Raw genomic sequence first — 72,089 nt, forward strand, 5'->3', positions numbered from 1 at the left:
AGGTGAGGAGTTCCAGTGGAACCATGGTGTCCCTTATGCAAGCTTCAAGTACAAAGATGATTTTGTTGATGCTGTAAACTTAAGCCCAGTAGGCACAATATTTCACAAAGCATAACTTCTTTCACTTGCGAGTTCAATAACATGGCTAAACAAAATAAATTGCATCATTTTCGTACACTACAAATCCAGAACAGTAGCTTTACAAATCTTCACAAAAATCTGATATGCTTTGTTCTTCAATAGTTTCCTACAATGAAGCCCTTTTTAAAAAAAAAAAAAAAAAAAAGTGACAGTAGGCTACACAATGAAGTAGCCTTCCCCTTTGAAAATCCCTTACTTTCCATGGTTTGAGCCCTACCTTTCCACCAGCGGCTTCAATTCTCTTTAACTCATTTGGTCTGTCAGGCTATTAACACAAACAATGTACCAAGCATGATGCAAAAAAGAAACGTAGAGAGAGAGAGAGAGAGAGAGAGAGAGAGAGAGAGAGAGAGAGAGAGAGAGAGAGAGAGAGAGAGAGAGAGAGAGATAAACCAAAACAGAGAACTCACAAACCAGGAAAAAAAAAAAGAAAAATAGAAACAGAGCACTCACAAACCTCTATTGTTAGTGTACAGCTTCTTTTTTTCTTTTTTCTTTTTTTTTCCTACGGGCAACTTGTGGAGGTGGAGCAATGGTGGAGGAGATAGAGAGAGAGAAACGTAGAGAGAGAGAGTCAGATGTTTTTGGGTTTAGAGATATGTTTAGAATGTAATAAATGAGAGTAGTTAATGAGATCTCAATAAGAATATTTGTGATAATGTGGGTCTTTTTTTAATCGTTGGATTTACTTAAATCCAATGGTTAAAAAAATGCGTAACTCTTTAAAGTTACACCAGGTGTAACTTGAACTCATCTCTTATAAGAATTGCATCAGAAGCAATATCCACCTAATCTCAATCTACCTTAGAAATTGAGCTCATGACTCATGGCTCAAGTGAATGATATTGATGGGTCTATTTACTTTCTTGATCCTTCCTTCTTCTGAATGAGTTTATTGCACTTTCTCTTCTTTTGAGGTATGGTAGTAGTAAAAGCTTGGTTGAGTTATTATTGCATAGCGTTGGTTGAGTAATGACTTTAAAGTTTAAACGGTGTTTGTAGATTTAACTTTATTGAACACATACTTTAAACTTAAAAAGAAATTTAAAGAACTGTACTTAAGGTATTGTACTTAAATTTTGTTCATAATGTAATTATCATGAGACTATCACATGAACTGAGATAAAGAAATTAATAAGAGAAATTTTATTTTATCTTTTTATACAACAAAATAGGAGGGGGGATTTTAAGTTTTTAACACTTTATTAATCTCTTCAATCAATATCAAATGGTGAAACTAAATTTTCTCAGAATAATGATACAAAATCCTCAACTTTTCTTTCGTAGTACTAGTTAATATTTTATTGAATAAAAAGAAAATGAAAAAATGAAAAAATAAATAAATAAATAAATAAACTCACACTAATCAACATCAACCTAAAACGACTAACCCAACGGCTTTAATTCCCAAGGCCTTCTAATTCTAAACGAAAATTTTAAAACAAAAAGGCTAATAATCAAAGCACTATAGCCATTAAATCAAAAAACAAGAGGAAAAAACACACATCAATAATGGAAGACATAAACATTATACTCCACAACAGCATCACCTGTGAGTATGAGCATGAGCATACCCACGTGCGAATCGGAAAAGCCCACTTCCACCAACGATAGGCATTTCCCTAACATCGGAGAGCACGGTATTGCGACCCAATACACTGAGAGTACTGCCATTATACTTGCCTTCAGTGAAAGCAAAGTTGAGCGCCATTAAAAGCCCCACGTCAGTTTGCGAAGCAGAAGCATAGATTCCTTGAGCACTGCCAACGGGTTTTGAGCTCAGCTGGGGCTTTACAGTCAAAGGGTCGTCGATCATCACAACGGCTCCGAAACCTGTGAGTGATGTCTTTGTCATCCGAGCCTCGGCGACTCTCACCGCCGTGGCGTTTTTCCCACAGACTATGTCGTGGAAGTAGAAGTGGAGGTGGCTTAGTTTCTCACGCTTTAGCCCGAGTTTAGCTGGAGATAAGCTTCTTGAGAAGCCATGGTTTTTTTGGCGGTGGTGAGGGTTGAGATAGAGAAAACGGTGAACAGAATGAGAAGGAAGGTGAGGGTCTTGGTCTTGGTCTTGGCCATGGTGTGCTACTTGAATTGAAAGGTTTAGAAATGAGCTTAGTTTGTGCTAGCAGCTACCTCTATATTTTGATCTAAATTAGACAGATACCTTAAGTTTAAGAGGCCATTTGGATGAAAGAGTGGAAAAGTGAAATGATAGAAAATTATGGAAATATAAAAAAGATTTTATTTTCTCTTTTTTTGTTTGGTTGGAAGTGAAAAAGTGGAGTAAAAAAGATGAATTTGAATAAATTTACTCATATATCATTGTTAAATAATAATGTCAAATTAAAAAAAGTAACAAATAACCACACACAAAAAAAAAAAAAAAAAAAAAAGCAATCACCCAAAAAAATTTATAAAAATAAAAAAAATATATTCCAAAAAAAAATGATATCCAGTAAAAATAAAAATAAACTATCACACCCAAGCCCTAAAAAATAATAATAAAAAAAAAAAGGCATTGTTAATGCCCAAGGAAAAAAAAAAGTGACAACTGGCAATGTGGTTGCCCCAAAAAAAGGGGGGGGTGAACGTTGCTGCCCAAGGAAGAGAGAAAAAAGAAAAAAAATACAACTTAAATTGAGAGTATTTGTATAAAGTGCATCTTTTAGCACTAATGGAATTACAATTCACCCAAATGTAAGAAATGATATATGGGTTGCTTTTGGCATTGGCTTTAAAAGCTAACTTTTTTTACTATTTAGTTTATTTTTGCTACTATTCAACTTATTTTTGGTACTATTTATTGGTTCTACTGCACTATTTCAGCTACTTTTTAGCTTTATCTACAGTACTTTTAATAAAAAGTTTTCAAGTTTAGCTAAATAAGTTGTTCTCAAACAGACTCATAGTCCCTTCTCTTGAAAGAAATGAACACATTAATCCATTTAATAATAATAATAATAATAATAAGGGTAAATTCTATCCACACTCCTAAGGGTTGGATTAATGCCAACTAGATCCAAGATTTTTCAAAACTAACCAATTTGGTTTTTAAAGCTAATTTAGTCACTAAAACAATTAAGAAAAAATAACTAACTGTTTAGGAACTAAGTTGACTTTAGGAACCAAATTGGCTACTTTTGAAAAGTCCTAGTCTTGGTTGGCATTAGCTGAAACATCAAGATATGTTAGTGGAATTTACCCTAATAATAATAAAAACATAATTTTCTAGATTTTGAGAGATTATCTTGACCAAACCCTAACCATGTTTGGCAATAAAGAATAATATTTACGCTAATGTTTATTGTACATAGCTAGTCCATGTTTGTTTTACATAGCATTATCAAAGAGAAATTCATTTAAGTGCATGATAAAGGAACAAACTTAACTAGCCTCTGCACTCTGCTAAACATACTCTCTCTCCCTTCAGTTGCACCTATTTTTCTCCTTCAATCTTAAAGTCATTATGGAAGGATTTATCATGGCATATTGCCTCTCCAATCTCCACCAATGGAGTCATTCTATTGGAATGTTATCAGCTCACCGATACTATACAATTAGAGTTACAAACCATACAAAGATAAGTGATTATGTTTCTATATCTCTAAATTTATATTATTGAATACATGATTACTTCACCTTTAAATACAAATTATTTTAATATGACATTACTATTTAATACACTCGATTTCACTTGTGTTTCACTAATAAACACATATACTAATAAATTGATTAGTCATTGCTAGACCTATATTATTTAAACATAAACCTCTGCTGAACATATATTATTTGAACATAAACCTCTACTAGACTTATAATATTTGAATATAAACCCTTGCTGGACATATCTTATTATGTTAAACATGAATTATTTTGGACTCATCCCATTGCTAGACATATGACAATTAATTATTCCATAATATTGGACATCACTCAAGTATAAATTATTAAGAACTTTAACTCATAACTTAAGCAATGCAATTATGCTAAATAAATATTACTTTATTTCAACTATTATTATAACCATTAATCAAAGTTATTATACAAAATATATTATTTACTTTATTTTAACTATTATCATAATTCTTAGACTTTGAGTTTTACCCATTTTCTAAGTCTAAAAATACACTGAAAGTCATTAGACTACGCGGCCCAATGTAGAGTTCCTGACTCAACTCCCTAGACAAATTTAGATTTAGCAAGGTCACCCTTCCAAAAGACAACATGTGGCTATGAACGAAAAACAGCCCCAACATCCTTAACTAAAGGAAGAGTGCAGAAATGCAGCAATGGGGTGCAAGATTTTTTCCAGCTGTTTGGCCAGATGGTGGAGAAACTATCAAATAAGGAGCTGGAACAGTGGGCCACTACGTCTTGGGCAATTTGGAATGCAAGAAACAAAGCTTATTTTGAGAAAATTCAGACATAACCAAAGATCATTTGGATGGAGCTTTAGCGCTATTAGAGACATCTCAGAGGCTTTCGGCCACTCAAGAAAACACATGAATATGAGGCAGCAGGTTCTACGATCTAGGCTCTTTTTTTTTTCTTTTTCTTTTTCTTTTTTTTTTCTTTTTTTTCTGGTTTAGTCGAGAGGTAGCCTAGTCTTTTTCTTTCATTGTAAGGCAACTAGCTAGCCTGGGATGTGTGCCTAGGTTTCTTACTTTGTATACGGATTACTTACTTCTGAATAAATAAATAAAAAATTATTTATTATCTTAAAAAAAAAAAAATTAAAAGTATAATTTTAACTTATATGTGTGTGTAATTATGATTGTTTTTAATTATATTTGTGCATATGCTTACATACCTGTCTATATATAAAGCCAAAATTCAAAGAAAATTCAATTAGAATTCAAATTGGATTTCAATTGGCCAAATGTCAAATTAAACTTTCTTAAATTTAGTGAACCATAATTATGAAAATACTTAAAGCTCAATACAATACTTATTACTCAACTATTCTTGAGATGAGAACCCTACAAAAATGCGTCTCATTCATTGTTCATATATACTCTCTCCTTCCCCTTTTTTTTGTCCTGTTTGAAAAGTCAAACTTTTTAAGCGAACATCATTTATTATCTTATCTACCTTTTAAAAATGTATAAGTTTCCAAAACTACCCTTTAAAAAATTTATCAAAAAATTGAATTTGTAAATTAATAGGGGTATAATAGGAACATTAGTAAATTAATGACTTTTATTTTTAGAAACGGGACAATATTTTGGGACATCTTAAAATGGAATAGAGGACAGAAAAAGTGAGGCGGATGGAGTATAATATATCTATTTGTGTCTCATTCATTGCTCATATATGTGTCACATAGACAAATGAACCGGTGTAATAATTCTTTAAAGAATAGCACAAAGGGAAATGATATGTTCACAATATTTTCATAATAAATTTTAAGTGGTAAGTTGTTATTGGTTGTTATGGGTAGGCAAAATAATAATTTAAGTTATAAGATTCAAATGTCATTATGTACTTCTAATTTATGCCAATCTATTTCCAACCTTATATCTTTGTCTGATAGTTGTGCTTTAAATCCAAATTAAGTTAGATTTACCTTTCATTACTTCTCCGCAAAAGTCTAAGGTATTTATTTTTTCATCTCTCATTTTCATTCTTTAAAATATTATGTTGTTTAGGTGAATATATATAGTACTGCTACAATTGAACATGTTTGTATGTAAGTTTAGCTTCACTGCTGAAGCATGATTTTAATGTTTAAGAAGTTAAAATATAGCAATGCATCAATATATGATTTTAATGTTTAAGAAGTTAAAATATAACAATGTATCAATATATAGTAACACTGCTGTGAGTGCTCTAAGCACGGTTATTTACCAACTCTTAGGTGCGCATTGACTTTAATGCCGTAAGTATGGGAAAGAAGCAAAAGGAGGATCTGACTATAAGATTGTGCAGGAAAAGTCTTTGACAGTCATTGTCAACGGGGAACGTGGTTATGGCCGCCTCGTAGGTGACATTTTATCATATTAGGTAATTTAATGAGTTCTATCTTCATAATACCAACAACAAAAAAAATGTAATTTAATGGGATTTTCTTTGTATGAATTTTAATATTTTGTAAATAAAAGTTTTACACCACCTCTTTTATTGAATTTGTTTGTTCTCATATCCAAGACTCCGAGAGCTTAACGAATGGATTGATTGACACCCAAAAACAGTCATTTCCTAACACAGTTTGGCTCCAATAAACATTACAACGTTTAACATGGGCCGAAAGAACAAATGGAAGTCATGACTTGTGGGATGTTATGCTATTATTCATAATTTGTGAGGTGTAAAAATTTTTGTTTTCGGATATAAGGTGATAGTGGGTGAAGGGAATATAATTATCACGGAAAACTATCACATAAAACAGGATAAAGAAATTAATAGGAAAATTTTTATTTTTTAATACAATAAAATGGGAGAGGGGATTTCAAGTTTTATACCCTTTATTAATCTCTTCAATAAACATCAAATGGTGAAACTAAACCATACATAAACATAATAATCATTCTCAGACCAACGATACAAAATCCTCAACTTTCCTTTTGTTAATACTAGTTAATTCCCAAAGCCTTCTAATTCTTTAAATAAAAATAAAAGAGAGAGCTAATAATTAAAGTATTAGCCGTACAAAAATTAAAATAAAATAAAATGAAAAGGAGTAAAAAACACGCATCAATAATGAAAGACATAAACATTATACTCCACAACAGCATCACCAGTTTTAAAGTCAATCGTGTGAGTATGAGCATGAGCATACCCACGTGCGAATCGGAAAAGCCCACTCCCACCAACGATAGGCATTTCCCTGACATCGGAGAACACAGTGTTGCGCCCCAACACACTGAGAGTACTGCCATTATACTTGCCTTCAGTGAAAGCAAAGTTGAGCACCATTAACAACCCCAGGTCAGTTTGCGAAGCAGAAGCATAGATTCCTTGAGCTCTGCCAACGGGTTTTGAGCTCAGCTGGGGCTTTACAGTCAAAGGGTCGTCGATCATCACAACGGCTCCGAATCCTGTGAATGATGTCTTTGTCATCGGAGCCTCGGCGACTCTCACCGCCGTGGCGTTTTTCCCGCTGACTATGTCGTGGAAGTAGAAGTGGAGGTGGCTTAGTTTCTCACGCTTTAGACCGAGTTTAGCCGGAGATAAGATTCTTGAGAAGCCATGGTTTTTTTTGGCGGTGGTGAGCGTTGAGATAGAAAAAATGGTGAAGAGAATGAGGAGGACGGTGAGGAGGGTCTTGGCCATGGTGAGGAATTTGGGGTTTGCTTCTTTAATCGAAAGGTTTAGAAATGAGCATAGTTTGTGCCTAGCATCCTTTATAGTGTGGTACGGACACCTTGAGTTTTGCGGAATTACAGTCCACCCCAAGTCTTAGAAAATGTCATTTCGAACGCATCTCTTTCGCCACTCATGAGACCCGTGTCTCAATGTTACTGTAATATGCACAGGTCTCATGCGTTCTATGTGTGGGGTCCATGTCAGTGAAATACAGATCTGGAAAATCTGAACTGCTCTTAAAGCAACGCTTCCTGCCAGGAGGGCTTTATGGTTTGGTCCCGTGATGGGATTCACCTCTCGGAGCATACAAGAATAACCCTTTATATAATTGGTATTTTAATCCTTCTAAGAGCATTAGTAATAAAGGTTGTAAACCCCCCCAAAATGGTATTTTATACCATAAACCTACAAAAATTTACCATTACCAAGAGTAGTAGTTGTAAAATATTTTACAACTCTCCTAAAGTACCATCTTATAAATAAGATGGTTATGTAGCAAGATAATATTTTTAAAAAATTAATATTTTATTTAGTTTTGGGTTTTATTTTAGTATTGAATTATATTATTTTATTGTGTAGATATATTATTTTAATGTGTTGTATGGTAAAATTAAAGTGAAAATGTTGAATATATTATAAAATGGTATAGTACAATGGATAAAATAGCTTTAGAAATGGTAAAATAGAATTGTTTTAGAAACTAAATGCTAATGCTCTAATAATAATAAAATATTCTAGATTTTGAGAGATTGTCTTGACCAAACTCTGACCACAATTGATGATTATAATAATAATATCGACATTAATGTTTGTTGCGCATAACTAGTTACAATTACAATCTTGGAAATTATGCTGTGTTTTGAAAACATGATTTCAACTAATGTGGCACACATACTGTATACACATTGGTGTAATATTCAGCACTAGAATATTTAATCTAAAAATTTTTTTACTAACCATGATTATAATTTGGTCTACGGAAAATAATTGAATAAGTAACTTGTTGACTTTCTCAAACCTTCAGGGAAGAGGTGTTGTTTCCCTTGGATACAAAAGCTTAAGTGCAGTAAATTAGGTTTTCAAATTGAATTCAAGCATTTGGTTGCATTAACCAATAAAACGCAAATGGTATTATCTTTTTTAAAAACAATCAAATTCAATCAAACCAACTATTTAAATTCAATTGGAGAATCTAACATATTGCACCAAAAATATTGTAAGTTGGAAACTAAGTTTTATAATTAAGAGCATTCGAATTAGCTTATGCAACAATTTATTTTTATTTTAGTATAAGAACCTATATTTTCTATTTCACAAAGCCACTTTTCAAAAACACTTACATCAAATTATCTATTATATATTCTATCTTATTTAAATACTCATTTCTCATTATTTTTTTTAATTATTATCTTCATATATATATATATATAGAGAGAGAGAGAGAGAGAGAGAGAGAATATGATGAAACATGTATCTTTACACAACTTTTCATGGTCTTATGTGTATGAATTTCGGATTCCTTATTTTACTATACAAGCATTGACTAATTAGTCTTTTTGTCTATGATAAAAAGTACAATCATATGAAGTAAATGACATAAATTTAAACTCTATAAAAAATAATAAATAAAAAAATAAGCACGGATGCAAGTGCTTTTACCTATATATATATATATATTCTATTATTGTTGTTACTTGTGCCGCACAATGGGTTTATTTTAGGAACGGTGTATTTTAGGCAGAAAAAGAAACTTAGAGGAAAAAGTTATAGTTAAAAACAAATCATTATCATGGGTTGGGCATTAAGCACGGGCAAAAATACCTGTGTGAAAGAAAGAATAAAAAGTAGAGAAAGAATGTTTTTCGCATTGTTTAAGTTTGGAATCATTTAAAATCACCATAAAAGGCATACTTGTGGTCCTCTCAGAAAATTCTTCTGAACGGTCTATTTAATACACCCATACGTGGTCAATTAAAAAGAGAATTAGTCAATGACACAACATTTTACAATCAGTTAATTACCAAAAGTTTATGATTTAAACTTTAAAGAGTGTTTTCGTTTTTTTCTTTTCTTTTTCTTGGGATCTTCTGACATATTAAAGTCCCCATTTATTAAGTGACACCATGCCAACGCACACATGACATATAGATATGCATGATATTAAAATTTACAATGTACTTTGTAGTCAAAGTTGCAGTGAAGATCATTGCTCACCATTGATATAATAGTCACTCACAAATATAATTTTTTATAGGATAGGGTGAGGCAAAAGTCGAGGTTCAAGTTTTTAAGAAGGAGTTTCACATATATATCTTAGATCATATTAGAGTAGGATTTTTGTCTTAGATAAAAAAATAAACAAAATTTAGTAAAAAAATAGTTATTCAGCACAATAAAATCTTACCATGCTTTTATAAAGTAAACGTTATAAGTTAAAATTCTATTGTAATTACGTAAGAAATAATAATAATAATAAGAAGAAGAAGAAGAAGAAGAACAAGAAGAAGAAGGCACTAGTTAAGATGTATCATAAGACAATAAATAAAATAAAATAAAATATTACATGTGGCCCATCACAACTCATAACAAGATTATTATGAGATTTTGTTGTTTCCATAAATTTTCTTTAAAAAAAATGGTAACTACATCAAACACATCCGAGATTAAAAGTTCAAACTTCATTTTTTCAACACGAATTGAGCTCGAGCTCATCATCAAGTTGTATTACACATTCAAATTTGTTTCATTCTTTTATTGAATAAGCTAAAACCTGTTCACAAATTGTTTGATCAACTTATACTTTTTCCACATATTTAGACAGGAAGACTAAATTTTTTTAACCCCTTAACATATCTATGCTAATAATATACAATTATATTATATAAACTAATTAAATAGAAAATTTTTAATTACAGACTTTATTACAAAATAAGCTTTTATATTTATTTGTAACTTATAACTAAACTTTATACTCAAGAGCTTGTTCAAAAACATAATATTATGTTTGGGCTTTGTCGTTGAGCCTAAACACAGGCTTAAGTTTGACACATTTATTAAACTTTTTTTTTTTTTTTTTGATAAGTTGAGAGTTCAATTCATTTACCTTTATATATATTTATAGGCTTAATGATTTTTTTAAGATTATCTTTTATAATGTGCTGCACTAAATAGTAATTATGATTAATGAGTTGAAGAAGATACTTTGCCCGGAATGTGAAGGAAGAGATGTTCAAGCAGTACGAGACACGCAAAGACAACAATGTGCTTTCTCAAAAGTAAATTTGGGCCCTAAAAATTATGTGGAGCCATCATAATGTTTTTTTTGCTAGATATAGTCCATTTTCCTTTTTCTGTTTTTTGTAGATCGATATGTGGATTGTGGAGTCATCATAATTGCTTTTAAATAGTTTCACTAATACATGCGATAGGCTCCAAGTTGGGTAAAATCAGCCAAAGTATTTTGTTGCAGAACAAAATTCTAAAGAGTAATTCTGCAAATAAAAGTGCAGGGAAATTTAAAAGACAGACCCCTATTATATAACTACTAGTACATCCAAATAATTTCTAGTGAAAAAGAAAGAGAAAATAAAAATAAAAATAGGCCCCACTTGCCCTTTGCCTTGGGGATAGGGGGAGGAGGACCTTAGCAAGTTAAATGTTTGGGGTCAATAGCTAATATTAAATTTGGATTCATATATGAATTTATGGTCAATTGAAATGATGGATGATCAAGTGGATTCTGAGTCGTTCAATTCTTAGTCAATAAGAGGGTATTAAATACAGATTGGGGTCCATACAATTGACGGCAAGTCAAAAATAATTGGATGCTAAAATTTCTTGTGAGAGGTGACCTGCCCACTTATAAAAGAAATTTTGTTGGCATTAGAAACGACGGTCCAATTGAATATGAAGTGTAGAAAGTGAAAAGTATAGGGAATTGGGCCAATTCGCACTGGCCAGTATTGGAAATTTGGAGTTACGTGCCTGATGTAAAGAATGAATGCAGACGCATATGAAGGTCCACCACGTTTACGGACTGTCTATGTTCTGAAATGCCTTCGTCAAGATTTGTTTTCTAGCTTTATGCTTTCACTATTAATTATGTTATTATTAATTGATGATGCAAAGTGTTTCCGAAAAGGAAAAATATAATAATAATAATAATTGGCGATGGAAAGAATTTTGGTGGTTCACCCTTTCAAACGTATTTTGAAAGATTTGTCAAAAATCTTATTATTAATTGATGATGCAAAAAATCTTAATTGCTAATACAAAGAATTTTGGTGGGTCACTCTTTCAAATGTGTTTTAAAAGAGCTGTCAAAAATTACAAGTTAACTTAGAATGATATAGGTGTGATATCAAGCAAAACTCTTCAGATATTCAAATTAATACTAATAATAATAGAATTTTAAAAGGGGTAAACCTTATATTTGTTCCCTAAGCTTTACACCATATTTTAATTTTGTCCATAACATTTCAATTGTATCAATTTAGTCCTTGATATTATATCTTAGATGAAAATTACTGACATGACAAACGGCCAAAATAAAATTTAAGTTTATAGTCTCATCAATGTAAGCTAATTTTTTGTTTCAACCATTAGATACGTTATAAATTTTCATCCAAAAGATAACGGTATGGCTTAAATTGACACGATACTAAAAGGTTATGGTCTAAATTAACACAATTAAAATGTTAGGAATCAAATTGAAATATAGTGTATAGAATAAAGACTAAATACATAGTTTACCCAATTTAAAAGTGTATCAATGTGAGAAATCATAGATACAATTTTCTTATTCTTAGCTGTGGTGCTTATATAGAGCTTTTGCTAACCATTACTCCCCATGATTTCAACCATTGCTTGTAATTAGGGTGTGAACTGTGAAAGGTATGGCTACAATTGTGGGCAAAGGCCAAACAATTTTTTTTTTTTTTTAATTTATAGATACAACAAAAGTTAATCTATAGCATCTATTCCATTATGATTGTTCTTATCATCGAAGTAAGATTTGGTTTAAACAAAGTCTGAATCTCAAATCTCTTATTCGATATAAAAAACTTTACTAATCGAGCTAACTGAAATCCACGTATCTTGGATTCATGTCTACATTCAAGGAAAATGGGTTGAATACAATAACAGATTATGCCTTTCCAACTTGATGATGACCATCTTTCCTTGCTTTGTTTATACAAAAGTGGACAAGATCTTTTGTACGATTGAAAGTAGATGATCTATACTCATCAGTTACCCCTCATTCCAAGGACGTTCATCCATCCAACTAAACTAGCCTTTGGGTGCCAAGCGTCATGAATTGGGGGTATTATGTTAATTTCATGTTGCCTCATTTTTTCAACCATCTCATTAACCGTGACGACAGTTTGGCAACTTCTTGCCACGTGTCACATTTTTGTCAGACACAAAACGACTCGTCCTCTAGATTGCTTGAGTGAAATTTTGAATTTTGTCTCAAAATGACAATCACATTGTGCTTTACTTCTCATTTTCACACTTCCACAAGAATATTGGTGATATTACTTCCTCAGAGTTCCATCTTTTCCCTTAGGCGACCTCCCAACTCCAACATTCTTTCTCTGGTGATTATCTATCATTCCTTCGTAGCTTTGTTGCTTTATTAGTTCTGGCTACGTGGGACCCCACTGGCTACCCCCTAAGCTTTATGTTCATTAGGTTGTGTTTCATCGTAAAGAGATACTGTACGTGTTCATCAACTCAAAAATAATTTCATTACTAACTACTATATACATAAAGCACCCAATTCAAAAGAAATTATTCCTCCATGTTTAAAAAAATTACAAAAAATATATATAATTTTGTGTCAATCTAAACATGCTGCAATAATATAGTATATAAATCGATATCTTTTAAAGAGATTAAGTTTATAGGATTACTGGTTTGTACGAAAAATCTAACCAACATGATTGATACGATATAGCATTTATAACTTTGATTTATATGACATGATTGAAGAGGTCAAATGTCAAAATTTCCTAGCAAGTTCAAGTTAAGAATTATCATGCTTGGATGAAGTCTATGCTGCTGTTATTGTTGATTTTTTTTTTTTCTTTCTTTTGATAGATACAATGAGATTTGAACCTATGGTTTCTTTTCTATGATAATTGTTGATTGTTCTTTATTATCAGGTCAAGAAACTTATTGATTTTTTGTGTAAACAGAATTCAAACATAGGTTTCTTATTCAATTATAAGAATCTTTACCATGTGAGCTAACTACAACCCACAAAACTATTTTGTTTTAGTAGCTATATACTTAAATAAACAACTATTACATTATCTAATTGCCAATGGGTTAAGTATGTTTTAATCCCCACATTCATTGTGACTATCGAATTATAAAAATAAAAATAAAAAACCTTAATAGGATCTGATTCTACTTGCCGTTTGCAAATAATAATATTTAAGGATTTAGGTTGGCAATATTTATTGCTACAGCTGATTAATTAATTCCCCCCACCCCCCAATTATAAAAAGAAAAAATAATTAATCAATTAACCATAATTCATTCAGGACAAAATTTATGTACGAAATTAGTTATAGTCTAAGGTTACAACCTTATTCAATAAAATGAATATTACTATATATTTCGAAAATCTAGCTGTTGAATTATATGTTCTTTACATTCTTAATACACGTGTCAAATTTTATATCAATCAGATATTATTTACTATATTATCTATAAGCTTATATTTTATGTATAATTTTAAACTACAAAAATTTGTTATTTAAACAATTTATCAATAACATAACTATTAATTTTTAATTTTTTAGAAATTTTACAAACATGAAAGATATAAAAAGAATGTGTAAGCCAATGGTAAATTTGTCAAAATTTACCTCTAATAAAGAAATATTGAGTAAGATTGTAACCTTATGCTACAATCAATTTTATAACTAAATTTTGTCTATTCAAGAAACTATTTAATTCTCTTGTAAAAATTCTAAATCGAGCCAAAAAAAACCTTCCATCTAAGATCTTGAGCACGGTGTTCTCAAAGTGCAAGGCCCCCTCTCTCTCTCAAAATAGGTCATCAACATCATGATCCTCCTTGGTCAGAACAAAAAGCCAGAGATCGAAGTAATCATCTACGCTGCTGAAAGCCGGCCCTCGTGGGCCTGCAAAAAAGATTCTCAAGACCAAGGAAAGCATGTGAATTTTAAACTTCGTTGTCTTAGGCAGTCCATAGAGGACTAGATTCTTTGTCTTTAGTGGTCTTGGAAAGCAGAACTGGCATGACAGCCAATCAACAAGGAGTACTGACTCTTCCTATCTCTACTCACGTCCTTAGGGGACTCTCATAACATTGATATGAGATGGCGTATTGCGAATGTATAAGAAGGATCCTTTTTATTCCCAATTCCCCAGCGCACACATATTTGTGATGTGGTCCTTCGACGAACCAAATTATTTCTCCCCTTAATCCAGTCAACCAATCTATTCTATTGTGCTTATTCTCACAAAAATAAATAAATAAATAAAAATAAAAAATCTATTCTATTGTGCCTTATTTTTTTTAGAACCTATAATACACTGCACCTAGGGAACAATTTAATCCAACCATAAGGCGTGCATCTATTGCCTTGTAGTTACAAAGCAAGATTAGAATAGCAACCAGGAATTGTGGCACAAGTTTAGGCTCTTGGACAAAAATTTGGAAAAGAATCAAGAAACATTTGAGACCCCAAACTTGAAAAAAAGAGAGATCAGAGAGAGAGAGAGAGAAAGAGATGTGCAATGTGCAAAAACAATTCAATGCCAAGTTGAACAAAAAGGAGAATAGTGACAATCATCATGCTGGAAATCTCCCACAAGTCGAAAGCATTAAGGGCCTAAGATTGTTCATGTAAATGGCATTACTCTCAAAACTTGGGGCCATTTTCTAATTGGGGGCCCTAGGCAATGGCCTAAGTGGCCTAAGCCTATGAGCCAGCCCTAACTCTCAAACCTTGAAAACATGCCTTACTCCAGCAAGCTGACCTCACTAGACTGTTATATCTTTTGCTGTCAAATAATTAAATTTACACAAAAAAAAAGAGTTAGTCTGCTCATCTGCTACTATAAAACTAACATCTCTTTAGCTAACCACACAGGTTGCACTTCTCACTTTCCCCTTACATCTCATAATGCTGATCGCAAAGCTCCATTGTCAATCAACCTTAGTAGCCATATCCTGGGAAAAAAATTGAAAAATAAATAATAATAATAAATAAATAAATAAATGAAAATAAAATGACATTTAGTCAGTACCAACTTTTGAAAGGGAGAAGCAGAGGAACATTGGCAGAGTTAATAGATTCAAATTAGCAACTACAGACCTGAGTTGTCCATGGGGTTGCCAGCAGGCACTTGTTCAGGCTCCTTGATTTCAACAACTACACAATCTGACATCAAGAACGTTTTTGCCACTGAGGAAGCATGCTCAATGCAACATCTAACCACCTGAAGTAAGCAAATGCAAAAGTTTCAGATTTAAAAAGTAAATGGCACCAGACTTTCAAAAAAATGACAAGTAATAATTGACTTGATCAACATGCGTCTTTGAACCTATAAACCCACATGCTAACTAAACTGCTCACATATTTAAACAGATACCACAAAAGGAAGGGTCATATCAATACTTGAACCATCAATGTAGTAAACACTAATTCACTTGATCAACATGCATCTTGGAACCCGGTAAACCCACATGCTAACTATACCAAAAGAACTGAAGCTAAACCACTCACATATTTAAACAGATACCACAAAAGAAGGGTCATATCAATACTCTAACCAGAAGGAATAACTGAATCCTTATTTTCTATTTCTATTTCTATTGTTAACAATAAACATAAAAGCAATGGATACAAAATAGACCCTATTCTCCTCAATGAAATTGGGCATTAGAGCAGGAACATGATTTTAGGAGAGAAAACCAAGACCTCCAAGACACTGTCACGAGGTACTCTACCAGCACTTCATATGATTGTGCATTCATAACATATTAGCAAGATACTGGCATGTATTTCATCATGAATTGCTTAAAATTCAACTACCAAAACCTTCCAAAATAGGAACATGAAATGCAGTTCAAAACCATCTCATGCTTCTCTTGTAAAGTTCTATATGGGTACTCACCTTAGTTGGATCAATAATTCCAGCAGCCATTAAATCTTCATATTTTCCTGTGGCCGCATTATATCCATATTTAAAATTGTCACTGGAAAGCACCTAAAGAAAACAATATACCGTCAGTACAACACATCCTAAAAAAAATAATAAATAAATAATAAATAAATAATTAAAAAAACTCGAGAGAACAAAATGACAAGAATGGTAAGAATACCTTCTCGCTAACCACGCTTCCATTAACACCAGCATTCTTGGCAATCAGTTTCAAAGGGTAACTCAAAGCTCTTTTGACAATATCTGCTCCAACCTGCAATTAATCCAAACAGCTTCAGCCTAAAAAGCTATCTAAAGAGGTCAAAAGAACATGCTGCGTCATTTTAAATTTAACAATATCAACAAATTGGTGAGATTTCAACCAAGTTTATGACTACTATAGCTTAGACATGACTTCCACAATTTTACCAAAGCCAAGACTTGAACCTTCAGTAAATAGCTTACCTTTTCTTCATCATTGTCAAGGCTGTCCCTGATAGCATCCACCTTTGATGCAAGTCTGAGCAGGGTGCATCCACCGCCGACTACAATACCCTCCTCAACAGCAGCCTGGAAATCATTGAAATTGTAAACTGAAAAGGGACTTACCTTTAACCTAAAACCTATTTGTACTGGTGTACTTTCCAATTGTAACATATATTACCTTTGTTGCATTAAGAGCATCTTCGACTCTCAGTTTCTTTTCTTTGAGCTCTGTCTCAGTTTGTGCACCAACCTTGTGTTCAGTAGGAAGTTGAAAAATTCAGATTTTCACTCAACCCAAAAAAAAAAAAAAAAAAAAATCACGGATGATAATTACAACTTGCTATTGGAAACTTACCTGGATCACAGCAACTCCACCTGACAATTTTGCAATCCTTTCATTCAGTTTTTCCTTCTCGTAATCTTGCTCTGCAGCCTGCATGAGAATGTCATCTTAATTGGCCTAGAAGCAGTCAAAATGAACCCCGCACACACTGCTTATTTATGTGAGAGAGAACGGAAGATAGATTACCTCAATAAGATTTCTAATCTGCGCAACTCTCTTGTTTACTGCTTCCTGTGTGCTTCCATCACCGACAATTGTTGTAGTATCCTTGGTAAGCACCACCTTAGAAGCATGGCCAAGTACCTCCTTCTCAGCTTTGTCTAAGGAAAGCCCCACCTCTTCCCTGATTACAGTTCCTGCAAGCCAGATGAAGAAATCTCTCAATATGTGACAAAAATCACTGAAGAATACACTGAAACAGTGAAACACTTGACAATTTAATATAGAGCAACCAGTAAGGAATAGAACCAGAGAAAGGTTAACCCAAAAGAGAAGATGATGTGAACATACCTCCAGTGAGAATAGCAATGTCATCGAGGTACTGGCTCTTGCGCTCTCCAAAACCAGGAGCTTTCAGTGCAGCAATCTTCAGAGCACCCCTCAGCTTGTTCACAACCAAAGTTGCTAGAGCTTCTTGTTCAATGTCTTCCGCAATTAACACAATTGGGTATCCACCTTTGATAGCATCCTCAAGCACGTTAATAAGATCCCTTGCATTTGTTATTTTCTTATCAACAAGAAGCAACTGCATTAAAACATGCACACATACACACATCAATTAGCAAAGCCAACATATATTACTGCTGATGTCAATATTTGCTGGAGGGATAAACTCATAAAAGCCAAAAATACAAAACAGGTCAGCTTTGATAGAATTCACACCTTGCAATTATCATATTCAACTGCCATTTTCTCACTATCTGTGACAAAGTAAGGTGAAATGTAACCACGATCAAATTGCATTCCTTCAACAACATAAAGGCTGTTCTCAGCACTTTTTCCCTCTTCTAGGGTCACTACGCCCTTACGACCCACCTTACTCATGGCTTCAGCTATCATATTTCCTACTTCATAGTTGTTTCCAGCACTAACTGCTGCTACATCAGCCAGCTCGCTGTCTTCAACCTGCAGCCCGATGTCATTGTTATTAAGAGACATTATTAGAAACTGACTAAACCAAGCACAAAAAATATGGTGGGACACAATCTTGATGCTTGAAACCGGAAAACTCAATTAGACATACATTACCTCCTTTGACATCAACTTAAGCTCAGACACAAGAGCTTTTGTGGTCTTCTCAATGCCTCGAGTAATTAAAACAGGGTTTGCACCAGCAGCTACCACCTGGAATTTTAAATCATTTTGATGAGATTGGGAAATCATCAGTGATTAAAAAAAATAAAAAATAAAAAACCATTTTCTTTATCTTTCTACTATGTTCCTATTTCCTAAATGAAGAGAGAGAAATGAAAAATAGGGAACAAAGATAATATGGCTTTCTCTTCATTGTTGTCTCTTTTATGAAGTGAACTAAACAGGATTTTTTGACATTTTCAAACAAGACAGTGCCCCATAAATCAAAATACAAACCTTGACACCCTCGGCAATAAGACCTTGTGCAAGCACAACAGACGTTGTTGTTCCATCACCAGCCAAATCATTAGTCTTTGCAGCCGCTTGCCTCACTAACTTAGCACCAATGTTCTCAACTGGGTCCTCCAACTCAACCTTCAGAGGGGAGAGACCAAATACATCAATATCTTGCACAAGATGGTATTGGTTTCATAATAGATTGAGCAAAAAAAATACATACAAGGGAGAAATTGTAAAAAGATGAATAGCATTGCATAAAAATTTATTCATCAGAATTTTGCTAGGCATATTAAATTCATTTGATCCTTAGTTTCAACAATAATGGAAATCTAAGTATCTAACACCAACAAATTCCAACTAAAAAAGGAAATATCTTTTTTGAAGTTCAATAAACAACCTTAGCACCATAAAAAAAGAATAGAAACTAACCTCTTTAGCCACAGTAACACCATCATTAACAATTTTTGGGGAGCCATACTTGCTTTCCAGAACAACATTCCGTCCTTTTGGACCAAGAGTAACCCCAACTAAATCCGCAAGCTTGTTCACACCAGTCTGAAACAAAACAAGTGATAGATTGTAGAAACTAGAAAAAACAAATTACAAAAGTCAAAAGCCCATCACAATAAATCAACACCCGACATAGTCTTAATGAGAAACTCACTTGAAGCTTCTTAATAGCTGAGCCGTCCTTGTTGAAATGCAATTCCTTTGCCATGGCACAAATCTTGGGAGAGCGATTTCTTTGTGACATCACATTTTGTCTCCTAGCAAATGAGAACGAAGAAATGGAAGCAGAAGATGATAACTTGTCTGAAGAAGAAGCAAATTTCTTGTCCATAACACGGCAACCTGGAGCAGCCAAGGAGCCAACTGAAGACATGGCTGTAAAAGTTGACGCCATCTGCTCCTCAAAAGCTGAAATAAAAAATTACCATTATTGTCTTGGTAATCTCAAACACATAAAATAAATATACTCCATCAAGAGACCAAAGGAGGTACTACAAAAAATCATGAGAGAGAAAGAAGGGAGAAACTCCAAAAGAAATCAATTAATCAACCAATAACAATGACCAAAGGCAGCTCATGTAGAAGCAAATGAGACTTCCTCCCAGTCAAATAATTCAAGCATGATATCAAACCCATCACACACTTTTAACTTGAAATCTTCATAATGAAACAGAATTTTGGAAGATTAGTCAACAACATATAGCTTGACAGGACCCATACTTGTCATTTGGATTATAATATGCTCTCAAAAGAGTTCTATATTTATTACAAATTTATAACCATAAAAACTTTCCCAGCTCGAGTAGGTAATTTCAGACCAGAAAAGCTAAGATCTTTGAATTGGTTCAATGCTGAACCAATAAAAATCTCTTCTTTTTTTTTATAAACAAGGATATCTAGACCTCTTCGAGTATCGGACTATTCCTTTGAGCATGTGCAACCCCCCCGTCCCCCACACACCGGGTTATTACAGGGAGAAATCCCTTGGGGGTGACCCCAAGATGCTGGCAAGGGGCTTTGAACTCAAGATCTCATGGATATCATGAAACCTTAAGAACCACTTAGCCAACCCCTTGAGGTTAAGATAACATAAAAATATAAGTTTCCCAGAACATAAAAAGCATAATTGTGAGCCCTAACAACTTTTAGAGCAGACTCCAACTGTCCTAGAATATCTAACAACAAACACAGCAAGATCTCCAGTACAAGAATTCAAAGATAGCATGGTTTGATACTCATATTAATGGAATTCATCAACTTGCCCTGCATTGTTTAATAGGTGCATTTGGAGAGAGAGGAACAATCAAAGTTTCGAGGACACAGAGAGAGCAATGCCTAATCTCAAATTATGTTTCTTCATCAACTCTGCATTGTCAGCCTTTATGTTCTGTTTTTTATTTGATAGATTCACGTAATTTGCGTGTTTGATTATTTAGTCCCCAAACATATACTTGGGAGACTCTTTTAATGATATCAATAAATTGCATTACTTATCAAAAAAAGAAGAAGATGGAATTCATCAACTTCATTAAGAAAAAGAATAATACTTCAATAAACCATAGAGATAATAATACTTCAATAAACCTCTTCAGTTACATGATTCCATGTTGGATCACACTTTCCCCTCACAAAAATTTTACAAAAGACCAAAGCACACAGGAAGTGTACTAAGCTGGCAAGAGAACAAAAACAAAACTAAGAAATATAAAGACTACATCTATCAAGCAAATCAGACAAAGAATAAAAAAGAAAATTCCCCAAAGGATTTGCCCACCCAAACAAGGTTTGGAGGAAACACATCTTTAAGTCTCGAATCAACCTCTCGGTTCCTTCAAATGTTCATGCATTCCTCTCCCTCCATATACCCCACATCAGAAATGAGGAACCATATTCCAAATACCCTCACAAATGTATTATTATTAGACCCAATTGTAGAAGCATGATGTGGAGGCAAAATCCATTTCACTCAACAATTGCAGACCAACAACAACCATTTCACCAACAAATAATTCCAAAAAAATCACAAAAAAATTAACAATTTGTCACATTTAAAAGAATGGCAAATTACAACTTACCCACTTGTGATTTGGCCAAAATTTAAGTTGCCTACCTATAGTTTGAAATTTGACACTTTACCTAATTGAAGTTAGCTCAGTTAGAATTCTGTAACCCACATCTGTTAAAAACAGGACTAAATATGTAATTTGCTCCACTTTTATGTCTCTCCCTTCCAAAAAAAACAAAAAACATAAAAATACAAGATCAAATAAGATAAAAAATAATCCAGGAGAACACTTGTATCATAGGATTTCAAGTCACAGGTAAGCAACTTAAATTTCGGTCAAACCCCAAGTGAGTAAAGTATCAAATTTCAAACCACAAGTTGGTAACTTAAATTTCGGTCAATCCACAAATGGTTAAATTGAAATTTGCCCTTAAAAGAATAAGGTTGTGCACCAAGTAAATAAATCTATTAAGCACTAATCACAAAGCGTGCATCCCTTATTAAGTATTAATCACTGAGTATACAAAGTACTAATGTCTTAAGTACAAATTACAAAGTGTGCATCCCAAACAAAAATGAACAATATCACTCTCCAGTTCTAGCAATCTGGGTTCCAATTATTAATTTCCCAGTATATCTTAAGCACATACAGAGATAATATGCAGTGTTAATTATTTTCACATGAAATGGTTGAAGCACCAAAATATTACTATCAGATTAAATAATCTTGCACTTCAAGAAAAAACCCAATATTTTTCATATTCCCAGTTTCCCGTAGAGAAAATGAAATGCCAACCACTACAAATACATTTAGAAATGCCCATTATCAGTGAAGATTCCACCACCTCCTCAACAACACAAAGTTTCTCATATTAAGACCCCAATGCAATGCAAGTCAAAAGCATACAAATCATATTCAGCAAATGATAAATACTGAGATATTTGAATTGAAGTTGAAGTGTGTATGAGAAGCCAAAGCAAAGAAAAGAGAGGAAATTCCTTACAGCGGAAACCCTAATTCTTTTGAAGCTGCTAAGATGAAACTTGAAAGTTGAAGAGAGAGTTGAGAGTAGGGTTTGGAAATGGATTGGGGTTGAAGAGTGAGACGGCGTAGGAAACGACACGGTTTTTATTCTGGAACAAAACCACGTCGTTTTTTGTCTGAGGAAACGACGTAGTCAGTGATTTGGCGTCAGAACCGGCTAAACCGGTGTTATTTATATCAGACGGTTCTGATTCATCAAAAGCTTTAAGATTTTTTTTGAGAAACAGCTTTAAGATAAAACGGAGATAAAAAGTGGTGTGGGAAAATAGTATATAATTTAAGCAAAAAGGTAGCTTATAATAAATTGTCAAACACACTTATTATTTCACATTTTGATATACATTTTACTTTATACTTCTATAGTTGTGAGTTCGATAGACTATTGTATTCCTAAGATATTATTGTGGATAGGAATTCTCCATCAATTTATGATATGTACCCTAATGAAGAGTATGAATTGGGGAAACAGAAAGTTGAGGAATACGATGATGAGACTTTCTTTGTTCAAATACAAAAAGTTGATTTTACAAAAGATAATTATCCAACGGTAAGATTCATTGTTGTAGCCATCAAGACATTGTCTCTTAAGGAGCAAAATCCACATGTAAATTTTCTTAGGGTTAACAAATATATATTTCATGATGATAAATTTGATAGGTCCTTCAATTCAGAGCAAGAGACACATGTAAATTTTCTTAGGGTTGACAAATATATATTTCATGATGATTGTTGATATCCATTTTATACAAACCCGATTCAACCAAGCTCCACTTCCTTGTGGGTTCAATTCATGTATTATATTTTATTCTTTTAAATATGGCCCAAGCCCATGCAATTTATGGGAGAAATTGAAAAAGTGTGGTTTGGAGGATATGAGTCGGTTTATTTGGACCTTTTGCATGAGCCTAGCCCATGTGTGCTACCAAGTGGGCAAAGGACACTAATAGCATCTCAGGCTCATGGAGAAGGTCTTGTACCCGAAATTTTCACCCCAAAAGAGCTTTCATTCTCTGGCTGACTGTGGCCCAAAGTTTCTACCCTAACCTAATTTTGCTACCATATTTTCTTTTCCACCCAAAAAACACAGCTGACCCTAAACTAATTAGCTAGCCTATTATAGCCACCAAATGCAGCTATCAAAAATCTACAATGACAAGAAAACAATAGGTAATGGAGTCAGCCACTTTATTTCCAAAATCATGCTAAAAACATGCTAAACTCTTCCCTAAACAAAAGTAACCCAAGCCAAAACACTAAATTAGTATCATATGGGATAAAAGCCTCTTTCACTACTAAAAAACTAGTCATTAGCAACACCTCAAAATCTATATAAAACTCTCTCTTCAGCTCCAAAAGGGAACCAACTACGTTTTACCTAGAGAGTAGAAACTTGAGAGCAAAAACCCACTGAGTTAGAAAACATTCTCACAATTCTGAACCTTAGGGGTGGAAATATGGGTACAGGGGGACCTTCCATCTCTTCCTCACAACCTCTCTCAATTTCCTCTTCTCGCTGACTGTGGGTCGAAGTTTCAGACCTGTTATGTTTTTATGTTTTTTCTGCACTTTTATTAAGCCGACTCAGCCATCTAACATTCTCGCAACTTTGAAACATAGGGGTGGAAATATGGGTATAAGGGAACCTTCCCTCTCTTCCGCACAACCTCTCATAATTTCCTCTTCTCGCTAACTGTGGGTCGAAGTTTCAAACTTGTTATGTTTTTATGCTGTTCTGCACTTTTGTTATTAGCATTTTGATTCTCTCTTGTCAAAGCACTATTAGCCTTTTGTTCATTATACATTTGGAATTTTGGGCTTGATTCTCCACAGTTAACACTTCTAAAAAACCCAATGGGAGATTTGAGCCTTTCTTGCATTTTCAGCCCTTGTCGCAAAAATGTCCCCGACATTTTGGCGATTCCACTAGAGAGTCAAGTAGTTGAAACAAGAGAAATCATGTATCCCAAGACGCAAAACCAGCAAAAAGATGGTGTTTCTCACACCAACTTGTTGTTCCAAGAGAAACCATATGATGTTTTGCCATGTAAGAGGAGCATTGTGAAGTTGAGCTTAAAAAAGTTCTATCCTTAGCTCATTGAGCTACTGGAGATGATCCAAATCATATGACGAAATCACTCTAACCTCCGGAAGCCATCCAAGAAGTAAAGGATGGAGGGATAACCAACTTTCTTATTTAAGGGAAAAAATTTCTTCCACTCATTTATATTATTTTTTAGCTATCATTCTTATGGAGGAATTATCCCATGCCTCTTGCTTTATATAATATTCGTAAACATTTTTGTTGTAGCTTGAAAATGCAAAATAGTGAGACGCAAGTCTAACTGCAAAAGGAAGAAAGGCCACAACTAATAATCAATGAAGCGAAGTTCTAAACATCAATTTCAACCCAAGAACCCCCCAACGACAACGCTAAAAGCTCATTGTCAATATCTCCTTAGCATATTTTATTGTTGAGTTTGTATTGTTGCCGGGGTTAGTGCTAAAGCATATAGGGGCTGTCGCGAGTGATTAACTCGTTTTGGGACAACTATAGTAGACGCTGTGTGTAAACCTTTTAGAACTGAATAGTTGACGTCATCACTAAATGAAGTCTTCACCAAATAGCTGAAGGCCATAGCCAAATGGCCTACCGCAAGTCGAGAGATATTCCACACACCAAGTCTTCGAGTAGCGGCATTTCATAAACCAAGTCTTGAAGTCATACAAGCAACATACTAGCACCAATGCACGTTTAAGCTAAGACTTTTAAGCACTCTCTTTGCTAATTAAATTTATCTATGTCATTTAAATCACTTTAACACTCTAAACTTGTCATTAAAATATTTTCTATAATTCGTGTGTGCTATTACACTTAGCCGTGGCTATTACTTACTAATGTGAATCACATTTGCACTAGGGAGCAAAACAGAAACCTTCTTGGAACATCCAACAATGAAGGAAATCTGAATGTAATCCTTTATCACCCAAGCCGTGACACGCTCATGCACTCCAAGCCATGACAAGCTCACACATCCAAAGTCGTGGTCGATCCGTGCATGCCAAGCCATGGCATGTTCATATGTTTCAAGTCATGACAAGCGCATGCATTCCAAGCCATGCTAATGCCTTGATCATTCTTGAATTCAAGATTATGCTTGAAGAGGGAAGCGCTAATGTTGTCATCCTCAAGAAAATTTTTCTTGTCACTCAATTCTTGCAAGGAGAATTCCTAAGTAAGCCTAATGGTAGAGGGCTCGGCATGAACCTTTAAAGAATGTTTTGCTAGACCTTGCTCTAGATATTTGATGTCAAATAGCTCAAAAGCTTGAAAATGCAAAAATGGTGAGCCATAAGTCTAACCGTGAAGGGAAGGAAGGCTCCATTCAAAAATCAACAAAGCAAAGTTCTAAACCTCCATTTCAACCTAAGAACCCCTCATGCGCTAAGCATATGGGAGCCGTCATTAGTGATTGACTCATTTCGGGACGAGTATAAATGTTGTTGTGTGCGTCCCTTAGCAATTGAATTTTTTTTTGGCGTCACCACTAAATGAAGCCTTCACCAAATAGCTAAAGGCCATAGCTAAATGGTCCATTGCAAATCGCTAGATATTCCATATACCAAGCCTTGAGGTAGTGACATAACATACACCAAGTCTTGAAAAAGCGATGTTCCATACTCCAAGTCTTGAAGTCATACAAGCGATATACTATCATCAAAGCATGCTTAAGCTAAAACTCTTAAGCATTCTCTTCTTTTATTCATCTTTTTTATATATCGCTTAAACCATTTCAATCCTTCAAATTTTTAATAAAAATATTTTCTATAAGTCGTTTGTGCTAAAGCTTAGCCATGACTATCGTTTACTAATACGAATCATAATTACTCTAGGGGACAAAATGGAAACCTTCTCAGACTATCCAACAAAGAGGGAAAGCCGGACTCGATTCCCTCTCAACAAAGTTGTGACATACTCATTCACTCCAATCCGTGACATGCTTAGGCACTCTAATCAATGACAAGCTCACTCATCCAAAGTCGTAATTGATCTGGGCATGCCAAGCCATGGCATCTTCATATATTTCAAGTCGTTACAAGCACGTGCATTCCAAGCAATGCCAACCGCCCTGATCATACTTGAATTCGATATTGTACTTGAAGAGGGAAGCGCCAACATTGCCATCATCAAGAAAATTGTTCTCGTCATTCAACTCTTGCAATTGAAATCCCCAACTAAGCCCATTAATTGGAAGAGTTTGTGCGTGCCTTTGAAGAATGCTTTGCTAGACCTTGCTTTGGAAATTGATGACAAACAACTCAAAATATCATACACTAGTTGCTAGAAACCCATTCCGAAGACTTTGGAGTGGAATCTTAGTATAATATGGAAACTTGGAATAAGTGGCATAAAGGCTAACAAGAGAAATTGTTGTGCTAGAGATGCAACAACTCTACACCGATTTCTCTAATGCTTAGCCCATCATTATCTCAAAGTTAGAAGCCAAGCAAGCAAAGTATGGAGTTGTTGTTTGTGGTACCATGTATCTTTGACAAAGAGGCCAACCAAAGCATGAAAAAAAAAATTTGTTGTGCTGAGAATGAAACAAGTCTATACCAACATCTCTGATGTTTAGCCTATCATTGTCCCAAAATTATAAATCGAGTTAGCAAAGTATAGAGTTGCTGTTTGCGACACAACATTTTTTTTTGTCAAAGGAGAATCATATTATGCCTTCCATACAATAGATTGGGGGACCCCATTTTTGGAATTTATCTTGGAGGAATATGGAGAGTACTAAGGGAGAAATAAATCTCACCAACAACTCTTGGCAATGGGATACCATTAGTTTGACGCAACCAAATTTGCTAAAAGTCACCACACCTCCAAGACATGAGTATTCCAATGCATATCTTATAAACCTTCAAGACATGAGTATTCCAATGCATTCCACACTTGGGGGCTTGATCTCATTGGACTTATCCATCCACCCTTGAATGGGTGCATTCGAGTCTTAGCTGCACTAAATACTTCACTAAGTGGGTGGAAGCAATTCCACTCAATAAAAGCAATGGCAATGGTTGTAGCCAACTCCATCAATGAGCATATCATTCATCACTTCGACATCTCGCACAAGATCATAAGTGACAATAATATATCTCGCTCATACCAATTTTTAGAGGCAAGCCCAATAAAACATTAGGAAGCCAACGAACTATCATATTACCCAAGCATGGTGAGACTCCTACATGCAAAGGTGCATTGCCTTCAATAAGGAAGGGAAAGCCAAAGCCAGCGAGATGTTTCATTATGGCGATACCCCTACTTGTGAAGGCACTAGCCTTTGACAAGGTAGAAAAGCCAATACATCCTCAAAGGTAAAACTTATCAAATGATTAGGAAGCCAGGGAGATATCACATTATTCATTTGTGATAAGACCCCTACTTGCGATGGTGCAACGCTTTCAACAAAGTAGGGAAAGCCAACGTTCTCTTAAAGGCAAGCCTTATGAAGTGGTATGGAAGCTAACACAACATCTTATAATTCAATCATGGTGATCCATTACATGGTGGACATAATCATCCCTAACAAATAATGGGAAAATCGACACAACTAATCACTATCTCATTGTCACATGGTAATTTGCTATACGTGAGGATAAAACCTTTCCTCAAGAAATTAGCAAGCCTATGCATTGTATGTGAGAACGCAATCACCCTATGAAAGGGTGACAAACAAATGCACCATGAGCTACAATGCATGAAAACACAGCCCATATATAAGGGCTTCTTGAAACTAACAAAGTAGCAACCTAATACATGTCGAGAATAAGTCGACTACCAAGTAGCAAGCCAAGTTTCAATAGAAATAAGCTGTTGTCTACAAAACCAAACATGCTCATCAATAGAGCACTGAAAAATAGTGCACAGCTAGCGAGACGTGTGCTTAGCCAAAACATGTTCTCAAAGGCATGACAACCAATCAACATGTCTACTACCTTGCCCTTGCAAAGGCAAAATCAAATTCACAACATATCCGATCAAGCGCGTGTCATTCGCAAGCGCTTAAGTTTGTACAATCTATCAAAGCTATGCTACTCAACTACAAGGTATGCATGGTCTTTTTAAGCAAGTTTTCCTCAACATATCAAAGCATTCATAACCGTATAGGGGCTATTTTCACAACAAAAACATACTTATAGCCTATCAGAGAAAAGTACAAAGTCATTTTCAAGGTACAAATTACAAGTCTTATACATCCTTGAGGTACAAATTATTTTTTCATTCCAAAATACAAAATTTACATCCAAATGTCATATATGTTTGCTTTGTACAAAATGCAAATTGTGTCTACTAACCATGACAGTACAAACTCAAAGTGGCACCAATACAACTAAATAAAAGCTGCTCTATAAATAAGTGGGTTGTCCACAAGGGTGAAATACAAGAGAAAGTGTCTCTAAGGCAATAGCCCATATTACACACTTCAACTAGTTCGAAATTTGAAAGCTTAGGGCTCAATACTAGATAATCGAATAAAAAAAGGGAAGCAAGAACGGAGGCGAAGGGAAAAGTTGAAGCAATGTCGTAGTCCCCATCCAACGTCACTGTCTTTGGGACATTGGCTTGTAGTCACTCTCTTCTTTACTTCAAAGCCACAAGTGAGAGATGGACCAAAATGGTTCAAAGTTACTAATGGTTGTCATGGTACCATTTATTGCAGTTCTATGTTGCTGTCCACAGCAGTTTCAACCTCAAAAAATGATACATTGGCAATGAGATTGTCCTCGAGAATGAAGGTGCCAACAACGGCATCATGATTGTCTATACCAAAGTCATCTTATAAGAGACCATGCTACAACACACTCAGTAACTCCTATTGGCATGACAAGAAGGGGTGGCAGGGGGTTTTGACTTGTCACATCAAGTTTTGACTTGCCAAAGAAGTTACAGCTTCATTCTCAAACAAATAGAGCATCTGTCTATGTACCATTTTCAGTATGTTACAATGATATAACAAGAATAGTGGTTACGACATCGCTAAAAGCGAAAGCATCTTGACACAACAACGTTCCATTGAATAACATCTCTTATAGCCACACATCGTTGAGGAGCATCTCATTTGCTAATAAGTTGCACTGTCCATTCCTTTTGGTGCACATAGTGACCATCTTACAAAGTGTCTTCTCATGCTACCACGGTCTATTTTGCCCTATCAAGGCCCAAGACACAAGGGCTATTATGGATCGGCAATACCATGATAAAAAAAAACACACACTATATGGAATCACTAATCTCAGCTTCGCCAACACTTTCCTCGTCACCACAACAAGCATGAAGCAACAACAACTTGTTGTTCTGCATTTTTTTTTTTCGCATTCACCATAAAAACACAATATTGGGGGCTGCCAGCACATAGAACAACTATGTCACACCCTTATACTACATCGCTAGATGATATCTTTGCTCCATTCCACCTCAAATACGATGTCCCAAGGTGGCCAGCAGTATCGGTCATGACTACAACTCCATCAAAACTAATCTTGGCAAACACAATCTCATCAAATTGGCCAAAAATCAAGCAACTCAAGAAAATTAAAGCATCCTTAATGTGGTACAATTTGCATAGAGGTTTAAGATAACATCTCACTTATCATCATTTTCTCCTATGGACCCAAATCAAATTTACAATAAAGTATGCTCTCCTACTTCCAACATCAATGCCAACTCAATATCAAGCGTGGTCACGCTACGAACTAATTTCCATGCCTTGTGACTATCAAGATCAATGGGAATCAGCTTCAACATGAGCTTCAGCTTAGATGAGAACAATGACTCAACCTTATGAATCGATGCAATGAGACTATCATTTTTCCAAAGAAAAATCACTCTACAAATTTAATTAAAGAGTTCGTTTGACATATTAGCAAGCTCAACCAAGAGATAGCAAAAAAAAAAAAATAAAAAAATAAAAAAATAAATAAAAAAAGGCTCACCAAGGTAGATGTCATATCCAACATCAAGTTTATGTGAAGAATGGTTTCAACACCTTATCGCTTCGTTGTAAGCACTATTTCACCAATGTCATCTTGAATAAGTCCCTCAGTCATTTGCGACAAGCCGCCATAAACATTATCTAGTGTCGCCAGCGGGAAAACCCTACTCCTTACCAATGGGTCCTCTCTCTTCTTTGGCAGTAGCGCTTCATCTTGCCTAGATCTCGACTTTTAGTCTGAGGACGATGTTGATCCCTTGAAATTGTTTCCATGGAACATCCTCTCTCTTCACCATCAAGGATCTCACCACCTCACTACCTTCCTTGGATCTCTACAACATAGGTGTTGTAAGGAGTTGGAGGTGGAATATTTGGAGAAGCTTAAGGAAGTCTATGAAAAGTAAAGATTTTGAAAAGGAAAATTACAAACCCTAATTTTGAGAGCTTTGTGTTAAGAAGTTTAGCAAAAAATCAAAAGATTTGAAAGCCTAGTAAAATGGTAGAGAGACACATGATATATATAAGGAGGTTACTCCTAAAAGAAAACAAAAACAAATGAAAGATTAATGAAAGCAACAAAACAAATAGAAGAAGGTGGGGCATGTCACGTGTGGAAGCAAAAGATTAAAAAAAAAAAATGAGTGGAAAGTGGCATTGGAGTTAAAGAGTACTGACTGACCAAAATCTCATGGTTATGTCATATGTTATTTGCTGGAGCAAGTTTTACAAGCTAGGACCCACTTTGTTGATCAAGTGAAGAAATATCCTTAATAGTCAAGAATGCCCATTAGGAAAAGTCTTAGAGGGCTCCAGATACACATCAGGCCAAGTACTCAATTTGTTTCACAATTAGCCTATCCTAACACCAAAATTCATACAATCAAGTATGGACTTATGCAAATAAGCAAAACAACAATGTTGCTGCACAAGTGATCTGTCAAGCAAACAAGAAATTTCTACCAACAGCCTTCATCGACTTGTATTTTATCAACAAAAAAAAAAATGGAGCATTTAGGCAACCTAATTTCCAAACTCGCAATATTTTCAAGTAATAGGAAACATCAACAACTCACACGCATGTTGCAAGCACCATGCATGCTCAGGGGGCAAACATTAATACCCATTTTCGTGATACATTTTGTACAAGCTCGATTCAACCAAGCTCCGCTTCCTTGTAGGCTCAATTCATGTATTATATTTTATTTTATTCTTTTAAGCATGGCTTAACCCTATGCGATTTATGAGGGAAATTGAGAAAGTGTGGTTTGGAGGGTATGGGTCAGTTTCTTTTGGACCTTTTGTAGAGCCCAGCCCATGCGTGCTACTAGGTGGGCAAGGGACATTAGTAGCACCTCAGGCTCATGGGAAAGGTCTTGTACTTGAAATTTCCACCTCAAAAGAGCTTTTATGCTCTGGTTGATTGTGGCCCAAAGTTTCTGCCCTAACCTAATTTTGCAACCATATTTTCTTTTCCACCCAAAAAACACAACTAACACTAAACTAATTAGCTAACCTATTGTAACCACCAAATGCAACTATCAAAAGCCTACAATGAAAAGAAAATAATAGCTAATGGAGTCAGCCACTTTATTTCCAAAATCATGCTAAAAGTATGCTAAACTTTTCCCTAAACAAAAGCAACCCAAGCCAAAACACCAAATTAGTATCATGGAGGATAAAAGTCTCTTCCATTACTTAAAAACTAGTTATTAGCAACACTCCAAACTCTATATAAAACTCTATCTTCAGCTCAAAAAGGGAACCAACCACGTTTTCCCTAGAAAACAAAAACTTGAAAACAAAAACCCACTAAGCCAGGAAACATTCTCACAATTCTAAACTTTAGCGGTGGAAATATGGGTACAGGGGGACCTTCTCTCTCTTCCTCACAACTTCTTTCAATTTCCTCTTCTCACTGATTATGGGTCAAAGTTTCAGACCTGTTATGTTTTTTATGTTTTTTCTGCACTTTTATTAAGCCCATTCAGCCAGCTAACATTCTTGCAATTCTAAAGCATAGGGGTGGAGATATGGCTACAGGGGAACCTTCACTCTCTTCCTCACAACCTCTCTTAATTTCCTCTTCTCACTGACTGTAGGTCGAAGTTTCAAACCTATTATGTTTTTATGCTTTTTCTACACTTTTGTTATTAGCATTTTGATTCTCTCTTATTAAAACACCATTAGCCTTTTGTTTAGTATACATTTGGAATTTTGGACCTGATTCTCCACAATAAACACTTCTAAAGAATCCAAAGAGAGATTTAGGCCTTTCTCGCATTTTCGGCCCTTGTCGCAAAAACGTCCCCGACAATGATAAATTTGATATTGATTTTGGTCCTTCAATGGAGATAAAGGGTCTTTGTTCTAAAAAGATAAGTGAAGATTTTGCGCCATGTAAATCAAAGAGGAAATGAAATCTAGGATTAATGGATGATTGTTCTTAGCATTGGTCTCATGCGCTACACTTGGAAAAACAAATTACAAATGATAATTCGTTCAACAAGGTTTATCATATGCGAGAAAAGATTGACAAGTAGCATGTCAGTTCCACTTTTATCGTTGAGGAAAAAAAAGGATGGAAATGAATGATTGGATATCTAATAGATCGAGGGAAGAAATTGAACTTGAACTTAAGGTCGAGTTTTTTGAAACCAAGGGAGACTGATGTAGACAACTAGATATGATTTTTAATGTCTACGTAAATGATGAAATGGATGATGATAATTAGGAATTTAGGATGGTGGTTATAAGAACCTTAGAATGGGAATAATTAAATATTCACTTCACCTTAATATTCATCTTACTTTTGGATTTCATATTGTAGTTAGCTAGTTTCCATTTGCTAACTTATTTTGGATTTCAAACTTGGAACTTAGAACTTGGAAAATATTTTCCTTATGTTTTGATAAATATTTTGGTATTTGGTTGCTAATTAAACATTTATTTAACTTTTTAGATACATTGGATCAAAACTTAAATATATTTGTTTCGTTAGTATAGACTTAGCGATATATGACATGCAAATTACATCATATAATGCAAATCTTAGTTTTTTTTTTAATGGATGAATTTATAATTTATGTGATTATTCAACATACAAAGTCATTATCAATGTGTTTTTTGCTTTAAATCTGAAAATATGTAGAATCTTACGATTCACGATCCAATTCTATAATTTATGATCCCACATACTTTTAACGATCCTATGTAGGATCCTGATTTTGATAACCTTACTCAGTAGTCTTTCCACTCAATGGTATAATGCATAGTAGTCAATATTACAATTTTTAAGTAATATTGACTACTATGCATCAATTCAATTAGGTAATAATTTTGACAAAAAATGGATAATTGAAATTAAAAGAAGAAAAAAATAAAAAGAAAAAAGAAAGAGAGAAGTGATTGGCCATTTAAGTAGCTAATTGTGGATACTTAAGGGCATATTAATTTGGGTGTAATTAGCATAAAGCTCACGGTAAATTTTTTAATGTATTTTAAGAAATATATTGACACATAACAGACACATCATCAATAAAATTTACATGTACCAATTATTATATGTCATGTGGTATAGTTTGTCAAAATCATACAAGATAAAGGAAGGAAATGACTTGCGTCATCGCAGTATGCCTTGAGATAGCGACTCATATAATTGTTGTATGCATCTACCAATTGTGAGATCCAACTCTTATAATATATTATACATAAATTTGTTTTCTATTTTTTTCATTTCTATATTGCATCTAGGACCAGGTCCAATGCTTGAGTCTTTCATAGATGTTTGAACCTTGTTTGCTATGGATGGGTCTAAGCCCAAAACACTCTAATTGAACCTTATTTGGTATGGAAGTCTAACTTGCTTTTTATGAATAACTCTATGCCCAACACTAAAGCCCATGCCCAATGCTTGGACCTATCATCAAAGGTGTATGTATGATCATCATCAAAGACCAAAACCTCACATGATACAAGCCTAAGCACTTTCAATTAAAGACCCAAGCTCTTAGTTAAAGTTAAAACTTAAGGTCATTAAAGCTAAAGCCCATCAGGCTAAGGCCCGCTAAGTCCAAGTGGTGTGCGGTCGCAGGCAACCAAAAATAAGCATATACTCCTAAAAATATATGTAATAGTGCGAGTAAGGATCATTCCCACGAAAAGTATCTAGCCTAGTTTTATGCTACGTGAACAAGGATTTGGGGGGGGGGGGTGGTTTGAGTATAATGAAAACAATTTTAAGAAAAACAACTAAGGAACAATTCAAATTAAGTATCGAAATCAATCAAGAGAACAAACCTTGGTCTAAGTCAACATCCACCATCGGAATTTTACAACTGATCATCGATGTAAATATATATCAATTCACACTTTGAATATTCACCGTCGGAACAATTTTCCTATCTCTCCTTAGTCGTAGTTAATTAGAAAACAAGCGATCTAATTAACCCTAACTACTAAACAACCCAAGACAAGCGCTAAATGTTTAATTTAGTAGAAGCCTTAAGAACTAGAGAGATCGATGAAGCTAAACAACACAAACACAAGCGGTTGCATTTAATTTAGTCGAGCATTCTTCCTAAGATCTAATAATTTATGACGCAACAAATCATTAAATCTTAGTTGCTTCACAAATTAGAGAGATCAAACAATTACGCATTTGATATCTAACCTAGCAGTAAATTGCAATGAATAATAAACTAGTAGGCCTAGTAATTAAACAAGACAATCATGAAAATAGGCACAGAAGAACATCTGATATTCAAAGCATAAATTGAACAATAAAAACAAATTAGATCTCACAGTTTTATTGATTCCGAGACTTCAGTTTCCTTCGACCAAGTATAAAAGTTTTAGCCATGCAGGGCCATGACAGAAAACTCGAAAGAGAAAATTAGAGAAGAGGGGAGAGAGAGGCGTGTGTGTCCAATTTTGATTTCTCCTCCCCCTTTTACACGTTAATTCCTCATTTCCCAAACCTACAAAATCTCCTAAAAATATTCTAAATAATAATATCCAAATCTGACTAATTAAGGAAAAAAATTAAAAATAAAACAGAGTCCTAATACCTAGGAAAGTGGTGTTTTTCAGCTAGAAATTTCATGCATCAGATTTGGAGGCTTCCAAAAATAAACCGCATCAGATCTGCGTAATAGAATTTCAAGCAAAGGAACAATCCAGAACGTCAGCAGTGCAGGTGCAAAACTTCAAGCCCGATTTCAACCTTGATACAGCCCGTATCTGTCAAAACTCGAAAGTTGTAGATCTTTGTCTCAGTGTTCCATATCATCTTGAATCATCTCAATCGGAGCTTGGATGAGAAAGTTATGCCCAGATTATGAAACAATGTCAAAGCTGTCTAGAAATGCCCAATTAGCTACGTTTTGCACTTAATGCCTCAATTTGCATTCTAAATCAAAATATAAGAATAATGAGTACATTTAAGCACCAAATAAATATAAAAAACTAAACATTAATAGAGAAAAATATGACATTTTGCATTGTCATCACCAAGACCATCAAGCTAAGGCCTAGAAGTTCATTAAGCTCAAGTCCAAAATCATTAAGTCAAGGGTCATCAAGTCTATTAAGCTAAAGTCCAAGATCATTACTTATTTTTCCTTCCAAATTTTCTTCTATAATAATTTTTTTCCCATTTTAATTTTTTATTTTTTTATTAATGACCTACTCCCCTAAGATGTTGATCCATAAGATAATTCTACTACATCTGCCAGAATTGATTGGATTATCTCCTTACTTAGAATGCTCCCTAAAATATTGAAGACAAATCTCTTTTCCTTGAACTAGTAACCCCCTCATTTATTGTTGCCTCTCTCCATCGTGAGTCAACCCTATCTAACACAATCAGCAGGTCCAGTCTCTTCCATCACATCATAATTTTTTTTTCTATTGACTAGTAATTGATCTAGATTTCTCATTCATTCCTTCTCTGTCTAGCCTGGCTCTACTAAGAGATTTGGTCGTCGTTCCACCACCCTCAATATTGGTTCTACACTGCCATCTTGATCCAAATTTGTATACTCTATTGTTTCTGTTGGTGATGTGGTTGTTTTCTTGGAAGCTTGTTTTCTTCCTAATTCAACCATGAACCATGGACCGTAGTCATATGAATTGTTATTGTTGCCAAATTGGATGCCTTCTCTCTCGTGGAACTCCATGTCGTTGTACCTCACTCTTTCGCATTAGTAACAAAAATTAAGTGACTTATTATACTTAAGATTAACCCAAATCAATTCATCCTTGCTCAACTTCACTAGTTTCCCTTTTGTTGGAATAGCTTCAAATTTGCATTGATTATAGCTAGTGTCTTACCAAAAACTTTAACCAATATAAGTGGAGTGTTATTTATAATTACACCGGCCAACTCCATCATTTGGTGAGCATCCTTTCAACCCCTCTTATTTCTTTCTCCCAAATTTTGGCTCCTTCCTACTTTATATCCACACTTCGGCAATATTGATTAATCTCACTAAGTGTAAATAGCCGCTGGAAATAATTTAAGGAAAATAATGAATGACAACTGGTGCTTTATTATTCACCTAACCTCACTAATACTATCGGAAATTACTTCCACTATTTGCTCATTTCCTTACATGAGCTTAATATATTTCCTTTAATTTTAGTAACGGTTGTAGACCCAAAAAAAAAATCTCAATTACTTCTATTATGGAATATGCTTGGAATTGTGCCGGCCTTTGTTAGTGTTTTAGCTTAAAAATCATAACCTGTGAAACTATAAGAATAGAGGTAATATTCTCCTCACAAGAGGAAGAGTGGTCAATAAAATTCTCAATTGTTGTGTCCCTTGCTCTATTACACATTCCTTCACTGTCGTGGGCATTAATGCGAGTTCAAAGCCTTGGTTTGTGAGTGCACACAACCAAAGCTTGCCATTAAATCCTGGGGGATGATCGCCGGAGCCAATTTTGTACCAAGGATAAATTATAGCCAACAAAGCAAAATCATTTCTTAGGACACAGAATTAAGTTCCACGCCTCAACTCTCAACCATCGATAAGTTTTTCTTCCTCTCAATTTTGTTCTTAAAATCTGCTTGTTTTAATTAATCTCTTATTTATTTTTCTAACAATTTAAGAAGTGATTCCGTCTAGTAATTTAATATGATTTCATCATCTAATTTGTTTAAACTGTAAACATTTTGATGGTACTCATTATAAAAGATGGTCTGAGAGAATGTTGATTTATCTTGAATCAATTCATCATGTGGATTATGTTATGTTTAATGTTGTGTATTTGATGAAATTCATTTTTTCTAACAATCTAAAAAGTGATTCCGTCTAGTAATTTAATATGATTTCATCAACTGCTATGTCTAAACTGGAAACATTTTGATGGTAATCATTATAAAAGAAGGTCTGAGAGGATGTTGATTTATCTTAAATCAATTCATGTGGATTATGTTATGTTTAATGTTGTGTTTTTTAATTAAATTTATGAGTCTGCTAATTCTGCCTCTATTTGAATATATAAGAGGGACAATCTTATTTGTGTAGAACAAATTTTACATAACCAATCCAACTCTTTGTCTGATATATTCTATTTTATAAATTTGCAAAATAAATTTGGGATGCTCTAAAATAGAGGTATTTTATGGAAGGTGCTAGGAGTGTGCATGAGTCGGGTTGGGTCGGGTTGAGGGGATTTTTTGACCCAACCCACCATGGTGGGTCAAAAAAAATTTAACCCAACCCAACCCATCACATAAGTCCAACCCAACCCGCATGGGTTTGGTTGGGTCGGGTTGAACCCATGGGTTTGACAATTTTTTTTTTTTTTTTATTATTAAATTGAGTAGAAAAAAAAATATAAATATTAACATATTAAAAAAAACCTAAAGATTAGAATCAATGTAACTCTTTAAAGGCAAACAACACTAATGACTAAATAACAATAGTAGTTTACTAGGGTTTATGTGAAGTAAGTGACTTTTATATGGGATAGGAAGAGCTGGTTATTTTAAAAAATTTATTAATTATATATATATATATATATTAAATTAGTATTAGTAAGAGGAACTAAGGAAGTGCTGCTCTACTGCTAGTTTTTTTTTTTAACAAATTATTAAATATATAATATATTTATATATATATATATATAAGTGCTCTACAGCTAGTTAAAAAAAAATTATTAAATATATAATATATTTTTAATATATATTAAATATGGGTGGGTTGGGTCGGGTTTGGCGGATTTGTAATTTTATGACCCAAACCCAACCCGTTATAAAAATAATTTCTGTAACCCAACCCAACCCACCAAGTCTTAAAAACTGACCCAACCCGACGGGTCGGGTTTAGCGGGTCGGTGAGTTTTCTGCAAACCCCTAGAAGGTGCTTACTTTAGGGTGAGTTTGGTTTAGCTTTTTCATGTTGTGTTTTTTTTTTTTTTTAAAAGTGGTGATTTCAAAAAGTGAAAATAAAATAGGGCTTTTTAAAAAAAGTAGAGTGTTTGGTAAAAGGTGTTAAAAAATGTTTTTTGAAAAGATTGAGTGTTTGGCTAGCACTTATCAAAATTGTGGTTTGAGATGTAAATTACCAAAAATGACAATATATATGGGAAAATTTTCCAACTAATGGTTTCACCTCCTTAATGATGATGATGATGATAGCAATAATAATTGCTATTTATTATTATCAATGACTTTTTTAAAAGATTATTAATGACTTATTTTCAATAATAAATGACACATTTAATTTTTCTTGTAATGGAATACACAATAATTATCTTTACAAATTATGATTTTATTAAGACTTATCTTTTTTTCCTTTTGTAATTATCGTACTCATCGATACTAACTACTCTTTTTCTTTTTGTGCTTATTATAATCAATAATGTCAGGATCATAACATCTTCGCAATAATTTTATAATAAATCTTAAGTGGCAAATTGTTATTAGTGGGTAAAAAAATTTTGTACAATAGTCGAAACACAATTTTTTTTTTTTTTTATTGAAATTATAGCATAAGACAACAAAAAGGTAAAAAGACAAGATAATAAAATGGACAATTTAGTAAAAAGTCAAGATAATTTAGAGATATTATTCAAAAAAGTCAACAGTAGTATTAAGTGCCCGTGAACAGTGCGCGGTGTGCACTGTTCATGGACCTATAAATTTCACTTTTCAGCAATTTTTTCATTAAAAGTGAGTCCCACGGTACTATTTACACATTTAAAAATTATTTGCTACAATGTTTTTCAGTTTTCAGTTTTTAGCTGTATCCAAACAGACCTTAATAGTTATGGTGGGAAAGTTCCTACATTTTGGTATTGCATCTCAAGAGGTCCAATAAGCAAACACGGGAACATGTTTAGTGGGTTGAAACACCCAATTCTAAAATTTTTGCTGACTTTCACATTATGGTATTACAATCGTGCTTTTTTGCCCTAAAAAAGGGCTACCAAACAGGTACCTAAAAAGATGTTCTTGGTAGATTCCTTGACAACAAATTGGTAGATGAAAAATTAAGCATGCAAAATGAGTATCATTTTATTGTCTTTGAATCTAGGGTGACAATTGTAGTTGTCTCTAAAGTGAATCTAGTAAACAACATGACAAAATGGATAATGGACATGGGCCATCAGAAATTTTTCTCTAACTAGGAGCTAATCCTTAATTATAAGAAAATCACCAATGCAAAGAATGTATATGTGGAAGACTTTAGTATTGCTAGAGTTGTAGGAAAGGGAAAGATCAGGTATTGCGAATGTTGCATTAGTAAAAATAGTGAACGTGTATAATATTGTAGGCTTTAGGCCTAGTTAGATTACTTGTATAGCACATAGTCTTGTACTACACTCTTGCTTATACCGCACACATATTTACTTGTACTGCATTCATATGCCTCCTATATAAAGGCATCCATGTATATTCTTTGATTAAGAAATACAATACAATAGCATTCAGTATTTCTAACATGGTATTAGAGCCACTGCTCTGACCTTTTTCTTAGCAGTCTTGTCTTTATTAGTGTTACTCCATTCTCAACTACGCTTCCGCTGTCACAACAGTCACCGCAGCCTTTTGCCATTGAACCTCTGACATCTTCCAACCGTTGTCTTTGTGTTTCGGACCTGCAGCCACTGCCGTTGAGGAGTCTCACACCGTATAGACCACTGCACGTACCGTCACCGCCATGAAGATTGCTCCGATCAAATTTCTACAGGTATCATTAAGATCGTCTTCCTCCGATCTACACACTGGTGGAAGCCTCGCAGCCATCGTAGTCGCCATGCACCCTCACGCGCTGCCCAAAGGTTCTGCTTCAGTAGCCCATAAGCCACACGCGCCACATGTATGGTCTTAAGCTTCAGGCTGACGTCACCCGTGACATCATCAATGCCACATTAGCCCAAGCTTACGTCAGCATCCAGTCATCTGCTGACATCAGCGCCACGTCATCCTGCGAACGTCATATACGCTAACTGTTGACCGTTGACTGCTTTTGACCGTTGACTTTGACCGGGCGACCGTTGACTTTTTAGGGTTGATTTTTTTAGTCCAGGTTCTCTTTACCCAGTTTTTCGCATAGATTTCATTTTTCCAGTCTGTTTTTGCATATTGTGTCTCTAAATGGATAAACGGATATTTTTCTTCCTCGCCCCATCAATACTGTATTGGAGGGGAATAGGAATTACTTATCTTGGTCTTAAGCTATGCGCAGTTTTCTTAAGGGTCGCATGCTTTGGCATTATTGTACCGATGCAATCACTATTCCTGTCAAATGGGCAAGTGAAGAAGATGTTGCCTTCTTCAATCGCATGATTGAATGGGATAGTCACAACCACATAATCCTCATATGGATTCGGAACACTTCATTCCCTCCATTGCTAATCTATTGGGCAGCTTTGATGATGCAAAATCAGCATGGGATATGTTGGCCAAAAGGTACTCCACTACTCACGGATCCATGAAATATCAGTTAGTGGTTGAATTACATCAACTCAGGCAAGAACCAGGGCAATCCATCAATGACTACTATGATCAACTTCGCTTCATTTAGGACCAAATTGACCTTTCTGATCCAAATTGGGCATGCTCAAAGGATGCTCAGCAAAATGCAACCATTAGAGATGAATTTTGTCTCTATGAATTCCTGATGTCACTACACAAGGATTTTGAGCCCATCCGAGGTCAGCTTCTTAATCGCAGTCCTTCTCCCTCTCTTGATACTGTTGTAAATGAGTTGGTCAGAGAAGAAGCTCGTCTTGCAACACTTCAAGCTCAGAATAAGCTGAATGTTCTAGCTATTACTCCTTTTGCTCCTCCTATATAGCAACCTCAGCAATCAGGTGATTCATCTGGCTCTAGCAATCATCGCAAGCAGACTAACAAAAAGTTCTACAACTATTGCAAGCGTCCTGGCCACACCATTAAGACTTGTTACCGTCGCAATAAATCTACTGTTGATGTTGCTAATACTGAGCCTACTCCGTCGATGCCTTCCATTTCAGCTGAGTCCTAATCTTTTGGATCCACTATCAACCTCTCCCCCTCTGAACTACAGGATATCATAGCTCAGGCTGTTCGAATGGCTGGTAATACATCTCTTTTCACTGCTCTCTCAGTTCTACCCGGTAAGTCTCAAACTTGGCTTTTTGATTCTGCCTGTTGCAATCACATGACACCTCACTCATCCTTATTCTCCAAACTTGACCCTGCACCAAATCCTCTTAATATTCATATAGCTAATGGTTCCACCATGCATGAGAATAGTATAGGTTTTGTTTTGACCTCCAACCTCTCTGTTCCTGGGGTCTTTCATGTACCTGATCTATCCTATAATTTATGCTCTATGGGACAATTAGCTGAACTCGGATATCGCCTTATTTTTTACTATTTTAGGTTTATTGTGCAGGATTCGAGGACGAGGCAAGAGCTTGGGACCGGTCCTAGAGTTTGGCGTATGTTTCTCGTGGACAATCTTCATCTTCCACCTATTGCTCCTGTTTCTGTTGCTGTTGCAGCTGCTGCGGTTTCCTCCTTACCTTCTCTCGCACTTTGGCATTCTCGTCTTGGTCATGCCCCATCTTCTCAAGTACAACAGTTAACTTCTCAGGGTCTATTGGGTTCTGTGTCCAAAGACAATTTTGATTGTACTTCTTGCTAGTTAGGAAAACAGCCAGCTTTACCTTTCAATAATAGTGACTCTATCTCTAATAGTATTTTTGAGTTAATTCATTCTGATGTTTGGGGACCTTCTTCTGTTACTAGTATTGTGGATCTCGATATTTAGTTGTTTTTATTGATGATTATTCTCATTATAGTTGGATTTTTCCTATGAAATCCCGTTCTGAAATCTTACCAATATACAGTGACTTTGCAAAAATGGTTGAAACACAATTCTCCAAACGTATCAAAACCTTTCGATTTGATAATGCTCTTGAATATAATCAATATGTTTTTCAAGCTCCGTTACATTCCTATGGCACTGTACATCATCTAATTTGTCCAATTACCTCTTAGCAAAATGGTTGAGCCAAAAGAAAACTTCTCATATTCTTGACACTGTTCATGCTCTTCTTCTTTCTGCCAAAGTTCCTACCCCATTTTGGGGTGAAGCAGCTCTTCATGTTGTTTATGCTATTAATCGCCTTCCAAGCGCTGTCATCCATAATTAGACTTCGTATAAGCGTCTTTTTAGGTCACCCCCTGACTATCATTACCTTCGCTCCTTCGGATTTGCTTGTTTTGTTCTCCTTCAGCCTCATGAGCACAACAAACTTGAGTCTCGATCTAGACTTTGTTGTTTCCTTGGTTATGGCGAAACTCAAAAAAGGTATCGCTGTTATGATCCTGTCTCTCATCGTCTCCAAGTTTCCAGTAATGTTGTCTTTTGGGAACACCGCTTATTTGTTTAACTCCCTCATTTTCGTTCTTCCCTAACTAACTCCTTTATTTTAGAAATATTTCCAAATGAGTCTCATGTTCCTTCTACAAATAATCTCGATCCTCCTTTGGACTTCTCTTCAGATATTTTTTATGCTTCTCTTAGACAAGTTGAAGATGAACAGGTTAATGACGAGCTACCCCACCTTGAGCTTGGGTCCCCCACTCTTGCTCTGCATGAAGATCCTCCACAAGACATTCCACCTTGCCACTCAACCCAGGTAAGATTCATTCATGCACATTTACTTGACTATCATTATTACACTGCCCTTGCTACCCTTCACGAGCCTCAAACCTTTCGTGAGGTCTCCACTGACCCTTTATGGCAGATTGCAATGAAAGAGAAACTTGATGTATTAACCAAAAACCATACTTGGGATTTGGTTACTCTCCCTCCTAGACAGTCTGTGGTTGGTTGTAAGTGGATCTATAAGATTAAGACTCGCTCTGATGGTTCCATTGAGCGCTACAAGGCTCGTCTGGTTGCAAAAGGTTTTACACAAGAGTATGAGATTGATTATGAAGAGACTTTTACCCCAGTTGCTCATATCTCATCCGTTTGTGCCCTCCTAGCTGTTGCCACTGCTAGTAAATAGGACCTTTTTCAGATAGATGTTAAAAATGCCTTCCTGAATGGAGATCTGAATGAAGAAGTCTATCTGCAACCTCCTCTTGGTCTATCTATTGAATCAAATAAGGTTTATCGCCTTCGACGTGCACTTTATGGCCTTAAACAAGTTCCACGAGCTTGGTTTACCAAGTTCAGCTCCACCATCTTTTGCTTGGGTTACATGCCCGTCCTTATGATTTTGCCTTATTTCTTCGTCGCAATAATAAAGGCACCATTTTGCTTCTCCTCTATGTGGATGATATGATCATAACTGATGATGATCTCAATGGCATTCAAGAACTCAAGGATTTTCTCAGTCAGCAGTTTGAGATGAATGATCTTAGACATCTCAGCTATTTCTTGGGTCTTGAAATCACTCATTCCACCGATGGTCTTTATATTACTCAAGCCAAGTATGCTTCTGATCTTTTGTCTCGAGCTGGACTCATTGACAGCAAGACCGTTGACACTCCAGTTGAACTTAATGCGCATCTGACACCCTCAGGGAGGAAACCATTGTCTAATCCCTCTCTTTATAGACGATTGGTTGGAAGCTTAGTTTATCTTATAGTTACTCATCCAGACATTTCCTATGCTGTTCATTAAGTGAGCTGGTATCTGTCTGCTCCACGATCGACTCACTATGCTGTTGTTCTATGCATTCTTCGATACTTAAAGGGCACTCTCTTCCATGGCCTTTTCTATTCAGCTCAGTCTCCTCTTGTACTCCGTGCATTCTCTAATGCTAATTGGGCAGGAGATCTCACTGATCGCAGGTCCACTACGGGTTATTGCTTTCTTCTTGGTTCTTCTTTGATTTCTTGGTGAAGTAAGAAACAAACTTTTGTGGCCCGCTCCAGTACTAAAGCAGAATATCATGCCCTTGCTGATACCACATCTGAGCTCCTTTAGTTGCATTGGCTTCTTAAGGATTTAGGTGTATCCACATCCTCTGCTACTCCTCTTTATTGTGACAACCAGAGTGCCATTCATATTGCTTATAATGATGTCTTCCATGAATGGACTAAACGCATTGAGATTGATTGTCATTTTATCCATTATCATCTTGTCCATGGTGCTTTTAAGCTCTTCTCAGTCTCCTCCAAAGATCAACTTACTAATATCTTCACCAAGTCACATCCTAAGGGACGCCTTCGTGATTTGGTTGACAACCTCAAGTTGGTCTCACATCCACCTTTAGTTTGAGGGGGACTGTTAACGTGTATAATATTGTAGGCTTTAGGCCCAGTTAGATTACTTGTATAGCACATAGTCTTGTACTACACTCTTACTTGTACCGCACACATATTTACTTGTACTGCACTCATATGCCTCCTATATAAAAGTATCTATGTATATTCTTTGATTAATAAATACAATACAATAGCATTAAGTATTTCTAACACCTTGACAACAAATTGGTAGATGAAAAATTAAGCATGCAAAATGAGCATCATTATATTATCTTTGAATCTGGGGTGACAATTGTAGTTGTCTCTAAAGTGAATCTAGTAAACAACATGACAAATGGATAATGGACATGGGCCATCAGAACTTTTTCTCTAACTAGGAGCTAATCCTTAATTATAAGAAAATCCCCAATGAAGAGAATGTATATGTGGAAGACTTTAGTATTGCTAGAGTTGTAGGAAAAGGAAAGATCAGTTATTGCAAATGTTGCATTAGTAAAAATAGTGAACCAATTAAAACTCAATAGAAAATCTTGATAACAAAAATTCTCAAAAATATTACTCTTAAACAAATGGTGTATGATATGCTTATTAGTTTGGGCCTATCTCCCAATATGTGGGAGAAGTCATTCTTTTGACTTGCCATATACAGTAAGGCATCTCATAAGAAAATTGGTAAAACTCCCATCAACTTTGGGAAAAGGCTCAAGCCTAATTTAGAATACCTAAAAGTGTGGGGGTGTTTGGTCATGCTACTGGAGTCTAAAATGAGGAAAATAGATTTTCAAACATGTGATTGTATGTTTATTGGTTATGCTTGCAATAATTCATATCATAGATTTCTTGTGATATTCTAGAATCTTATACTATTATTGTATCTAAATAGTTCATGCTATATTATTTGAGCATGTATTTCTTTCAAAAATAAGGAAAAGATGTTGCATGAATTTATTGGTTCTTCTAAAGGTTGATGATGCGCAAGAATTAAGAAGAAGCAAGTGAACTAGGAAGGAAAAATATTATGACAAGGTGAAGCCCACTAGTGAATATGTGTTCATACAATTGGAGAGGTTGTCTCTTGGAAGTCCTTCAAGCAGATTAGCATAGTTAGAACTACAATGGAAGTAGAGTCAGTGGCCTTAAAGAAGGCTGGGTTTGAAGTCGAGTGGCTTAGGAGTTTGAATAATATATTTCTATTTACTAACTTTGTTGCCTTTATTTGCATTCATTGTGTTTGCCAGATGGCCCAGGTTACCATAACACGTGCTATGAACATAATTTATATGAGAGAAGTCGACATATACGATTAAGGCACAATGGTAACTAGGTGTTGATAATGGTGATATTTCCTTTGACTTTGTAAGGTAAGAAAGGAATTTTGCAAATCCTCTAACTAAAGGACCACATAGAAAATCAGTCCATGATACATCAAGGGGGATGGGATTGAAGACGATTGTGAGAATCACCTATGATGTTAACCTAACCTATGTGATTGGAGATCCTATAAATTAAGTTCAATGGGTACAAACAAGTCATGGGGAGATTCAATAGTGAATTATCATAAATTGTCCCTCCTTATGGTGTAGATAATGCATATTGTCAATGATGAACACAAGGAAATCAATAGGCTAAATGTCTTGGGTGTTGATCTCAAAGTAACTTGGAATGTCCTGAAAAATAAACACCAAATCAGAAGAGACCGGGGGAGACCAACCAAGAATCCTCCGATGATAAAGTCAGTATCTTTGGAATTCCAATTTGTGTGGAAAAATGTCAGACTGAATTACCTTTTCACGAATAACTCCTTATATAGCACACATTTTGAGACAATTACTTGTTTAGTAACTACCCCTATTATTGAGGAACTCGGAAGACTTGAAGGTAACTTCCATAACTGCCATGCAAGTTACCCTGTTTAGGTTAATTTCCATAACTGCTGTTAGGAATTGACCTTAGTGCTCTATGCTGAGTGAAAAGCTTGTCCCAAGCAAATATGGGGAAAGACGTGTAAAAGCCGGAAGGTCATCCAAGTCTTTCTTTTCCTGAACGATCTCAATGACGAACGAGTATGTCATAGTGCAGCCCATATGTTTCGCTTATCCTTTGGAGGACCTCAACAGACAAGTTTGGAGTTAGCGTGTTACATTACACCATCAGTTGCCCCCGTGTCCTTAAAGTCGTCCAAGGAAACGTAGAGTCCCATGTCACCCTTGGATGGACGTGCTTATGTTTACAACCAAATGTGCCACGTGTCGTAGCCTTATTGGAGGCTGGTCACGTCAATTGATTTTTTCTAGAGGCATGCCACGTGGCGGCTTTGGATTGGTTATGTCATTTCGAATGCCAAGGTTTACTGCCTATAAATAGTGGAATTCCTCGTTTACCCCTTACATTTCTGAGATTTTCATTCCTGACATTCCTCGTCTAGAGCTTCGTCTAGAGCTTTCTCTGTGTCCATAGTCCTCTTCTGTCTAGAGCTAGGTATTCCTTTCCTTTTCATCTTTTGGTTTTTCTTTAAGTTTTCCTCAGAATGTCTGAAACTGTTATTTCTTCGTCTAGCAATAGTACGGAAAAGGCTATAGACGAGTATCGAGATACAACCGGTTATAGTGGTTCTAGTAATAGTAGTCATAGTAGTGAGAGGAGTTCCACGAACGAGGGATATATCTCTAGTGTTCCTGGGTTCCCTTTAGAGGTTTTCCAAGAACAACTTAGGAAAGCCTTTGGTTCCAAAGCTGGTACCTCGTCCAATGTCCCTCCGTCTAGTCCTTTGGTCGAAGAGGAAACCGTCTATAGTTATGCAGCAGGTATTAACTCCAAAACAAGTGAGCAAAGGCTTAAAAACCTTAGGACATGATACTAGATCCCGGAAGAGCTTAACCCTAGGTTACCCGTTCGCAAAGAATGGTGTTGCAATCCCCATTTTGGAATAGGAGTCTATGAGGCTTATTTCTTGGGGGGTTTTAAGTTGCCTTTAAATGCATTCGCTAGAGAGTTATTAGTTAGGTTAGGTTTAGGTGTATGCCAATTCAATTCTAATGTATGAAGATTAATTATCTCTATACAAATTTTGTGGAGGGAAGTATTTGGAAGGGACCGTCCTCTTACCGTGGACGAGTTCCTTTTCTATTACAAGCCCTCAGAAATAAATCAATCCCTTGGTTTTTACCAATTCATAGCTAGGGAAAAGATTGTAGATTAATCAAGTCCCTGGCCTCGACTAACAGGAATTGGAAGACGGATTTTATCTTCGTCTCCTGTCCTTGGGTAGGAAACCTTGTAGACGTTGGTAGGGACCCTTTCGCTTCTTACTCTGGGGATTTAGAGAACCTTCACTCTGAAAGTATGTCCCTCCCCTTTTTCATTTTCTCTTCTCTCTCTTTATATATATATATATATATTTTTTTTTTTTTCTTTTATCTTTTATTTGTCTCTCACCCTTGTATACTATTTGCTTCACAGGTGTAAAACGACCGTCCTTAAGTAAATTTCACCGTGACCACGTCCACAGGGCTCGTCTTCACACCGATAGGGATTTCCGTTCTTTGGTTAACCTACATCGTCTTGCCAAGTGGGGACTTGGTCCTCAACCATCAGACAAGGCTATTGCTCACGAGGTCACAGTGCAAAAGAATAAGTTTTCACTTAATGGTAACATTCTATATCATATTTTCCTAATCTATTTGTGATTTGTGATTTATTGTTATTCTTATTTTCTTAAGGAATGTTAACAATGAAAGAAAATAAAGGGAAAGAAGCTATGGGTGAAGGAAGTCATCTTGAGGCTCAATCTCAGGTTCGTCCATCAGCGGGGGACAAAAGGAAGCCTCTGCCTAAAAACCTTGATTTGGGAAATCTCCCCAGCCGATGAGGCAAAAAGGCAAAGGCTAAGCATGGGTCGTCCCAAATAGTCAAGCCTAACCTTCCTCATTCTCAATCGCCTGTCCAAGTATTCGATGTGGACTCATCCACTCCAGTTAAGACCACTCCGTCTAAGACTCCTCCATCAAAGATGACTGTGTTTGCCTCGTCCCAGCCTTCTCAACGGGTTCCTTCAAATATTATTGAAAATGAAGATCTGGCTTGGGAACGTTTTCAAAAAGTTGTTTCAGACGAGGACATAAACGCTTGCTATGACATGTCCCTAAAGGATTTTGAACATTCTAGTGTTCATGATCTTTTTAAGGTATGCAATCACACCCAAATTTTTTTTTTAATTTTTTAGATATGTATATATTTTATCTAACCCTCTTTTTGTCTATTTGCTTTTTTTTTTTGTTGTTGTTGTTTTTTTTTTTTTTTTTTAGGCTATGTCAAAATTTATGGCGGCGTCTAGACAGGCCACAGGATTGGACAAGACGAGGGTCTTATTAGAGACAAGAATTCAAGAGGTGAGGGAAGAATCTAAGAAGTGGACTGAAACAACTGCTAAAGCCAAGGAAGAGACAAAGGAGCTACAAAACTTGATTGAGGAGTTGAAAGCTGATGCAGTGGAAAAAGATACTCGTCTTGATCATCTACAGAAAAAGAATGACGAGCTGAGTACTCTTCTTTCCAAGGCAAAAGAAGACACAGTGGCTGAGTTCAAGGCATCAAAGCAATATACTGATCTTCTGGATACCAATTACGCAGCAGGCTTTGAAGATTTTAGAATGGAGACTATAGAAAACTTCCCTGAAGTGGACTTTAGCTCCATTAAGCTTAACTTGGCTGCTGCTACTAGCTCTCTCCTTCAAACTAGCTCAGAGAACGTCAATGTGGAAGACGATGCTACCACTCTGCCTCCTCAGGATACCCTAACATGGATGCTCCCCCTGCTTAGAAAACCTTTGTATTCATGTCTTTCCCTTTTTTTTTTCTTATCTGGTCCACTGTTTGGGACCTTATTGTGTAATTCAAGTACATTAAGTTCGTCCATGTTTTTAGGACGAGTTGTTAAAACAATTAAGTTCTATTTCACAAGGGTGTTTGGACGTTGGTCGTCCGCCCTTAAACAACTGAATGAATGTTACTTTTTTCTACTATGATATGGACGAGAGTTTCTATTTCCATGAAATTTCTAATTTTAGCTCATTCATAAAAGGAATTTCTCTCTTTTTAACATGAATACATACTTTTTCCATTTCTTGAATTTCAAGTATGATTCGTCTATATGAAGTGGTAATTATCAGCCATACTCGTCCTTAGACTTAGCTATTTTCTTGTTTTATAAAGACTAAGGCCCAATCTTTCACTCATCCATAGGTTGGATTGTTTAGTTGGTATCCTGATCAATAGATTAAACATTTGCTTATGCATTTCTTCGTCCATGAGTTGAACTAGTGCAATAAGGGTTTTACCTCGTCCATTGTTTGGACGGTTTCTGACTTTACCTAAGACTAGGCTTCAGCTCGTCCATGGTTTGGACGATTATGCCTTCGTTTGCTTTACCCTTATAGAATTTAGATGATACATCCTTGCGTCTAAAGAATTTATTCGCCTTGGGTTCTTAGCCCTCTTATGGGATAATTTCAACGAAAACAATGGAAACCAAGAATTCAGGCACAACATTATGTACATAGCATAAATATTGTTCATAAACGAGGCACGCGCTTTAGAAGCTAATGCCTTTTAAGAAAAATAAATACAAGCCAGTCCATAACTTCGTCCATAACTCCAACATAATAACAACAAAGCAATACTAAAAATATGTAGGTAAACAAACTCCTTATATAGATAAACAAGTAGATAAACGGGCTTCAGGCTCGTCCAGAATTACGCTCGTCCAGACTAGCATTTTACTGGTAGTACTTCCTCAGGTGTTCAACATTCTAAGGATGCTCCAATTTCCTCCCGTCTAGGGCCTCCAAGTAATAAGATCCTTGTCTCTTACAGTTGATAACTTTGTAGGGGCCTTCCCAATTAGGTCCCAATTTCCCATGAGCTGGGTTCTTGGTTGCCAAGGAGACCCTTTTTCAGAATGAGGTCTCCTATGTTGAATCGTCGTGGCTTCACCATTGCATCATATTGCCTAGTCATGAGGTTTTCGTATCTTGTCGTCTTTTGTTCTGTGTTTGTCTTTACCTCGTCTATCAGATCGAGGTTTATGCGAAATTGCTCCTCGTTATCCTTATCCTAATATGCCATCACCCTATGGTTGGCCATGTGCACTTTCGCAGGTATGACCGCCTCACTTCTATAGGTTAGCTTGAAAGGAGTTTCCCTTATAGGGGTCCTCACCATCATCCTGTACGGCCACAGAACACCTTGTAGCTCGTCTAGCCATACTCCTTTTGCCCTAGGGGAAACTCCTTTCAAGCTAACCTATGGAAGTGAGGCAGTCATACCTGCGAAAGTGCACATGTTGAGCGAAGGATGGTTGCATGACGGGTGCAGATTGACAATCACATTGAGGATTACTAGGGCATCCCTACTCTCTTAATGGCCTAAATTAGTAGCCATCGATCTTGTCCGAACCATTGCAGCCTTTTTTTCGGAGAAAGGAATTGTAGAATTCAAAGATGAAATCTAACAAACTTCTTCTCCCCACAAACGGTGCCAACTGATGAACATAAGGAAATCAGTAGGCTGAATGTCTCAGGCATTGATTTCAAAGTAACTTGGATGATGATCTTCAACAAGGATCAATTTGTGACTTTTGCTTAACCGTTTGCTTGAGGGTGGGCAGGTGAGGAGTAATGATTCTTAATTCCAAAGTGCTCACAGAAGTTTCTAAAAAGTGTGTTATCAAATTGTCTTCCATTGTCTGATATCAATACTTTGGGCACTCCAAACCTGCATATAATGTTCTTCCAGACAAAGTTTTTAACATTTTGTTGTGTGATATTCACTAAGGGTTCCGCCTCTACCCACTTTGTGAAATAATCAATGCTAACTACCAAAAACTTCATCTGTCTTGTATCAAGTGGGAAGGGGCCCAAGATATCTAGTCCCCATTGGCCAAAGGGCCATGGGGCCATCATCGGGGTGAGGTATTCTGATAGTTATCTGGGGATGTTACTAAACCATTGGCATTGATCTCAGACCTTGATATATGCCTTGGCATCAGCTTGCATATTCGGCCAGTAATATCCTGTACGGACGACTTGTGGACGAGCGACCTAACTCCTAAGTAATTGCCACATGCTCCTTCATGAACCTCCCTTAATACATAGTTTGCCTCGTCTGGAGCTAAACACCTAAGATAAGGCTGAGAAAAGCCTCTTTTGTATAACACCTCGTCCATAAGGACGTACTTGGCTGACCTTACTCTGAGCCTTCTAGCTTCGTCTCTCTCCTCTAGAAGTCGTCCGTCTTTCAAATATGATATAATGGGAGTCATCCAATTGCCTTCGCTCTCCGCCTATTGAACTTCTGGGGCATCTATACTTGGTATGTACTAAATCTCATCAAACTCATCCATGGTTCATTTGCTGAGGCTTCCTTTGCTAAGGTATCTGCTTCCACGTTCTTTTCCCTTGGGATTTGAATGAAGTTAGCTTCTTCAAATTTCTTCTTAAGGCGCACCACCCTATTAAGGTACTTTTTCATCCGTTCTTCCTGAGCCTCACATGTCCCATTTACTTGGCTCATGATCAATTGGAAATTTCCCAAGACGAGTATTGACTTCGCTTCTATAGACTTAGCTAGCTCCAACCCTTTAAAGAAGGCTTCATACTCAACTTCATTATTAGTTGTTTGGTACTGTAGACGAACCTTGTGTTTTAGTTTATCTCCTTCTGAAGATTGTAGAACCACACCTATTCCTCTTGCATGCTGTGTAGACGAGCCCTCTACATAAACAACCCACTTTTCCTTGTGTTCCATCTCATCCAAATTATCATAATTTGGGGTAAACTCTACAATAAAATCTACAAGGGCTTGAGCTTTTATGACATGCCTTGGTTGATATCTGATATCAGACTCACTGAGCTCAACGGCCCATTGGATTAGTTGTCCTACAGCTTCCAACTTGTACATTGCTTTCTTGAGCAGATGATCGGTCATGACATTAATGACATGAGCTTAGAAGTAATGCCTCAACTTCCTGGAAGTTATTATTATGCAAAAGCCAACTTCTCCATTTGTGGATATTGTCCTTCCGCCCCCCTCAGTGCTTTACTTGTATAGTATACAAGCTTTTGCACCTTACCTTCCTCCCTCACCAATGCTGAACTTACGGCATGCAGGCTGACTGCCAAGTACAAATACAACTCCTCTCCCAACAAGGACAGGCTTAGTAAAGGAGCCATGGTGAGGTACGTTTTCAGATCTTCGAAAGCTTTCTGACACTCGTCGATCCATTTGATCGCTTTTTTAAGAACCTTAAAAAATGGCAAACATTTGTCAATAGCTTTAGAAACAAACCTGTTAAGGGCAGCGACTCGTCTGGTAAGAGACTGGACTTCTTTGATATTCTGTGGAGGTTCCATGTTTAGTATCGCTTGGATCTTGTCTGGATTTGCTTCAATTCCCCTGTGTGAAACCATAAACCCTAAGAATTTTCCCTGATGACACCCCGAAAGCACATTTACTGAGGTTCAGCTTTATGTTGTATTGCCTGAGCATATCAAATGTTTCTTGTAGGTCGTCTAGATGCTTTCCCTCGTCCTGACTCTTTACCAGCATGTCATCAACGTAGACTTCTACATTCCGTCCAATCTGTGGACGAAACATGTGGTTAACCAATCTCTGATATGTTCCCCCTGCATTCTTCCAACCAAAGAGCATTACCTTATAACAGAACAAGCCTTGGCTAGTAACAAAGGATGTCTTCTCTTAGTCTACCTCGTCCATCCTTATCTAATTGTATCAAGAAAAAGCATCTATAAAGCTAAATAACTTGTGACCCGCAGTAGAATCTACCAACTGGTCAATGCGTGGCAATGGGTAGCTGTCCTTGGGACAAGCCTTGTTTAGATCGGTGAAATCTACACACATTCTCCACTTACCGTTTGTCTTCTTGACCATTAACACATTGGCCAACCAGTCTGGATAATAAACTTCGTTGCAATCAACTTTTGTACCTCTTCTTTAATAGCATTGTCCCTTTCAGGAGCAAACATCATTTTCTTCTGTCGTACAGGCTTAGAGGTAGAATACACATTCAAACGGTGGGTAATAACATTAGGGTCTATGCCTGACATATCTTCATAACTCCAGGCAAACACATCCATATTCTTTCTCAGGAAATGACAAGATCCTTCTTAATCTTTTCTTCTATACCTGTTCCTACCTTGGTACACCTCTCGGGGTTATCTTCGTCCAAGGAGATGTTTTCCAACACCTTGGTAGGTTCTGCCACAACCCTTCTTTCCTCAATGCTCATCATCTAAACCTGTTCGTCTGTGACCAACATGGTTAAATAGCATTCTTTGGCTATAAGTTAATCTTCTTATACTTGTCCTATTCCATGGTCTGTAGGAAACTTGATTGATAGGTGGTAAGTGAACGTGACTACTTTCCAACTATTGAAAGTTAGTCTTCCAATTATAGCATTGTAGGAAGACGAACAATCAACCACGAGAAAATTCATGTTCTTGGTTACCTGCTGTGGATATGCCCCTACCACCACAAATAACGTGACAGTACCCACGGGCTGTACTTTCATTCCACCGAAACCTACCAAGGGTGAGTTCACTAGACAAAGTTGATTTTGTCCAAGCTTCATTTGCTGAAAGTCTGAGTAATACAAAATGTATGTCGAGCTCAGATTGTCCACTAACACTCTTCTCGTTGTATAGTCAGCAATAAGCAATGTAATGACAATGGCATCATCGTGAGGGTGATGAACTCTTTCAGCATCCTCGTCCGTGAATGTGATAGCTTGTTCTTCAGTGGTCTTCGTCCTTGGTGATCGTCCAGAGAGTTGGACATTCTACACTACCTTCAAGTACGTCATTCTTGACTTGGACGATTGACCTGTTGAACCACCTCCTATAATAACCCTTATTTCTCCTAGCAGAGGTCATGAGGTCTCTTCTACCTTCCCCGTCAATTTTTCATCTTTGTGATCTCGTCCAAGGAAACTTCTCAATTTTTCTTGTCTGATTAGATTTTCAATCTACTGTTTTAAATCAAAAACATTCGTTCTTGTCGTGCCCGTGGTCTCTGTGGAAGCGACAATACTTATTCCTATTACGCTTGTTAGGATCTCCCTTCATTTTCTTTGGCCATTTCATGGAAGGATCATCCTTGATTTGCATAAGAACCTGCTCAAGTGGCACATTCAAGGGGGTGTATTGTTGATTCCGCGCTGAAGAGTCTGGCTTCTTATTGTCTCTGTCTCTTTTTTCTTCCGTTCGTCCCTTCTTTGGACGAGGACCTTGCTTGGAGTGGCGAGTGGGGTCTGCTTTTATTCTCTCAGCTCTCTTCCGCTTCTTAGCTATGATAGCGTCTTCTGCATTCATAAAGTTTTGAGCCGAATAGACTATTTTGGCCATGGACTGAGGCTCTTTCTCATAAAGCTTGTGTATGAATAAGTCAGAATTAACCTCATTATGGAAGGCTAACCCCATTATGGAAGGCCGCCATTAGTAGCTTATCATCTACCTCGTCCACGGTCAAGGCTTCCCAGTTGAAACGAGTGATGAAGGATCGTAGGCTTTCATTCTCTCCTTACTTTATGGTTAACAGGCTAGACGAGGAACACTTGTGTCTTTGTCCTCCAATGAAGTTATTAACAAACAACTTGCTCAACCCTTCAAAAGAACTTACTGAATTCGGGGGTATTTTGCTGAACCAGACTCGTGCCGGACCTTTAAGGGTGGTAGGGAAGGCTCTACACATAATTTCATCTGGGACCCCTTGAAGGTGCATCGTAGTCTTGAAAGTAGCAATGTGATCAAATGGGTCATGCATTCCATCATACAAATCCAATGAAGGCATCTTGAATTTTGGAGGCAAGGGGTGACCATTAATGGAAGCCGTGAAGGGAGAATCTGCTCGGTGAACTAGATCTTCTACGGGATTTACTCTTCTCATGTTCTCCCTCATCTCATCCATAACTTTCCTCATCTGGTCCATTTCCCTCTCCAAATGTGGCATCCTTCTTGATGTGGTACCCCTTGATTGGCTTTCAGGTCCTACATCTTTTCCATCTCCCTGACTCTGGCCTTGTTCTTCTCCATAAGCCTCATGTCGTTGCCTCCTCAAATTGATCTCTCTAGTCAATTCTTAGTTCTGGTGAGTTAACTCTGCCATAGTGGCTGCCATGGATTACACATGTTGAGCGGAGGATGGTTGCATGACGGGCGCAAATTGACAATCGCGGTGAGGATTACTAGAGGCATCCCTACTCTCTTGATGGCCTGGACTAGTAGCTTTCAATCTTGTTCGAACCATTGCAGCCTTTTTGTTAGAGAAAGGAATTGTAGAATTCAAAGATGAAATCTAACAAACTTCTTTTCCCCACAGACAGCGCTAACTGATGAACACGAGGAAATCAGTAGGTTGAATATCTCAGGCGTTGATCTCAAAGTAACTTGGAATGTCCTGAAAAATAAACACCAAATCAAAAGAGACCGGGGGAGACCGGCCAAGAATCCTCCGGTGATAAAGTCAGTATCTTTGGAATTCCAATTTGTGTGGAAAAATGTCAGACTGAATTACATTTTCACGAATAAATCCTTATATAGCACACATTTTGGGACAGTTTCTCGTTTAATAACTGCCCCTATTATTGAGGAACTCGGAAGACTCAGAGGTAACTTCCATAACTGCCATGGAAGTTACCCTGTTTGGGTTAATTTCCATAACTGCCGTTGGGAACTGACCTTAGTGCTCTATGCTAAGTGAAAAGCTCGTCCCAAGCAAATATGGGGAAAGACATGTAAAAGCAGGAAGGTCGTCCAAGTCTTTCTTTTCTTAGACGATCTCAACGACGAACGAGTATGTCATAATGTAGGCCACATGTTTCACTTATCCTTTGGAAGACCTCAACGGACGAGTTTGGAGTTAGCGTGTTACATTACACCATCAGTCAAAAAGTGATAGGATGGGTAAATCTCTTAATGAGCTCATAGCATGTAAAGGTGGTGTGCAACAAGACATACTTGATGAGTTTACCTATATGGGTGTAGAGGTGAAGGCCGCTTCCTAGGAGAGTTTGGCCAACTCTCTAAAGCCCCATAAACATCCAAGAAGGATGCAAGGCCATAATGTGTCAAATATAGAACTCGTTTAATTAGAATGTAAATTGTGCTCAAGATTTAAGCCTTACAAAAGGATCTTGGGTTCAAGACACCAGTTCACCTAGAGTCAATGAGTCCACACTTGTAAGCACTAAGCGTCAATTCAAGCCCACAAGGCATTGGCATCTAAGAGTTACATCTTGGCCAATTAACTTATAATCTTCCTTTAAATCACTTACAAATTTGAACCATTGTGGGGGATTGTTTGAAAAGCTTCAAATCTGCATCGATTATAACTAGTGTCTTACCATAAACTTTGACCAATATAAGTGGAGTGGTAGGTGAGAATTACACCCGCGAACTCAATCATTTGGTGGGCATCCTTTTAACCCTTCTTATTTATATCTTCGCCCAAATTTTGGCTCCTTCCTACTTTATCTCCACACTTTGGCAATCATTGATTAATCTCACTAAACGTATATGGCCGTTGGAAATAATGTAAGGAAAAAAATGGATGACAATTGGTGCTTTATTCTTCACCTTACCTCACTATCATAACTTACTCCCACTATATTCTCATTTCCTTACACAAGCTAAATATATTTCCTTAGTTCAGTAGTTGTTGCCAAAAAAAAAAAAATCTCTATGAACTTCATTCACGGGATATGCTTGGAATTGTGCTGGCCTTTATTAGCGTTTTAGCTTAAAAACTCTAATCTGTGATGCTACAAGAACAGAGGTAATATTCACCTCATTAGAGGAAGAGCAATCAATAAAATTCTCAATTTTCGTGTCCTTCACACTATTACAAACTCCTTCACTGTTCGAGGTATAAGTTCAAAGCCCTAGTCTGTGAGTGCACACACCCAAAGCTTGTCGTTGAATCTGGGGGATGATTGTCGGAGCCAGTTTTACACCAAGGATAAATTATATCTATTGGGGTGAAATCACTTCTTAGGATAGTGGATTAAGTTCCATGCCTTGGCTCTCAACCATTGATAATTTTTTCCTCCTCTCAATCTTGTTCTTAGTCTGTTTGTTTTATTTTTTCCTCCTCTCAAATTTATATCTTTGGTGTAAGTTGTGGTTGCACTAAGTGGCTACACTAAATTGCAATAATTTTTAGATGTAAACAACAATTTATTTGTTCTTATATGTTTTTTTTTTGGATAAAATAACAATAAAGTGTTTTTATAAAACATGCAAGCTACGTAAATTTTAAAAGATATTAAATTTAGTTGGTTTGTCATACAACCACATCCTACAATTGTGTCTACCTAAATTTTATCAATGACGCATAAAATCAATAAGATAGAATTAAAAGAGAGAGAGAGACAAAGAGAGATTAAAAAAATAACTCAAATACTAAATAGTAAATACTAGGATAAAAAAAAATAAAAATAAAAATAAAAAACGTAAAAGCTAAGTATTTGTTCTTTTTTTAGACTAAGGTTTTTTTTTTTTTTTTTTTGGGACTAAACATGATCCTATGCTATGCTATCTTTTCCCCTAATAATAAATTAACAAAATAAAGTATTTGATTTTCACCTAAACTCCCTTTTTTTCATATCAACTTCTTCACAACTTAAAACTTTCTTTTCATACCATTGCACGCTCTTGGTGTAATGGTCACTCCACAAATATAAGTGTTTGTGGAGTATGGGGGTAAAGTAGAATTTAGGTTAAAGTAGAATTTATATCTTGTATAAAAAAAAAAATTTTTAAAATTCTCTCTATACATACACGATTTTTTGTGTATTCTTCTTTCTACTACCTACTTTAACTCTATTCTTTCATTCTCCTCTCTATCCTACCTACAATCTTGCAGGTTTTTTTTTTTTTTAATAAAATTGAATAGATTTTGTGAATTTGTTGCTTTTTTTTTTTTTTTTAATATTATATACTATATGATTTTTATCAATAGGTTTTATAGATAGGTTAAAATTCCATGTTTGTGCTTACAAGTTATACTTATCTGTGGAATTAAAGTTGAACTTACACTGAAGATATAAACTTATGTCTCTCTTAATCTACTTTTGTCTCTCTTAATCTCATAGTCACTACACCTTTTTTATATTTTATTATTATTTCTTTTTTTTTTACCTTTTGTTTTTGTTGTTGTAGATGTCACACCTTTTTAATGATATCTTATAAAGTTTCAATATGAGGTATCTAAAGGGATTCTATTGTGATGTAATGGTGTGAAATGTTTTACTTTTGAGTAGATTATGAAATATTTCTATCATTTATTTTCTCATCACATGATTGTTTGTTGTTGACATCAATATTTTCTTATGGATTTGATTTGTTGTAATTTTTGTTTGGTGCTTTGTTCCATGTAGTCTATCTTCTTTAAAAGCAAAATTTGTTACCAACACGAAATTGGATACAAAGAGAAAAAAGAAGGATCTAAAAAGGTTCTTAGGCTAGGCTAAATTAGATCCATCGGTCCAAATTCCAATGTAAGTCTATTTTTACTTAACTTGTTTTTCATTAATGAATTGAATTTTAGCTTATTTTGTTTTCAAATGTTTTAATTATTAAATTTATTATTTTTTTCATTTGCAATATTAATATATGTGTTCCTTAAGGCCAACACACAATACAATTAGAGACATTACTCAAGTTGTACAAGTTAGAGTGTTATATTTTTATTTATTTATTAGTAAGTTAGAGTGTTACATGTGGATACTACATACGTCAGTTTTATGGCTAAGTAGGCCGATTGACATAACCATTTGAATAAAATCAAAACTAAAACAGATGATTTAAATATCAAAATAAAACTTAAAAATGAAATTTCTTTTAGGCGTACAAATGCAATTGATTTTTTAATATTAAATTTGAAATTAATTCTTTTATGATAACCTTATTCATGCAATCCTCCTCTTCATTAATAAATAAGGAATTATTAAAAAATATTAGAAAAGTTTTTATTGATCATTTTAATTAGAGATATTATATATAAGGACAAATATAAAAAATTATGCATTTTATAAGCAATTCATTACAAGTTATTATAATAATAATAACTATTTATTTAGTTATATACAAGTTAAAATTATGTAATAATAATTCATTTAGTTATTATTTTTCAAAAAATATAAAAAGAAAATTCATGACTAAAACCGAGCAACGCATGAGACTTCTACTAGTTTTATTATGACTTTCAAAAAAAAAAAAAAAATTATCAATAAAATTATACATGTATGGTATGTTTGTTCTCATTGACTTTTCTTTTATTGCTTTATCAATTTTTTGGATAAATACAAATGCTTAATTGTTGATATATCAACTTTTCACATAAATTGATTGAAAAAAATACCTTAATTACAATTTGAAATTTTTTATGTCTAACGAAACTTTTCCAAGTTTATACCATGTGTTTGCTTTCAATTGTGAATTATCATCAACTTTTTATTTTTTTTATACACATGCTCTATTCTTATTAATAATAACTGAGGTTTTTTTTTTTTTTTTTAACAGTTTTTTTTTTAAAGGATAGATATTCACTATTCACAACGACCGTATTTATTTAGATTAGATAAAAAGATAGAATTTAATGAGATATATTTATAATATAGTTTAGAGTTTAATTGAAACTCTATTATACGGTAAATGTTAAAATCGATCCAAAAAACCAAATAAAAAATCTATTAAAGCTTTATAAATATCTTATTATCATGCCAAATAGATGTTATTTTGTTTCAAGGAAAACTTTTTGAGAATCTCAAATCGTCACAGGCACTTTGAATGGGCAATTGGGCGTAAAGGTATGTTTCATTTTTTTTTTTTTTTTTGTCTGACTGGATTGCATCTTTATGGGTTTTGTTCTTGTTATCAATCTATGTCATATAAATTATATATTCTGAAATGGTTTTTGATTTCATTTGTAAACTTTCTGTCTACAAAACAAAAATTGATGTATTGGATGCTTGTTATTGTTGCTAATCTATCACATGGTAACAATTAATAATGAAATTTGATGTTTGTCACATTTATGTAGATCAACAAAGGGTGGAATTTGCATTCTTAATCGGCTGCAATTGAGTTTGTCTTTTTTAGATCCATATTTTATCTGCTTTTTTTTTTTTTTTTTCTTAAATCAATGGTTGAGTTCTAATGCTAAAACATATTATTGTGGCCATTTAAATTTTCTATGTTGGTCTTCAACTCTACTTGAAGCTAAAGAAAGTCTGATTTCAAAGATATCATAAGCCAAAGCTTTGCTTCAAAAAGGTATATTTTTAATTTTCTCTACATATATATATATATATATATTTTTTTTTTTCCTCTCTACATGAGTGATGAGACTTGAGCATTGTATTTTTCACCAACTTTATATAATTTCAATTACTTTCCTTCAAAAAGGTATATTTTTAATTTTCTCTACATTTTTGATTGTTTTGCTCTCTACTTGAGACTTGAGCATTGTGTTTTTCACCAATCTTATATGATTTCAATTCCCGTTAGGATATTTTTATTTTTATTTTTTGCAAAGAAATAATATTTTTAGCTAAGCCATGCATCGCAATAAAAGACTACAAATTCGGAGCGTAAATTACAATCATTGTTGCCTTTTATTTTTCTCTAATTTTAGTTAATAAGGTTTTGATTTTAAATAAGATATGATAATAAATATAATTAGTGGATTTTAAAGCATAAATAAATATCTCAATTACGTTTTTTTATCCTAAAAAGGAAAATAGTTTCGAGAGAGTTAAAAAAGAAAAAGGAAAATCTAAAGTCTAGTATCGAATTAATATAAAAGGCCCTCCCCAATTACTCTCCTCTTCTCTCTCTCTCTCTTTTTCTCTTTCTTTTTATTTTTCTATTATATGCACAGACCGATTACTTCTCTCACTTCTTCCTCTGTAAAACCCTAATTGTCAATTGCTCTCTCTCTCTTTATCTCTCTCTAAAACCCGAACTTTCCCTCTCAATCTCTGTTGAATCTTCCATCGATCCACTTTACAAAACCTAACCAACCATTTTTGATTTTTTTCAATCTCTCTCTCTTTCTCTGACCTGAGGCTGAAATCGGTTCACTCTTCTTTCAAGATCCGCAGCGAATTCGGTGACATTTCCGGGGTCGGGTTTCGGGTCCGGTCAAGGCTGGCGGTTATTCGAGTCAAGTAAATGGCGGATCCGCCTGGGTCCCGCCCTCTTCCGCACGTGTGGTCTTCTCGAGGAAGCTTCCGAACTTGTGTCTTCTTCTTCTTTTTCTTCTTAGGGTTACAGAGCTGTGACGAGTGAAACGAACGAAAGACATCAACAAAAACGACAACAACACAACACAACCAAAAAAAAAAGCATGCTGAGCGTGCTGCGCGTGCACCTCCCTTCTGATATTCCCATTGTAGGCTGCGAACTCACGCCCTACGTTCTCCTCCGCCGCCCCGACAAGACTGTCACCACCGACGATGTCCCTGATTCCTCCCCAATCGAAGGCCATTTCTTGAGATACAAGTGGTAAGTGACTCTATTTCCACTTAATGCTATTTAGTTTTCGGGTTTCGCTAGAATTTATTTATTTCTATATATTTTGTTTTGCATATTAGGCAATTTATAGTGTGCTATGCCAAGTCTAAGTTTTTACTACATATGGTGTAAGGCTTGGTTTTTTGATTATTCAATAATTAACCCCGGATGTCTTTGTTGGAATTTATTGGAAATACTGCCACTTGAACTACAAGGCTCTTGGCACGATCTCAATAAGCTTAATTATAAGTGTTGAATATTAGGGCAGTAGTTTTTTTAGATTTCTCGATGTGCTGTTGTGCTACGCGTCTTAAACTTTACTATGTTTGAATGCTGGCAGAGAATTATGACAAAAGAAATGGTTAATGGATAATTTGTGTTGGTTCTGAGTATTTATTCCCTCATAGGTAAGTAGAGGCATTTTATGTGCTCCTAAATCCCAAATACAAATGCAACCCAGTGAGTGTTGCTATCTTGTTTTTGCTCCTCGTGTTATGTGTGTTTTGTGCTTAATTTGTGTACATAGTGAAGTACAGGTTTTGGCTTTCATGCTAGATACTGAGTTAGGAATAAGTTATTTCATCCTTTAATTTTTGGCTAGCAAACATCAAAATTGAAAAAAAAAAAAAAAAATTTCTATGAGAAAATTTTCTCCTAGGTGTTAAGTTATTAAAATTTATGGAAGGTAATGGTTTGCTAATAGAGGATGTAAATCAATAAGTAAGTAGGGTCGTGGTGAAAATGTGATATTCTTTTTATGTTTGCTATTACAGTGTAGAAGCACAATGAACTTCACAATATATGCTGTAGAATATTTTCCTAAATTTAGTTGTTGTAATGATAAGCATATGGGTTTCAATTTTCTCAAGTTCATTTTGTTTGGATCTAAAGTCAGCCCAAAAGTGCTAGTTTACCCTAGCAATCTGCATCCTCAGTTTTGTTGCAAGACATTTCATTACTAAAAAAGTTTAGTTATAAACTAATTTGTAATTAGTATTGTCTCATCATAGTTAAGATTGTTATTCATGGTTACCGATTTTATGGAATGGAGTGTAGAGTTGTAGTGCAACAAAATTGTTGGTGCCCCTCTCAATAGAGGGGCGTGCCGTGGAAACTTTGACCGAATGAATGGGATCAATTGATAGACTTTTTTTTTTTTTTTTTAATTGAGAAAGAGAATCCAAGATGAACTCTTTTTTTGTCCGCTATGCGCTGACTGGAATTGAGAGAGGACATGCAAAAATGGTGGTAGGAATTTTTATTTGAAGATAGTAGATAAACTATTTATTTATTCAGGGAAAAAAGCCTATAAAGAGAAAAGAAAAAGAAGAAAGAGAGTCATAGCTGTAATTTTCTTTATAAGTAAAAGCACATATTAATATTTTGAAGAAATGGTCCCTGCAGGGATCAAACCCACGTTCTCCTTTTAAGTATCAAAACCTAATAATGAATTCACAACATTTATATTTCCTAGGCTACCATATCCTGACTGCATTGCATTATACAAAACACACTTTTGTTATGTATAGCAGTTCCCGTTTTGCATATTAAAGTGATCCATGTATTGAGTAATTTTTGTATGAAAATATCTTCAAGGCAACTTTTGAGTTGGTATTATTTTGTGTAAAGGAAGAAAAAAAATCTGAATTTGAACCCAATAGAGGAATTGAGGAGATTAAAATTTATACTAGAAAATTCATTTAAGAGATGGTCACTAACACTTTGTTTGGGGGTTCATAAAATAATGGAACGGAATGAAATGAGTAAATCATACATGAATGGGATGGGATGAATTTAAGTAGTGGAAAGGAATGAAATTGAATTAAGTAATATTGTTTGGATGTTTTAAAATAAAAGAATGGAAATTAAGTAACCTTGTTTGGGATTAACATAGAGGGAAAAGAATGAAATCATTTTATAACAATATTACTATTAGACCTTTATTTTAAAATAAAGGGTTGAATATATTAGGGTATTTTGGTAGTTTCAATGAAAATTTCATTAAACGTAATTCCATTCCCTCTGATTCCTCCCAATTTTGGGGGAATGAAAATTTGAAGTTTGAGGGAATATAGAGGAATGAGAATTCCTTCCTACTCATTTCATTTCCTCTTACGTAAACTCCCAAATAAGGGAATGGAAGGAATATTCCAAAATAATAAAAGTGTAAATGGAAGAGTTTATGGAAGACTGACTTTTGAATCTTGCTCAATTGACTTCTAAAGTAGTGTGTGGCCCTTAAATTACTAAGTGAACAAATAGCTTTCAAGATGAAACCATCGTAATAATGTCTAGATGGTTCCATTTGCTGAACTTAAATTGCCTAGAAACTATGATTTTCAAGACTCATGCTCTTGACATCTAGTGTTGTTTTGGACGCTAATTATAGCCCTCATTTACTTAAGAAAGTGTGGAATTTTAAGAGCATTCTGCATCTTTGTGATAAATTTAATATAACAAATTGAAGAAACATTGGAATCTCACATGGTATGAAAAAAAAAAAAGGTTCTTTGTGGTAAAATTTGGGAAGATTCTTATTTAAAAAGAAAAAGGAAATTTGGTGGCTAGTGAGTTCAAAAGGATAGTTAAACCTAGAAAATAGATCTAGTGCTTTCCCAATAAAGAAAGTAAGAAAATCTGGGGGCTAGTGAGTTCAAGGAGGCAACGGGTAGTTCAACTTTGAAATTAGATCTAGTGCTTACCCAATAAAGAGAGTGAGAAAAGCTGGGGTTGAGTTGTAGAAGGCAACTTTGGCATAATACATGAAATGGATAATATGTGTATCATTATCAATTACTTGGGATTTCTTACTTAAGAAGGGAAAAAGAAGCTATAGTGTTAGGGATGTGAAAGAAAGTATGAAACATGGGAAACAGTCCTAGTGAATAATGAAAAAATGATCTTAAACCAAAAGAAGAATCTAGAACCAGTGTGCTGAACAAGGTGAATTTTGAAGCATATGGGTTGTGCTATTGTAGATGCATAACTTGACTATTTTTGATTGGTAAGTTAGCTGCATCCTGTGAGTTTTGAACCATAACCTCACCCTCCTTGATTCAACACTTAGTTATGTGAGAGAAGCATCTAGCATCCCTATAATATAAGGTGATAGAGACCAGGGATGCTGGTAGGAAATCTATGAATTCTTTGGAATGCATGCTACATCCCTTTTATATGCAGAAATGACTGTCAGTTTTGGCATCATGATAGGTCTTAACGTTTTCTTTATGTAAATTACCATAGTATTATGTGCAGCATAATCATGTGACAATGCATGATAGTACTCTAGCACCTTGTTAAGATACTGCATCATTTTTAAGTTATAGAAGTTTTGCCCTCTACCTTATCAAAAGGTTTATGGCTTTCAGCTGGATTAGTTAATAGTAAATGTTAGAGGAATGGATATTTCCTTCTAAGATTTAGTTGTTTCAAAAATTTCTCTTTTCTGTCTGATATGTCCCATTTGACTTGTTGAGTGATTCTATATATGTTGTATTTGTTACTGAATGGTTTGAAACATGAGTCTAGCCTGTAGTTTTTGACATGTTATTTGTTGTCATATTTTTGGGTTTTTTTTGCAGGTATCGCATACAAAGTGATAAAAAAGTTGCTGTCTGCAGTGTACATCCATCTGAGCAAGCTACATTGCAGTGCCTAGGTTGTGTCAAGGCCAAAATACCTGTTGCCAAAAGTTACCATTGCTCTCCTAAGTGCTTCTCAGATGCATGGCAGCATCATCGTGTTCTACATGACCGTGCTGCAAGTGCTGTAAATGAAAATGGAAGTGAAGAGGAGGAGTTATTTGGCCGCTTCAATAGCTCAGGATCTGCAGCTAGCTTATCTGGTTCTGCATCAGCTACTAGCTTGACAAATGGTTCAACACCTTTGTATCCTGCTGCTGTTACACAAAGGAGTGGGGGTGAAACTTGGTTTGAAGTTGGTCGCTTTAAAACATATACACCAACTGCTGATGATATTGGTCATGTTCTTAAGTTCGAATGTGTTGTAGTAGAGGCTGATACAAAAGTACCCGTGGGGCAAGTCAACACTATATTAACTTCTCGTGTCATTCCAGCTCCGTCACCTAGCCCACGTCGTTTAGTACCAGTAAATGGAGTAGATGTGATTGGACATCTAGATTCCGATGGCCGTCTTTCATCCTCAGGAACTTTCACTGTGCTCTCTTACAACATTTTGTCTGATGTGTATGCCACAAATGAACTATACAGTTACTGCCCCTCTTGGGCTCTTTCTTGGCCCTATCGCAGACAAAATTTGTTAAGAGAAATAGTTGGCTACCGTGCAGATATTGTTTGTCTTCAGGAGGTATGCAAGCAGAATTATAAATTGTTTGATGACAATATTAGGGTCTGATTACTGGACCAATGCTAGCAAGTTTTTGAAATTTCAGTTTAAAATACTCATTTTATGGAATTTGTTTTACTTGATAGAGGTGTAAGGAAGCTGAAATTATCACTATTAGGCATAGTGAGATCTGATCTAAGGTTGCTATTATGCACTTTTAGCTGCAACATCTGAAGTGCTTGAATATTCAAAAAATTGGGGGTGGGGAAAATTCAATCACGGGGTAGCTGATTCTATAGTCTGACTATTTCCAGAGTCCCAATTGACCATTAGGTTTTTTAAAACTTGGAATTACTCAACAACTCTTGATGAGTTTCTGAATACGTTTTGTCAATATGGAACCTTGCAATGTTTTAGGTATAGAAATTGGTCTTGGTTTCCTTTAATTAAGTGTAAATCTTAAAATGTGGAAACATTTCTTTTCATTGATATTTTTGAGGTGGCACACATCGTATTATTACTATTATATTGATGTTCCAAAGGATTTATTTGCTGCTGTCACTTTATTCTTCTGACTTTATCAATGCCACTTGAGATAGTAAGACATGATCCTCCAATGCAATTTATAATGAATCACAGATAATTAATGTTAAGGAGAGGCAGTAGAACTTTGTCTTAGCAATTTCTGTTTCAAATGGTTCCCTCATTTTTAATTTATAACTTGAGACTAAAATATCTCTGGCTTGGGACTTCTACTTGTAAACTGAGTGTGGAGCATGCCTTGGTCTGTACTGATGTATAGCTTCTTCATTTCAGGTTCAAAGTGATCACTATGAGGAGTTTTTTGCTCCTGAGCTGGACAAACACGGTTATGTTGGTCTATATAAGAGAAAGACAAACGAGGTTATTTGAACACTTTTTCATTTTTGTAATAGCTTTGGAAACTCTGTGTTATTGAACTGTATTCCTCTTGATTGCAGGTTTACATTGGAAATACAAATACAATTGATGGTTGTGCCACATTTTTCCGTAGAGACAGATTTTCACATGTTAAAAAATATGAGGTCTGGATTTGTCTTGCTTGTCTTTGATGAAAGAAAGAGAACAAACAAGGAATAAAATAATCAATATCTGTGATGCACACATTTTTGTATTAGAACCAATAACAATTATTACTTCGAAACTGGTTTGGAGGAATCTTCTCCAATCCATTATGTGGCAATTCATAAAACCATCCATGTGTAAAGACAAAGTGTCCTTCTTGATCTAAATATAATGGCAGTGCTTTATAATTTAAAATATGTAAAGACAGTGTATAAGTGTCGTATGATCTGATTTGACTTTTGCTTGTGTGCAGGTTGAATTTAACAAGGCTGCGCAGTCTTGGACAGATAGTCAATTGCCAAGTGCACAGAAGAAAACTGCTTTAAATCGATTGTTTAAGGTGGCATGATCTATACTTTCTTTCTGGGTATTTTGCCTAGATCTTGTGTGTTTTATGTTGGCCCAATAATGCTCATGTGAGTTTATTTATGTTAATAGGATAATGTTGCACTGATAGTGGTTCTGGAAGCAAAATTCAGTAATCAGGGAGCTGATAATCCTGGGAAACGCCAGCTTCTTTGTGTGGTAGGAATTCCTGTTTTTGTTCTTTCTATTTGGTGATTTCTGTGATACCTTGTTTAGTCTACTCAATATGAGTTTATGCATCCAGCTTCTCCTAATTCGCGTGGGAGTGAATTGGCAAGTTGCTTTTCTGTGACCAGTAGGCTGTTGAGTGATGGCCATGGGCCAACTCCAGTCCAGGCCAAGTGTTTTTCAGTTGTCATTACCGTATCAAGTTCTCTTACATGTGTTGTTGTGGCTTCTCTCTCTTATTGTTGATTAGGTTGATTTAAGGATAACATTATGTAGAGGTTGAGATATAATTTTTTGTTGTTGTTGTTGTTTTTTTTTTTTTTTTTTTTTGGGGGGGGGGGTGGTGGGGGCTGGGGGAAACCTTCATAGTTCATCAAGTTAATAGTAAGATTTATAGTACAAAGGCCTAAATAGAAATTATAATTTTAGTTATTTTGAAAATACATGATACGCAATCCTTTGAATTAGTGAGATAGGTACCTTTATTTCTTCTCCTTCTATCCGGCCTGCTTCCCATTCCACAGGCATGTTTCATGGCATATGGTAACCACATTTCTTTTGCTTTGGGCTACAGGCAAATACGCATGTAAACGTTCACCAAGATTTAAAGGATGTAAAACTGTGGCAGGTAACACTTTTTTGTTTGGTCTTTATTTTAGCCTTGTACTTTATTCAAATCATCAAATCATATTCATTTTGGTGATTGCTCGTTTGTCAAATTAGGTTCATACTCTCCTAAAAGGATTGGAGAAAATAGCTGCCAGTGCAGACATTCCAATGTTGGTTTGTGGGGACTTTAATTCAGTTCCTGGAAGGTCTGTCAACTGATATGACATTATTTTAATTTATTTCTCTTTTTGTTATCTTATTTTTGCTGAGGATATATTTCAGATGATGTAGGATTTCTATAAGTATTGATGTGTTATATTAAGGTAGTGCTAATTTTGTTGCAGTGCTCCTCATGCGCTTCTTGCTATGGGAAAGGTAGATCCATTGCATCCAGACTTGGCAGCAGATCCTCTGGGTATCCTGCGTCCCAACAGCAAGCTGGTGCATCAGTTGCCACTTGTAATATTTCTTTCCTTATGCGTGGGTTCTACAGCATACTCGTTGTAGATGCACGTTTTTCTTTGTGCTAGAATTTTGGTTAAACTAGGAAAGGCAAGAAATAAGAAAAGAGGGCCGGGGGGGGGGGGGGAAGGGGAGGTTGCTTTTTATTTTTTATTTTTAGAATGGCTATTTCTGGGTGTGACTGGCGTACATCTACAGGTCAGTGCTTACTCATCCTTTGCAAGAATGGGGGTTGGTATTGGTTTGGAACAGCAGAGAAGGAGGTTGGACCCCACAACAAATGAACCCTTATTTACAAACTGCACCAGAGATTTTATTGGAACACTAGATTACATATTTTACACAGGTAGCTTTTTGTGCAATATTGTTTAATATATTAATTTTGTGATTTTTTTCCTCTCATTTAGATGTTAAGCTATGTGTTGTGGTTTCAGCGGACTCTTTGACGGTGGAATCCTTATTGGAGCTCTTGGATGAGGAGAGCTTGAGGAAAGACACAGCACTTCCTTCTCCAGAGTGGTCCTCCGATCATATTGCACTCTTAGCGGAATTTCGCTGCATGCCTAGAGCTAGACGTTGACATTTCACAGTAAGCAATTATTATCTTTGCTTTTATCTGATTCAACTGTTTGTTTACCTGCTTTATATATATATTGGCTGATTCTACCAAAGCTTGAAAAATAATACCAGGCTTTTATCTTGGTTAGGATTTGTGATTGATGGTTGCATTTTTAATGAAAATATTCTATTTTTTTCTTTTATTAGTAATAAAAATTGTATTCAAACTAAATTTCACAAGTATGCTGGTATATCCTCATGTAATTTGTATTCTGTTTTCTACTAGTGATCCACAGCATCTGATTGTTTGTCACATTATTGGGCTTTTGAGTCCTGGTCAGTTAGAGCCAAACCAAGAGAAATTGTTGGTGTTTGGACAGATTGGATGCAGAACAAAACATGCTTCCAATTTTTATCCAAGCGTTTTTGTAAGAAAGATGTGGACAATGGAAAGTAATTTACTGATCTGTCCCCACAAAAACATTTCATTAATTATGGGATATTAAAAATTAGAAAGCTACACAGAAGGATTGACCAAAACAGTCTATAGGTGAAGAATATTTGTTTTAATCATCATGGCTTGTTTTGGCCATGTCCGCCAAAATATTTGTTTTGGTACAGAAAAATTTCAAACTAGTTACCAAGTTGTCGATTATGGTGATGATTATGAGAGGGTTGGTGACAAATTCAGATCTGGGGCCCTATGTCAGCAGCTGCACACAATTATGGTGATGATTACAAGAATGTGTTTGAAATTGTGCATTTTTTATTCAAATTATAAGAGTGAGAAGGGGAGGAAACATAGATTTATGGATAAGAAGAGAATTGGTGCTTTGAGAATCTATGCTCTGTTCTTAAATAGTGGTTTTCTCTTGTTGAGTTGAAACCTGGAGAAATTGTGATGGCAAATGGTTTTGTTTCTCTTGAAGCCCTCTTTTGGTTTCTCTGTTTGCTCACATCTCCATGTGTAACATCCAGCCATGTAATATGCTTCATTTTTTTTCCTCTTTCATGATTGTATTTAACTTGTTTTTCTTGGAGCACTCTTGTGGTTTCTCTGTTCGCCCACATCTCCATGTCTCCCTGTGTGATATACTTAATATTTTTTTTCTCTTTCATGATCGTAATCTCTTGATTCCAATTGGGTATTGGGCTGGTGGCATGGCTTAAATTTATAAGGGCCCTTTATAACCAAGCTTTAGTCCCAAAATTTTGGGTTAGTTATGGATGCTGAATAGACTAATTATGGGTGGTAACATGTATTCTATTTCGTCTTTCTATTCTATTTGAAGTAATACTCTTTGTTACCTTTTTAATTGATGTTATTTTTTTCTACTAATGATTTTATTTTAAGTTTTTTCCCCTTTTTTTGGTTCACTCGACTGGAATCAACATACTCCTCATTAGTAGTCATTGGTGCATTAGCTCCTCTACAAATGACCAAATCATTTCAAGTGACTCTCCCTTGTCTTTTCATCAATAAGGGTCGCCCCTATCTTAAAGCAAATTTCATTGTTTTGAATCATACCATTCTGTGTCATTCTACTTATATATCTTAACATTCATATTTCAGACACTAATTTTATGATAATGA

The 72,089-nt window shown here is 35.5% G+C and overlaps 3 protein-coding genes and 1 pseudogene across 6 annotated transcripts in view; 1 reads left to right on the plus strand and 3 right to left on the minus strand.

The window, feature by feature from the left end:
• Window positions 1-1,326: 1,326 nt before the first annotated feature.
• Window positions 1,327-2,247, minus strand: LOC112029544 (dirigent protein 22-like; annotated as a pseudogene).
• Window positions 2,248-6,641: 4,394 nt separating this feature from the next.
• LOC112029542 (dirigent protein 22) lies at window positions 6,642-7,663 on the minus strand. The gene has a single exon (XM_024062226.2). It carries the CDS (start codon window positions 7,411-7,413, stop codon window positions 6,835-6,837), a length of 579 nt encoding a protein of 192 aa, XP_023917994.1. The 5' UTR covers window positions 7,414-7,663; the 3' UTR covers window positions 6,642-6,834.
• A 7,560-nt stretch (window positions 7,664-15,223) lies between these two features.
• On the minus strand, window positions 15,224-22,778 carry LOC111998146 (chaperonin 60 subunit beta 2, chloroplastic). The gene is made up of 15 exons (XM_024030248.2): window positions 22,574-22,778; window positions 19,719-19,972; window positions 19,484-19,609; window positions 19,052-19,189; window positions 18,710-18,805; window positions 18,344-18,586; window positions 17,972-18,206; window positions 17,648-17,817; window positions 17,474-17,551; window positions 17,297-17,368; window positions 17,098-17,202; window positions 16,814-16,906; window positions 16,606-16,698; window positions 15,804-15,927; window positions 15,224-15,658 (listed from the first exon to the last, which is right to left on the minus strand). The coding sequence occupies exons 2-15, from the start codon at window positions 19,956-19,958 to the stop codon at window positions 15,645-15,647; spliced, it is 1,827 nt and encodes a 608-aa protein (XP_023886016.1). The 5' UTR covers window positions 19,959-19,972; window positions 22,574-22,778; the 3' UTR covers window positions 15,224-15,644.
• A 39,444-nt stretch (window positions 22,779-62,222) lies between these two features.
• The window catches only part of LOC111998158 (carbon catabolite repressor protein 4 homolog 1), an 11,036-nt gene continuing 1,169 nt past the window's right edge, over window positions 62,223-72,089 (plus strand). For 2 of the 4 annotated variants that reach the window (XM_065781030.1, XM_024030260.2), the window contains exons 1-11: window positions 62,223-62,914; window positions 66,505-67,249; window positions 68,045-68,131; window positions 68,209-68,292; window positions 68,586-68,672; window positions 68,771-68,857; window positions 69,441-69,494; window positions 69,590-69,681; window positions 69,820-69,934; window positions 70,136-70,283; window positions 70,372-70,526. In XM_065781030.1, the coding sequence (XP_065637102.1) occupies window positions 62,757-62,914; window positions 66,505-67,249; window positions 68,045-68,131; window positions 68,209-68,292; window positions 68,586-68,672; window positions 68,771-68,857; window positions 69,441-69,494; window positions 69,590-69,681; window positions 69,820-69,934; window positions 70,136-70,283; window positions 70,372-70,517 (1,803 nt within the window). In that variant the 5' untranslated portion in view covers window positions 62,223-62,756 and the 3' untranslated portion in view covers window positions 70,518-70,526. Of the gene's footprint in view, window positions 62,915-66,504; window positions 67,250-68,044; window positions 68,132-68,208; window positions 68,293-68,585; window positions 68,673-68,770; window positions 68,858-69,440; window positions 69,495-69,589; window positions 69,682-69,819; window positions 69,935-70,135; window positions 70,284-70,371; window positions 70,528-72,089 lie in introns of those variants that run through there. The other 2 variants (XM_065781031.1, XM_024030258.2) reach the window with 2 other exon arrangements.

This window comes from Quercus suber, unplaced genomic scaffold (assembly GCF_002906115.3).
Source record: "Quercus suber isolate HL8 unplaced genomic scaffold, Cork oak 2.0 scaffold_254, whole genome shotgun sequence".
NCBI classification, from domain to species: Eukaryota; Viridiplantae; Streptophyta; class Magnoliopsida; order Fagales; family Fagaceae; genus Quercus; species Quercus suber.

Bases quoted from the DNA above. Each gene is read 5' to 3' on its own strand.
- LOC111998146 (XM_024030248.2), bottom strand. From the start codon at position 19,958: ATGGCGTCAACTTTTACAGCCATGTCTTCAGTTGGCTCCTTGGCTGCT. The intron at 19,610-19,718 runs GTGAGTTTCTCA...GTTTTGTTTCAG, and splicing joins CAGCTATTAAGAAGCTTCAA to ACTGGTGTGAACAAGCTTGC. The intron at 17,369-17,473 runs GTAAGTTTCCAA...ACTGAACACAAG, and splicing joins GTGGAGTTGCTGTGATCCAG to GTTGGTGCACAAACTGAGAC.
- LOC112029542 (XM_024062226.2), bottom strand. From the start codon at position 7,413: ATGGCCAAGACCCTCCTCACCGTCCTCCTCATTCTCTTCACCATTTTT.